At 45.2% G+C, this 72,089-nt stretch overlaps 1 protein-coding gene across 2 annotated transcripts; it reads right to left on the bottom strand.

Moving 5' to 3' along the window:
• Positions 1-21,875: 21,875 nt before the first annotated feature.
• LOC137525736 (gamma-crystallin-3-like) lies at positions 21,876-70,406 on the bottom strand. 2 transcript variants are annotated; one of them, XM_068246919.1, is made up of 3 exons: positions 70,325-70,406; positions 22,712-22,954; positions 21,876-22,203 (listed from the first exon to the last, which is right to left on the bottom strand). In XM_068246919.1, the coding sequence occupies exons 1-3, from the start codon at positions 70,331-70,333 to the stop codon at positions 21,928-21,930; spliced, it is 528 nt and encodes a 175-aa protein (XP_068103020.1). In that variant the 5' UTR covers positions 70,334-70,406; the 3' UTR covers positions 21,876-21,927. The 2 variants fall into 2 exon arrangements, with proteins under 2 accessions (XP_068103020.1, XP_068103019.1); XM_068246918.1 differs by lacking the exon at positions 70,325-70,406 and adding an exon at positions 45,131-45,274.
• Positions 70,407-72,089: the final 1,683 nt, after the last annotated feature.

Genomic DNA, 72,089 nt, shown 5'->3' with positions numbered 1-72,089 from the left:
TTTCAACATTGAATTTCATCTGCCATGTATGTGTCCATATAGCCATCCTATCCAGATCCTGTTGCAATATGACACTATCTTCCTGAGAGTTGATGATTCTGCACAATTTTGTATCATCTGCAAAAATAGCAACATTGCTCACTACTGCATCTACTAGGTCATAAATAAATAAATTGAAGAGCACTGGACCCAGTACAGATCCCTGTGGGACCCCACTGATAACAGTCTCCCATTTTGAGTACGATCCATTGACCACAACTCTTTGTTTTCTGTCCATTAGCCAGTTCCCTATCCATGCACACAGACTCTTCCCCAGTCCTTGCATCCTCAACTTTTGCACCAGACTTTTGTGGGGAACAGTGTCGAAGGCCTTTGCAAAGTCCAAGTATATCACATCTACAGCATTCCCAATATCCATATTAGCATTCACTACCTCATAAAAGCTGAGCATGTTAGTCAAACAGGACCTGTCTTTAGTAAACCCATGTTGATGCTGAGAAATAAGATTGTTTTCTACTATGAAGTCATGTATAGTATCTCTTAGTAACCCCTCAAATAGTTTGCATACAACTGATGTTAAGCTTACAGGTCTATAATTTCCTGGATCTGATTTTTTGCCCTTCTTAAATAATGGGAAAACGTGGGCTGTACGCCAATCCACTGGGACTCTGCCGGTTGCAAGAGAGTCACAAAAGATAAGATAAAGGGGTTTATCTATAACTGAACTTTTCCCTTAGGACCCGAGGATGCATGCCATCCAGGCCAGGTGCCTTGTCTATTTTTAATGTATTTAGTCTTGCCTTCACTTCTTCCTGCGTTAAGTATTTAATATTACAGTTAGAAGATTGAGACTCTTCTGCCTCTGTAATTTGCAATAATGCTGTTCCCTTTGTGAAGACAGAAGCAAAGAAAGCATTTAATAACTCTGCCTTACCTTGGTCATCCACCATTGAGTTCCCACCCTCATCCTTTAGGAGTCCTATACAGTCAACCTTTCTTTTTTTAGAGTTGATGTACTTGTAAAACTTTTTTGGGTTAAATTTGATATGTATCCCTAGCGATTTGATTTTCAGCTTCGATCTTTGCCAGCCTAATTTATTTTTTACAATTGTTATTGCACTCCTTATAATTGCTTAGTGCAGCCTTGGTCCCCTCCTGTTTTAGGACCTTATAGGCATTCCTTTTCCTCTTCATTTTATCCCTAACCTTTCTATTCATCCATAGAGGCCTTTTTTTATTCCTAGACATTTTGTTTCCATATGGGATATACATACTACAATATTGATTGAGAATAAGTTTAAAAGCTTGCCATTTCCCTTCAGTGTCCTCCCCTTGTAGTACATCATCCCAGTTCACCAAACTTAGTGCCTGCCTAATTTGATTGAACTTTGCTTTTCTAAAATTCATAGTTTTAGTGGTCCCACTGCCCCGTGGCCTATCAGTTACCAGATCAAACGTTATCATGTTGTGATCACTATTTCCCAAATGTTCTTGAACCTGCACATTTGATACATTATCTGGTCTATTAGAAATGATCAGATCCAGTAACCTAGTTGGTTCCGTTACCATTTGAGTCAAGTAATTGTCCTGTAGTGCTGCCAGAAATCTGCTGCTTTTACCAGAATGGGTAGCCTCAATACCCCAGTCAATGTCAGGAAAGTTGAAGTCGCCCATAACTATGACCTCATTTTTACTTGCAGCTTTTTCAATCTGCTGTAGTAATCGCAGTTCTGCAGCTTCATTAATATGAGGTGGTCTGTAGCATACCCCAATAAGCAATTGGCAACTTTTATTTCCACCATGAATATTTACCCAAACGGACTCCACATCTTCGCAATCTTCTTCCATCTCATCGTTGAGGACAGCTGTAAAATAATTCTTAAGAAAGAGACAAACCCCTCCACCTTTTTTCCCTGTTCTATCCCTCCTAAACACATTGTATCCTTTTAAATTAGCTATCCAGTCATGGCTTTCATCCATCCATGTCTCGGTTATTCCCACAATGTCATAGCCTTTGTCATTCAGAATGAACTCTAGTTCGTCTATTTTATTTGCAAGGCTCCGAGCATTGGTTACCATGCACTTTATATTTTTACCACCACATTTAGCAATTTTGTTTACATGAGATGGGCTACTTGAAGTTTTACCAACCTCCTTAATCTTTATACTGTCCCCAACCCTCTCTCCACCTCCCATAATGTTAGGCTCCCACTGTCTTTTTACCTTATCTTGTCTACATATTGAGACTTTATCCTCCTGCCTTTGTACCCCTATACTCATTTCTCCTAGGAGGGGGTGGGCATCTGGTGTCCTCTTCTTAAAGGGGACACCCAGATGCCACCATGAACCCCCCCCCCCCTCCTGGGAGTCGTCGCCCCCACCTCCTCCTGGGGCACTGGAGGTGGGGAAGAGCCCCTTGTCCATGGATTGGACAAGGGCTCCGGGGGAGGGGGAGGCTTGGCCACCCCTCCCCCCCAGAGCCCCCCCCCCATACCATAGTCGGCCGGGGCTCTGAATTCTGGCTATCCCAGCCTGCATGGGGTACAAGGGGTTAAAGAGGCTCGGGAGGGGGACCCCACGTCATTATTTTTTTCAGATTTCCGACATTCAGACAGAACATTCCCCAAAATTAAAAATGTTTAATTTTTTTTAAAAAAAATATTGATTCCCACTATCTTTTTAACGAGAGAAGATACCTGTGACTGTTCTGGACCACCTTAAATAGTCTGAAGTGTCCCCTGGGGCATTTAATGTCCAGCCCCCAGGAACTAATGCAATTTCCCCGTTTGTGACATCACCGAACGCTTGTCATAATCTTCCTGTGATATGCGAACTTCAAAGAGTTCCTGTTTGGACGGGGGGAACTAGTTTTAATTACATCCTCAGACATAATTCAATTTCCAGAGATCTCACGTCCATGTATGAAAAGTGTATTATAGCACATACATGAAAAGACTTCCCTACTCCAAGTTACAGGTGACAATTGATTAAGGCTTCCTCCACCTTCCAGCAGGCCTGTCATATGTAAATGTCAAACATTCCTGTCCACTTTGAACTTGGCAGACTCACTTAGTCGGATATTGTTCTGACCAACAGGCAGCCGTCTACATTAATACAAAAGATCAAAGCAATGCCACAAATTTGCAGGGTAGCAGACAAAAGGGAACCTCATTACCTATTTCTGGCTGTCCAGAGGAACTGTATGCTAATATCGGTCTATTGACACACACACACACACACACAATCACATTAAACAGTCCATGAAGCTAGCTGCCAATACCTTCAAGCCAGACTGGCTGACATCCACCTCTGTAAGATACACAGCAGATAGCAAAATGATAGAATATGTTTATGTATTACCCTCATCATCAGCACCCCAATATATCAGTACATAGTGCATAACTGAACATAATTGTTTTAAGGTTGACTTTTTTTGTTTTAAAAACACTTTTCTTTTATTGGTCGGATGAAATATGCAAATTTTTTGAGATAGGAAATTTGGGTTTTCATGAGCTGTATGCCAAAATCATCAATATTAAAACAATAAAAGGCTTGAACTACTTCAGTTGTGTGTATTTGAATCTAAAATATATGAAAGTCTAATGTTTATCAGTACATTACAGAAAATAATGAACTTTATCACAATATGCTAATTTTTTGAGAAGATCCTGTATATGTACTCCAGTCAGTTTAGAACTGTGTAATATATATATATATATATATATATATATTGTAACTATAGTAATTATTGTATTTCTGTGTATGATCCGGCAAGTCCACCACTCTGATTAAAGTCTCATTCCTTTTTACCTAATTCATCTGATACCCGTTATAGACCTCGGCTAGCTTAATGACTTTGTCTCTGTCTCATCCTTATCTGTGCCTCGTATATCTGATCCTATGTGTATGACGTCTGCCTGAATATTGACCTAGCACCTGTCTCTATCCATTGTACTGTAGTCATCTGATTACCTGTGTAACGATCTTAGCCCGTTTTTGACCTAGCTCTACATTAGTCCTTCTGTACCGTGCATTTCTAACTTTTCGTAAAAATGACCCGAGCTTCGACCTGACCTCAATTTATTATATTTTCTGTATGTATGTTAGACCCAGCATTACACCCAGTCACCCAATGATCAACTATAGCAGGTTTGAGGCATCTGCTATTAACAGTGTAAAAATGGCAGCAATTTAAATTTTCTCCTTGAAATCAACAGGTGAATTTTGATTGGCTATTATAGGCTCCACCCACTTCCCTGAATATTAATCTCAGCCACCCAGTGATCATCTGGGCAAAGTTTGAGAACCCTGCCTTTAACAGTGTAACCCTGCCTTTTTTTCCAGTGAAATTTGGCTGTTTGTGGCTCCACACCCACTACTGAACTTGAACTCCAGTGACCCAACGACCAACTGTACTAGGTTTGAGGCTTGTGCCATTAACAGTGCAAGAATGGCAGCAATTTTAATATTCCCCTTGAAAATCAACAGGTGAATATTGATTGGCTTTTTAGGCTCCACCCACTTTTCTGAATATTAATCTCATTCACCCAGTAACCAACTGTGCAAAGTTTGAGAAACCTGCCATTAACAGTGAAGACGGGCTACAGTTTACATTTTTACCAGGGAAATCTGTTCTTGACTCCTCCCAGTTTTTTGTAACTTTGACACACAGTCACTCAATGACCAAGTTTGTGAGCTTTCAGGTTACTGGCATCAAAATTGTGTGAATGGAAGCAGTTTATCCAGCAAAGAAATCTGTTTGTGGCTCCGCCTCTTTAGTGAATTTGAACCCCAGTCACTTAATGACCGACTGTAGCAGGTTTGAGGCCTCTGCCATTCACAGTGTAAGAATGGCAGCAGTTTCAATATTCTCCTTGAAAATCAATAGGTGAATTTTGATTGGCTGTTGTAGGCTCCAGCTGCTTTTCTGAATATTAATCCCAGTCACCCAGTCACCCAGTCACCCAGTGACCAGCTGTGTCAAGTTTGAGAACCCTGACATTAATAGGGTAAGAATGGCTGCAGTTTTTATTTTACCCTGTAAAAACTCAGTTGTTTTTGGCTCCACCCAGTGTTTCTAGCCTACAGTCTAACATACAGTCACTCAATGACCAAGTTTATGAGCTTTGGGGTCCTTGACATCAATAAGTTGCATTTTTCCATTGAAATTAAACAAATCTGATTGGCTGTTTGTAGCCCGCCCATTTTCAGAATTTAAACCCCAGTCTCCCAGTGACTGACTGTACCAGATTTGAGGCCTCTGCCATTAAGAGTGTAAGAATGGCAGCAATGTAAATATTCCCCTAGAAAATCAATAGGTGAATGTTGATTGACTATTGTAGGCTCCACCCACTTTCCTGAATATTAATCCCAGTCATCCAGTGACCAACTGTGTCAAGTTTGAGAACCCTGCCAATAACAGAATGGCTGACATCAATCTAACAAATCTGTGTAAGGATTTCTCCTGTGGCGTGTTCTGTCCGTTGCGGTGGAGACACAAATGGACAGTTCTGGCTTGTCAGCCTGCATTCGGTTGTGCATTCGCAATGAGTCTCATTGTCATTTGCAATTGCTCTGCAGTTCTGGGCAGCTAAGAATGCTGTCATCATTTCACCAATGGCTTACTACAGCTGAGCAACAGCCAGATAGCCCTGGATTTCCTGCATGCATGTTGTTGCATAGGATTGCATGCATTGGTACAGATAGTCTTTCAGCTAGCAAATGGTAACCAAGCCAGCTCAGGATTGAATGATTACCATTCAGCTGCGTGGAGATTTGCATGCTTGCATCCATTGGTTGATGCCAGCATAAAAGTCTGCCTCCCCTTTTACACTTCGCCTGTCATAGTTTCAGCTCTGTCTAAGCTGTTACTGGGTCCTTTGATATTGTAAAATATATTCCCAGTCTTGTTACTTTCTAGTTCAGTTAACTTGTGGAGCTACGATTATATATTTCCCATGGGGACATATATACATACTCCTTCTAGTGCAGAGAATTTGTATTGTTTGTATTGCCTGGTTGGCAGTGTTGCCAACGCATCCCTTTAAATACGGACTCTTATGAATTATACATGTCTTGTGGCTAGTTAGATGCAGTTTAGGCACTGATTATGCGTGAGAAGCCCCAGAACCTGTATAACTTAGATGTGTCAGTATTTAAAGGGATGAGTTGGCAACCCTGCTAGTTAGTTCGCTGTATTGCTCCAGTCCAGATCTAGATAGTCTCCTTGCTTATGTTATATATTGGTTCATCTCCAATATATAAATGTTCTAGTCAGAGTTTGTTATTTTCCTTGTATTCGTGTTACTGTGATATATCAGTGACGCTGATATATACAGTGGCCGAATAGAGTACTGGTTAAAGGCACTGCCTTTGATATGGGAGACCAGGGTTTGAATCCTGGCTAGGGTCAGTACCTATTCAGTACGGAGTTCAAGGCAAGATTCCCTAACACTGCAGGGTGGCCTCCTGAGCGCGTCCCAGTGGCTGCAGCTCTTGAGCGATTTGAGTCCGACAGGAGAAAAGCGCTATATAAATGTTCGGAGTATTATTATTATTATTATTATATACGTACTCGAACTGTTGATATCCTGTGTTCAGCTAGTCAGTTTTTAGCACGTTTCGGTAGGTTGCGCTTAGCGTGATCACCCGTGCTTAGCTAGCATAGTACTGTTCTTGTGAGGTAGCCATTGCTGCGGTTGCTATTGGTTACCTCACTCTTGTCTTTGTGAATGCTTGCTGTCACTGAGGCAGTGACTAGATTAGCAAGCGTTCATTCTGTCAGTCTCTGTCCTCCTAGTCCTGTCCTTGCGAGGTAGCCATTGCTGCGGTTGCTATTGGTTACCTCACTCCTGTCTGTCTTGTATCTGTCTGAATGTTTGCTATTGCAAGAGCAGTGCAACATCGCACTGCACTGCCATTGCATCTTATCAGAAGCCCAGAGCTGCAGTTGCTCTGGGCAGCCTGTGTAGTCTCTTCCATTATCCAGCTCTTAGCCTTGTTGTGCTGGGTGGTCAGAAAGTAAGACCCCCCCAGCATTACATTATGATGGGCCCAACACAAAATCAAATGGAGGAGGCCTCTGACATCGTGTGTTATGGTTCTTTGCCTTTTGAAAGATTTTAAAAGCTTGACTGTGAAACAGCAAGCAAATATATGCCCGAATTGCATAGATTTTTGTTAAATCCAGATGTTCAGGCTTCTGCATTTTCTACCTGTGCTGATCAGCTCGTTTGCACTCTCTTCAAGGGCAAGCTCTTTGATTGAGCAGTTGATGTTTTGGATCACACTACTCTGAGACAGAAGCCCTTGGAATTCATATCTTTTGTGATTCATAACTGGCTAGGTATATCTCCATTGCCATATTCTCTTAATAAACTCCTGATTGCTAGTCAATCAAATGTCCCTTCAGCAGCATTTAAAAGCAATCCGTATGCAGCAAAGTCTAAAATCTTGCATAAAACTACGCATCAGACTCTGTCATTAGCAGATAATGAAATGCAATTGTCATTCATGGGAGTCAAATGGACCTATGAAACTACCAATGAACTTTCCTTGCTAGCCAGGGAGAATAAAGATTTTTGTTTAAAGTAATTGTCTGAATATTCTAATGAGGAAATATTACAGAGTATTGAGCAAATCAATTTGTTTGTGCAGCAAGGAAAATTTGCATATTCTGCAGTTCAACACTTATTACAAATCCTGGATATTCTTAAGAATAAGAAATATCCTAGTAATGATCCAGTTAATCGAGTTAATTCTCTGTCAGGAATGAACCAAGCCAAGTCCACTCCAGCTAGCTTCCTCCAGACTGGTCTAACTGTAAATTATACCCAGAATAATTGTTTAGTTCCTGACAAGAATGAATGGGATCCTCCGTTTTGAAAAATGGGAAATTGAAGCGTTGATTTATGAATTGGAGAAAGATCAAGAATATTTGTATGAATTTTACACTGCTAAGATCGACATGGTTTTGCATGCATGCATTGAGTCTGCTTCTTCTTTGATTGAAATGAATCTGTGTGTGCATAACTTTGTGATTCCTCTAATTGATGCATGGAATGAGATCTTGAGTGATCGCTCTGAGAGTCAGTATGAGCAACACTCAGTAACCAATGTCAATTCAGTCTCTCCGTTGCCCATAGCAACCAATCATTTGTGTAGTCACACTAACTTAAGACGTTCCATTTTTGATCCTGGGATGCTGAGAATCCCTAAGCAATTACCTTCTGTAAAGAAAAATGCTAATTCTGTTTTGCCCCTAGCAGCGACATCACCTGCTAGCTTTTTTTCCCTACAACCAAGAAGAGATGCACACCTTGCTTCTCTAACTCATTATAATGGAGGCAAGAAGTATTTTCCGACTTTCTTGCAGAATTGAAAAGTTTTGAATTTGTGTTCTTCTTTCAGATCAGCTTCAGCATTTCAGCAGTCCAGGTTTATTACCTTATACCTGCTTGATAGCAAGATGAGAACTTGGGCTGAGGAAGTTACTGATGAAAATGAGGAGGTTTTTGATGACCCCCTGGAATTTGTTTTGCGAAAAAATACAAACAAATTCCTACTGATTTGTTTTCTGCATCCTGCAAACTATATGATCCAGCAGATACCCATAGATGCACTACATCAGTTCCTGAGTCTCAGCAATCATGTTTAGTAACCTTAGAACCCCAGCATCTGAATCTTCCAATTTTACAGTTGAACGGTTGTTCAGATGCGCAGTGGTGCTCACCGCCAGGTCGTGATCACGCTTACGCGTGGATTCACGACCATTTTGATGCATTCCGCCTCGGACACGCTAAGCCATGAATAGATTTTCAACCACGAAAATCTGCTTCGGCTTCTCGTGAATGCGGACAGAAATCCGCATTCACGCTCGTGAAACACGGCGCTGAATTCGTGGTTAGCGGAAATGCGTCAAACTATGTGGAAGTGACACATTGCAGGCCAATCAGAGGGCCCCAGCCAGGCCCTAGCAACCAATCACAGGAGGGGAGCTATGCCCTCCCCTCCTGAATATAAAGCGGCGGCCATGATGGAAAAGCTCTGTCCTTGCTAGACTGTGGTGCTGAGAGGATTATCTCCAGGCCATTGTTGTTTGAGCAAGTGCATTTATTGTGTTAAAAACAAAGCGTTTTTTTTGCTAACACTGCTCTTATACTGTACACAGTTAGCTAGTCAGTGAGTGATTGCTGTAGTTAGTTGTAGTCAGTGTAGTGTAGTGGGAGTGTGGGAGTCTAGTGATTATTTAACTGTGTGTAGTGCAGGCAGGTTCAGTGCTGCAGTGTAGTCAGTGTAGTGGGAGTGGGGATTATCTGTGTGTAGTGCAGGCAGGCAGGTTAGTGCAGCTGCAGTGTTCACTTGTATATTCCAGTGACAGTTATACACTTGTACTATTTGCAGGCAGCCAGTCACACCGCCGGCGCTGCCACTCTCTGCCAGCGCTGTTCATTCATTCTGTCAGTGACCTTGTGCCGTGCCCAGTGCCCACTGCTCGCTCGCTGGCATATAAGCATCTCATTACACACTTGTATATTATTTCAGTGACAGTTATACACTTCACTGTACTATTTGCAAGCAGCCAGTCACACCGCTGGCACCGCCACTCTCTGCCAGCGCTGTTCATTCATTCTTGTACTGTGCCCACTGCATCCTTCAGTGACCTAGTTGTATATCCAGTGCCCACTGCTGTGCCCACTGCATCCTTCAGTGACCTTGTACTGTGCCCACTGCATCCTTCAGTGACCTAGGTGTATATCCAGTGCCCACTGCTGTGCCCACTGCATCCTTCAGTGACCTTGTACTGTGCCCACTGCATCCTTCAGTGACCTAGTTGTATATCCAGTGCCCACTGCTGTGCCCACTGCATCCATCAGTGACCTTGTACTGTGCCCACTGCATCCTTCAGTGCCGTTGTACTGTGCCTGGTGCATCCTTCAGTGACCTTGTACTGTGCCCACTGCATCCAGTGATTCATTACTAGCAACATGTCTGGCAGGGTTTCGCGGGGTGAGAGGAAAGGGAGTTCAATTGCCTCAGCCACTTCTGGGACTGCTCCACGTCCAGGGAGAGGACGCCCAGCTATACGTGGTCGTGATGCAGCAGAAAGGGGGGCAGCAAAGCCTGGGCCGAGTCAGCGGACGCCATTGTCCAAATATTTTAAAGTTTCTGGTCCCCGTGTGGTGGTTGAGCAAATGGAACCTGACGTACTCATGGACATCATGACTTCCTCCCAGACCTCTACTGTGAGCACCACTCCAAGCAGCAGCAGCAGCCAACGTCCCACACTTGTTGTGACATCCACCCCAGCACCCACTGGTCAGCAGCCCTCCCAGGATGACAGCGTTCTGTCCCTCAGTCCGGCATCTGGGAACCTGCTGATGCAAGAAGCTCAGGACTTACTGGGGACTGATATGGCAGAGATTGAGATCGGGCCACAATCACAAGCGTTGTTGAGTTCTGGTGATGAAGAAGAGGGGTCTGTGTCTGGGGATGTAGGGACAGAAGAGGAGGCGGGGAGTCAGAGGAAGAGCTGGATTATGATGATGCTGCTGATGATGACGACGTTGTGGACCCTAACTATGCGCAGCCTGCTGAGTCCGGGGAAGATTGGTCAGAGCAGGATGACGAGTCACCTCGGCCTAGGCAAGGATATCGCCATATGTCAGGCAGGGGCAGGGGCATCGGCAGCAGTGGGCGTGGAAGAAGTAGACAGGACACTGCTTCAGCCGGCACCACCACCATGCAACCCCCGGCAACTACTACCACACATTGTTCCGCTGCACCCTCTGCTAGTGGGGGCCGCAGTAAATTAAAGTCACCAGTGTGGGATTGCTTTGAGGAATGTACTGATGACAAAAGGTATGCGGTGTGCAGGTTATGCAGCAAAAGATTGAGCCGTGGGAAAAGTCTGAGCAAGATGGGTACCTCATCCCTCCAGGGCCACCTGAGAAGCCGCCACTGCCGCGAGTATGCGGAGTTTAAGAGGAAGCAGGCACTGCTGGCAGGGGTTCCCGAGAGCAGAAGGCCCACCAGCGCAGCAGCATCATCCCTCCCTCAGGGTCGTGAATCCCCCACAGCAGCAGCAGTAGTAGCACGCAAGCGCTCTTCCACCTCGGCTACTCAGGACACAGACATTGAGGCTGGCAGCCAGTGGTCGTCTCTCTCCTCTGTCTCCCCTGCATCCCAGCGTCGTCAGACCCTGCTGAGCGACACCTTTCAGGGTCTGACCAAGCCTCTGCCTCCAAGCCACAGGCGGATCCGCAAACTAAATGGCTTGCTGGCCCGGGCCATGGCATCACAGCTGCTTCCCTACTCCCTGGTGCAGGAGGGGAGCGCCATGCGGACGCTGCTCCAATTTGGCATCCCCGAGTGGCAAGTCCCCAGTCGCCACTATTTCAGCAGGAGCGCGATCTCAGCACTCCACAAGTTTGCGGTGGAAAACGTGGCCAGTTCCCTGGACTACTCAGTGGACCATGGACTCGTGGAGTAGCAGATTTGGGAAAGGTCGCTACCTGTCCTTTACGGCCCACTGGGTGACACTGATGGAAGGGAGGGAGGACAAGAGCGCATCAGCCCAGCTAGTGGTGCCACCACGCGGGATCAGGGGGATGCAGAAGGGTCCTGTCACGACACTCCCTCTGCACCCGGAAAGCAAGCCCGCCTCGGCAGCAGCAGCGCCAAGCCTCGGCACTGCCAAGCCCTTTTAAAATTGGTGACCCTGGGGAAGGAGAGGCTTACGGCCACCAACGTCCTGGCCGCCCTCAGGAAGCAGGAGCGGAGGTGGCTGACCCCCAGAGGCCTGGAAGTGGGGTATGTGGCAGCCGATAACGGGGCCAACCTGGTGGCAGCAGTGCAGCAGGGAAACCTCCAGCACATCCCCTGCTTGGCCCACGTGCTCAATCTTGTGGTGCAGCGCTTCTTGCGCATCTACCAGGGGATGAGCGAGCTGCTGCAGGATGCCCGGGCGGTGGTACGCTTTTTCCGCCTGTCAGCCACTGCCTCTGCACTCTTGTCCACCTTACAGCAGCAGTATGGAAGGCCACAACACCGGATGATCATCGACATGCCAGTTCGCTGGAATTCGACTCTGGCCATGTTGGAGCAGCTGTGTCAGCACAGGCTGGCTCTTAGGGCCTACATGCTAGACCCAAGTGTCCCCAGCAACCAGCAAGTCCCCATGATTACTGCCACTCAGTGGACACTGATGCAGCAAGTATGCCTGGTGCTGAGTCCCTTCCTGGAGGCAACCAAGATGGTCAGTGAGGAGCGGGCCTCTGTGTGCCAGTGGGTGCCCTTGATTTGTCTACTGGAGCAGGCAATGGACAATTTAATTGAGCGTGGGGATGAAGCCCTGAGGCAGTTGGAAGAACAGGAGCAGATGGCAGCACAGTCCAGCTCAGAGGAGGGCTCACAGCAGGTAGTGGAAGAGTTGAAGGTCCCTAACCTGAATGAGGAGGAGGAGGAGGAGCAGAGTGCAGCAGGCGTTGTACGTGGATGGCGGTTTAAGGAGGACAACGACATGGCACAGGAAGAGGACAGGCATGCGTTATGGGACAATGGCGAGGACGAGGCAGATCTTGCTGGCAGGGCCCACTTGTTTCCCATGGCTGTGCACATGTTGCGCTGCCTTCGCAGGGACCCCCGGGTGATCCAGATGCGTTCAAGGGAGGACATCTGGATTACCTTGATGCTTGATCCCCGTCTGAAGGGGAAGCTGGGAGACTTAATGACGCCATCCACCACCGAGCAACGCACAAGGGAGTTGAAGGAGGCCCTTGTGCGCAGACTACTGGAAGCATTCCCCCAGCCTTCCACCCCCACTGTAACTGCTCTGCCAAGCCAGCAAGAGGTGCCTGCCATTGCCACTAGCAGCACAACAACAACCACCAGCAACAGCAGCAGCAACTGGCGCCCCGGAGACCTGAAGAGCCTAAGCAAGAGCCTGTATGCAGTGCAGCAGCCCAGAACAGAGGTGCCCGCCACAGCATCCACCACCAACCAGCACAAGCAACGACTGACCACCATGGTGTCTGACTATATGGGGTCATCCAGCGGGCTCAATGACACCGACAGCCCCGTGGACCCCTTGGAGTACTGGGTCAAGAGACTGGAATCTGGAGCGAGCTTTCCCAGTACGCCCTGGAACTCCTATCCTGCCCTCCTTCCAGTGTCCTCTCAGAGAGATGCTTTAGTGCGGCCGGTGGCGTGGTCACAGAGAAGCGCTCTCGGCTCTCCCACACCTCTGTGGACAAACTCACCTTCCTGAAAATCAACCAGGCTTGGGTGGAAGGTGAGTTCCTGGCCCCTATTGTCGGACACGGGGACATGAAGTGGCTGCTGCATGTGCTGTTTTTAACTATGCCTGCCTTTATAAAGACAGTTACTACCTGCCTAGTGCCTACCTTGGTTAATTTTTTGGTGTTATGGTACTACTACCAGTAAGTTGCCATGGTCCTCCTTCTGAGCTGCTGAACTGACCGCCCGCTTTGTCCTCCTGACTCAGTCGCTACTACACTCTGCGTTCACACTGCCCGGGTCACTGGGTGCATTTAATTTTTTGGCCAGCACTATGACGCTGTGCTACTACTACTACCACCAGTATGTTGCCATGGTCCTTCTGTGCTGCTGCTGCTGCTGAACTGACCGCCCGCATTGTCCTCCTCCTCCTGACTCAGTCGCTTCCACCAATGTACTCTGTCTGCGTTATCACTGCCCGGGTCACCGGGTGCATTTAATTTTTTGGCCAGCACTATGACGCTGTGCTGCTACTACTACCACCACCAGTATGTTGCCATGGTCCTTCTGTGCTGCTGCTGCTGCTGAACTGAACGCCCGCTTTGTCCTCCTCCTCCTCCTCCTGACTCAGTCGCTACACGGTACCACCAATATACTCTGTCTACGTTCACACTGCCCGGGTCACCGGGTGCATTTAATTTTTTGGCCAGCACTATGACGCTGTGCTGCTACTACTACTACCAGTATGTTGCCGTGGTCCTTCTGTGCTGCTGAACTGACCGCCCGCATAGTCCTTCTCCTGACTCAGTCGCTACCACCACTGCACTCTGCGTTCACACTGCCCGTGTCCACTGACAACTCTGCTGCGATGTCATTGCTAATTGCTGCAAAAAAAACAAAAAAAAAATTACAAAAACCTCTCTGAGGCCTTTTTGGCGTCAGCCACTCATCCTCCTCCAGCGGTACCTTCGCCGCCAAGTGCCATTGGAACTCGCCTTCACCTCTTTGACTGCTTAACGCGTATATCCCTTTTTAAAACCACTTATTACCAATTAATAGCCCCATTTAAAGTGTTGATTTCACTTTAAAATCCATTTTCTCTAGAAAAAAAAAATTTTGGGGAATTTTTTATGTTGAAGTTATGTTGCCCCTTATCACCTCGATAATCCATGCAATTTGGGGGATTGTAGCATGTATGGGGGCTTTGTTATTAACGTTAAAAGAATTCGTGGATGAGGCACATCCGAGCATCCCTGATGGTTGCCATTACTGTGGGACTTTGCAGTTATAATGATACAGTAGGGCAGATACTATTATATATTTCAAGGATTTGGTTACCAGTGTGTTTTTAACAATAATAATACTCGGTGTTCGGGATTTATATTTGATTTATATTTGTTATGTATGAATTAATAAAGCTAATGATTTTATTGAAAACATGTTTTGCTTGTAGATCCAACCCCCAAACCAAACTAATTCAGTTCAGGTAATAGGAACTTGAGTGACTGCCACATTAGAGTCAAAAAAAGGGTTTGACGCAATCAAATGGGTCTACTTGAGGACTGTACTGTAAGGTATGATCAGGGCTGGATTTGTACTCTTTAGCGCCCAAGGCCACTGTCAGCAGTAACCCCCCTTAGCCAGTTGACCCTCACCTAGTGTTGGGAGAACAGTGTTCGCCACTGTTCGGGTTCTGCAGAACATCACCCTGTTCGGGTGATGTTCGAGTTCGGCCGAACACCTGACGGTGCTCGGCCAAACCGTTCGGCCACATGGCCGAACTAAGAGCGCATGGCCGAACGTTCCCCGAACGTTCGGCTAGCGCTGTGATTGGCCGAACGGGTCACGTGGTTCGGGCCCGAACGCGCTCTGATTGGCCGAACGGTCACGTGGTTCGGGTAAATAAATACCCGAACCACGTCATATCTCCTCCATTTGTCTGTGGGTTTAGCTTTGGGTAGGCAGGCAGGGTAGTTCGCTCTCCAGCCACGCTAGCCAGGGTCCCCCCCAGTCATTGTGTGTCGCTGCTGGGAACAGTAGTACACCGCTCGCTCAGCCACACTATATATAGCATTGTTTACTGCCACTGTGTACCTCGCTCAGCCACGCTATTGTGTTTTCTGACACTCTGTGTACACGGCTTAGCCTGACTAATATAGCATTGTGTGTACTGCCACTGTGCACCTCGCTCAGCCACGCTATATATAGCATTGTGTTTTCTGACACTCTGTGTACACGGCTTAGCCTGACTAATATAGCATTGTGTGTACTGCCACTGTGCACCTCGCTCAGCCACGCTATATATAGCATTGTGTTTTCTGACACTCTGTGTACACGGCTTAGCCTGGCTATATAGCATTGTGTGTACTGCCACTGTGCACCTCGCTCAGCCACGCTATATATAGCATTGTATTTTCTGACACTCTGTGTACACGGCTTAGCCTGACTATATAGCATTGTGTGTACTGCCACTGTGTACCTCGCTCAGCCACGCTATATATAGCATTGTGTTTACTGCCACTCTGTGTACACGGCTCAGCCAGACTATATAGCATTGTGTGTACTGCCACTCTGTGTACACCGCTCAGCCAGACTATATAGCATTGTGTGTACTGCCACTCTGTGTACACGGCTCAGCCAGACTATATAGCATTGTGTGTACTGCCACTCTGTGTACACCGCTCAGCCAGACTATATAGCATTGCGTACTCTGCCAGTCAGTGTGTATATTGCTGGGATCAGTAATACTCCACTCACCGCCAACCACTATATGAGCTCACCATGAGTTCCTCAGAGACCTCCGCTGTGAGCAGCACTCCCAACAACAGCAACAGCCAACGCCCCACGCAAGCTATAACATCCACTACAGCAGCCAGTGGTCAGCAGCAGCCCTCTCCGGAGGAGAATGTTGTGTCCATCGGTCCGTCGCCAGAACGATTAATGAGGGCTGCCATTGAGGAGATGATGGGGCCTGATGTGGAGGAGGAGGTCGGGCTCAGGCCAGCATCCCAAGTTAATGTTGAGGACGATGAGGGGTCTGTGTCTGGGGATGTTGGGGTGGCAGAGGTGGTGGGTGGGTCAGACTCAGGAGAAGAGTTGTATGATGAGGATGATGATCGGGACCATCTGTATGTGCCTCAGAGTCCGACCCCGGAAAACATGTTGTATCGTGTGTTTAGGTACTAAAATCTGCGTTCCCACTTCCCAGTACTGCCTGCAGTGCCCGGGTCCACGGATCCATATAATTTTTTGGGCAGCACTATCAAACTGTGGTACTATGAGTGAGTTGCCATGGTCCTTCTGTGCTGCCTGTCACACTCACCGTCTGTCTGCAGATGGATTGTTCAACACAGCTACGCCATCTGACATGTAGTCCTGGACCTTGACCATCTTCTCTAGGCGATTGGTGTTGGAGGACGTGGAACTGCCCGATTGCTGTTCTGTGGGCTGCTGCATGGGTGTCAGAAAATGTTCCCACTCCAAGGACACTGCCAATACCATTCCCTTTTGGGCACTAGCAGCAGCTTGTGTTCTTTGCTGCCCTCCTGGTCCTCCTGGGTTTGCTGAAGTCAGTCTGTCGGCGTACAACTGGCTAGAGAAGGAGGAGGATGTCAATCTCCTCTCTAAAGTCTCCATCCTCAAGGGCCTGCTGGAATTGTTCCATTTTTGACCTGTCTGACACTTTCTTCAATCAGTTTTTTAACATTGTGTTTGTATAAACTGGGTATAAACCCAGTAATTGGTGTTGTCCAGATTCCAGAATAATGAATAATAATGAATAGTGAATAATGCGCGGGCCGCGTTCAATGCAGTCTAGCATGAATTGAGCCATGTGTGCCAGAGAGTCCTGCCAGACTCCTCTATCTTCATGTTCTTGTAAGCGTTGTGATTGTTGTGATGCACCATATTCGTCACCAGCATCACTTTCTTCCTCTTCTGCTGTCCTTTCCCGCTAAATTGTGGAAGTCCAACGTGCACCGCTCTGTCCCTCGGCAGTGGGGGCATCCAATTCCTGCTCCAACTCCAGCTGTTCTTCGTCCTGTTCTTTGTCATAGCTGGGACCAGCGTTTCCTGAGGCAGGTTGCCTGATGTTGGTATCATCACGCTGATCGTTTTCATCTTCAGAATCCCCCACTTGCATCATGCCAGCGGTTTCCATCTTCAACATTGATTTCTTCAGTAAACACAGCAGTGGTATTGTAATGCTGACTGTAGAGTTGTCACTGCTCAGTCACGCAACGTGGATTGCTCAAAATTTTGGAGGACTTGGCAGAGATCCAACATGGTGGCCCAATCAGATCCACAGAAGCTTGGTAGCTACTAGCTGCTGGAATGCGCCTCGGCACTGCGCAAAAGCATGCTAGCATGTGCAGCGTAGAATTCCAGCGCGTAGGCAGGGACATCACCCAGCGAGCGATGGTGCGCTAGATTGAAGCGCTCCTGCATCTCTTGGTGAGTCCTTCAGAAGCGGTACTGGACTTTTAACAATGTTTTTTTTTTTTTCCTTCAACAGAAGATCTGCCACGTTGGAGTGAGGAGGACGCCGCCGACCCCGACACCAAGCTGAACCCCGGCGAACTCCAAGCAGAGGATCTTCAGGAACCCTCAAGGCTTTGAGCAAGCTGAGGAGGATCAGCAGTCCCGACGAGACCGCTCCTCATATGCGACTGAGTGCAGTGGAGCTCCCCAGAACAACCTCTCAGTTGTCACTTTGTCACTGGTCACTTTGTCACTTTGTCACTTTGTCATTTTGTCACTTTGTCAGTTGTCACTTTGTCACTGGTCACTTTGTCACTTGTCACTTTGTCATTTTGTCACTTGTCACTTTGTCACTTGTCACTTCTCACTTTGTCACTTGTCACTTTGTCATTTTGTCACTTGTCACTTTGTCACTTGTCACTTCTCACTTTGTCACTTGTCACTTTGTCATTTTGTCACTTGTCACTTTGTCACTTGTCACTTCTCACTTTGTCACTTGTCACTTTGTCATTTTGTCACTTGTCACTTGTCACTTTGTCATTTTGTCACTTTGTCATTTTGTCACTTTGTCACTTTGTCACTGGTCACTTTGTCACTTGGTCACTTGTCCAGATGATCTCGGTACACCTCCTGAGATTCAAATTCCTGCACACATTGCTCTGGGATTTGGGTGTGATGAATGATGCATCTAACTGGCCACCGGAGGCAATTAAGGCCTTCAAAACATTGAAAGCAGCTTTCTGTTCCGCCCCCATTTTGCGTCATGTTGAGTTGTTGACGTCATGTTCATCCTCGGCCTCGCCTTGCATTTCAGTGCGAGGTGCATTTTCCACAGAAAAAGGTTGTGAATCCGGGCACAACATTTGTGGCTGTTCCATTGACCTTTCACAGGTAGAAGATTGTGGGGGTGGGAATAGCTCCTCCGAATAGCCCATTGTGTCCTGAAAACTACTCATTGCATTGCTTTGCGCACACATTTTTTTGTCCTCATGCAAGGCCTGAGTTGCACCTGAAAGCGTGGCCTTCTCCTCCTGCGCCTCCTCCTGTTCCATCACGTCTGCTGCTGCTGGGTTAGCGTTGACGCCCGGTCCCTGTTTATTGAACCTCTTATCTTTATTACATTTATGACTGCATGGCGGTAAAAAGCATGCTATCCGCACGCTTCTTGTCCTCATGCAAGGCCTGGGTTGTTGTGTCTCAAAAAGCATGGCCTTCTCCTCCTGCGCCTGCTCCTGTTCCATCACGTGTGCTGCTGCTGCTGGGTTACCGTTACCGGTCCCTTTTCCTGGAACCTCTTCTCTGTATTACATTTATGACTGCATGGCGACAAAAAGCATGTTACCTGTGCAAAGAAACATGACATTTTCCACATTTAAAAGACAGTTTTTCCTTTGAAACTTTACAATCAATTTTCTCAAAAACTATAAGCTCTTTTTCAAATATTTTTTTTCCTCTTGTACCCACTCCCAAGGTGCACATACCCTGCTAATTTGGGGTATGTAGCATGTAAGGAAGCTTTACAAAGCACGAAAGTTCGGGTCCCCATTGACTTCCATTATGTTCGAAGTTCGGGTCGAACACCCGAACATCGCGGCCATGTTCGGCCTGTTCGGCCCGAACCCGAACATCTAGATGTTCGCCCAACACTACCCTCACCCCTCCAGTATAGGTAGCCAGATCACCCTTCCTCCTCCCTCCAGTATAGGTAGCCAGATGACCCTTACCCCCTCTGCCTGTTCTGATGACCGCCCTCTTCCCTCCAGTATAGGTATCCTTATGACCTCTCCCCCCCTTCCCTACAGTATAAGTAGCCAGATGACCTTCCCCCCCTTCCGTGTAGACTGCCTAATTACCTCCTCTCTCCAGCATAGGTAGCTGGGTGATCCTTCCCTTCCCCCTAGTATAGCCTGCTGCCCACCCGCCCTTAATCCTGTGGTGCCATGGCCTATGCGGTCTTGTCTAAAATCCGGCCCTTGGTATGATGTTTTTTTACGCTGGATTCAGTGTTTTTACATAAATCCCCATGTCAAAGTATCCACCAATGGTCTTATCCCCCTTTAACCTTATAATAATAATAATATGATAAGATTTGGGGTAAGTGGCACTAGAGATTCTCTTTAGAGCTTCTCAGTAGTATTGGCATTCCCCAAAATTACAGTAGCATGATCCAACCTGATCCAACCTGCACTCGTATTGTATTTTCTTAGCGCATACTCTGGGTGAGACAGGGTATTAAGTGGTGGCAGCATGTTTCTCCTAATGGAAAACTTGCCTCATTTAATAAGCTAAAGGAAACCTTTTGGCTACCTAATAAAATGTAGTTCTGCTTTATACAAATAAGGCATGCAATGAATCCCTGTACTGCAACAGTACTAAGACAGGTCCCTCTCCATAATTTATGAGAAACTATTGGTTACCACCTCTGATAGAGTGGACAAGATTTTTAGTTGGTGGAGGACTGATGTCCCTGAGGTGGATGAATGAACTAACATTTTAAAGCCCTTACACATGCTTGATTGGGAATGTTACCCAATCCCTTGGACCCAATCACTGGGTCGAGGCTGTACAAATGTGGAGTCCGCTGTACAGCTGACAATGCATTCTGTTACTTGGGAGGGAGGGGAGGTAGATTAAATATGATGTCACATGGTGGGCAGGTACAAGCAGTGCTGCCAAGTTAATCGATCTGGAGATTGGTGGCTGGGGGACAGTTGCTGGTTAAGGCTGCTGTACATGGTGGATTATCAGCAGAGGTGGTAGTTATTGGCCGCCTCATCGACATTAATCTAGTATGGGTATGGGGCATTAGAGGACTCTGGGGACCAGCCTTGTTTCTACGGGCATGTGAGGCATGCCGCCAACCTGAGCACAGAGGGAAGGGGGGCTCTGTGATAGAGGGGGGGCCGCGGCCACACTGAGTGAGACTAAGCCATTGGAGGGGAGCCCCACTTCCCCCCACTTCCTCTCTCCATGGCTCCCTTCCGAGTTCCCCCCTCCTATGCAGCGATAGCGCAGCCTGTATTAACCTCCCTGGCAGTAAGCCCGACACAGTGTCCCATGGCCCGGGGAGGATTTTTGGCTATAAAATGTTATTTATATTCTTCAGCTAGCACTTCGCTAGATAAGTATGCCCCACAAGTGCCTCCGGGCCCCTCCGATTGCCGCCGGTATACGTACCCCCCAGGGATCCTGCGATGGCGCAGACTCCCAATCAGCTCAAGGCTTCGCATGACGTCATGTCCGATCGCCACCATAGCGACGGGTGAAGCTAATTGGGAAGCTGCGGCTCTCGCGGGATCGCGGACGGGTAAATATTACCGGCGGCGATCGGGGGGTCAGACGGGTGCCGGGGGACTTGGTGAACATAGTTAGCTAGCCTAGTGCTAGCTAACTAATACAAAACATTTTTTATTTAAAAAAATCCCCCCCACGGACGCAGCCACTGCATCTGCGCACCGCCAGGGAGGTTAATAACTCACCTCGCTGCTCATTCCAAATGCCGCCTCTCATCTCTGCCGCTGATCTCCGCATAGCTGCTGATATACACTATACTTCCTGCTTAACAGGAAGTAGAAGAGTGTATATCAGTAGCTATGCGGAGATCAGTGGCAAATATGAGAGGTGGCAAATGGAACAAGCAGGGAGGTGAGTTATTAATACAGGCTTCCCTGCTGCGCTATCTCTGCATAGGAGGGGGGCACGGAGGGGAGCCCCGGAGAGTGGAATAGGGGGAGTCGGGCTCCCCTCCAATGGCTAAGTCCCACTCAGTGTGGCCGTGGCTCCCCCTCCATCACCAATGGGTGGGCACCTACCTACCTACCCACCCTATACTCGGGGCACCTAGCTAGCTAACCTATACTGGGGGCTTCTACCTATCTAACCTATACCTATCTAACCTGCTGGGGGTACCTACCTATCTAACCTATACTGTAATTTTTACACCCTCGCTCTGGGTGCAATTTAGCCTAGAAACTGCCCTGCTGAGGACTACTAAATCTCAGCAAAAGACAGGCTATTATAGGATATACTATAACTTCATAGGCTTGCACAGCTGTACCCAGTCAGGGAAGACAAGCGTCTCAAAACTTGGGGGATTGTATATTTATATGCAGAAACAATAAAAAGTATCTGTTATAAAAATAAACCACTTATAGCAAGCATTTAAGTTTACATTTTTATTTTGGAATATCCAAACTATGTAATAGTTGATGTTTATTGGACATACTGAACCCTTCTAAAGGAGCCCACTCTGGAATTTGTGGCACCCCAATCATTGTATCTTCGGTATTCACCAGGCCTCAAGTAATACTGACGACCTCTGTAGTTGGGTTCTTCATAGAAAACCCAGTGTCCATCAAACACATGGCAGGAGTGAATTTCATGGAAGCGGAATTGCTCATGGACATTGGAGCAGTCTTCAGTGAATTCCATCATCTGACCTCTGAAGTCTTCTTTCTCATAGATCCTCATTCTGAAAGGGCCTTGGTGCTTCAAAGCAGACAAAAAAGTATATTTAAGCACAGCAAGTTGCATGTTGCTATTTTGTTCAATTGTCAGAAAATAAACTTCAGAAATTCCAATTCAAGTATTGCAGTGTGCAGGGACATATCAAGCCTAGTCAAGTAAACAATTTAAACACATCAGTGTCTCAAACCCCAGTGTATGCATCATCCAGATCATTAACATGTTTCAGAAAAGGCTCTGGCCCAGCCTTAGGAATCATAACTGTATCTACTTGTAAGTTGAAACCTTACAATTATGTTTTTTTTTTCAGCCAACGTAGCACTGTTAAATACACTGCAAACGCTCACTAATAAAACAATAATGTGCTTTCTTTATGCTCTCTATGTCTCTCTAAGCCCACTTACTTATTACGTCACAAGCAAAAATGATGTGCAATTCATGATTTCCTTCTCTAAGCTCACATATTACTTCACAAGTGAACATGATATGCAATTCATGATTAAGACATTTACTTAATGTATTAGATACGCACTTGAGGAGTTAGGTGACAGGATCTTATAGAATCATTAAATCCCATCCATTGTTGAAAGTCTGGATACTCTCCTCTTCTTAGATAATATTGGTTTCCTCTATAATTGGGGTGTTCATAGAGGATCCAGTTTCCACTGTCAACTCTGATGGAATTACAACGATTGAAATAGGAGGTCATATCAGGACAGTCTGCGCTGCATTCATAGGAGCGACCCTGGAAATTCTTGTCCTCATAAAAGATGATCTAGAAAACAAAATAAGATATTACATAGGCCATTACTGCGAGATCTCCTTTATGTCTCATAGCTCTAATATCCTACTAAATGCTTTGCTTAGTCGTTACAAACGTATGCAAGTGACAGGGTAACCTTTGTCCTCGTTCACATTATCACATGCAGATGGCCGTGTCATTGTTCCAATGACACGGCCATCTGCATGTGATAATGTGAACGATCGCACCCCATTTGCATTTGTATGCGTTGCCTGGCTGATACCCTTCACTGTAGTGAATGGGTCAGCCGCGCATTTTGCAAAAAAATGCACGCACTGGTATGGAACGCATGCAGTGTGAACATCAAACAGTGCAGTCTATGCACTTCTAATTAGGGCTGCTCAGATCCGATCAGGGAGATACCCGGATAGTTGCTATCCGGATATCTCCCAGTAAACCTGTGCAGGGTGGGCGGGGGGTCAATCTTACCTGTCTGACGTCTTCTAAGGTCTGTCCCTGGCGCCTCGCACGATGCGGTCCACGCGCATCACGTGACTACAAACACTTCCTCCTTCAACCCGGAAGGAGGAAGTGTTTGTAGTCACGTGACCGCCGCTTCGACCGCATCGTGGAAGGCGCCAGAGACGGACCTAAGAAGACGTCAGACAGGTAAGATGGACCCCCCGCCCAGCCCGCACAGGTTTACTGGGAGCTATCTGGATAGCAACCTATATCTCCCTGGTCGGATTTGAGCAGCCCTACTTCTAATGTTTGTGCGTGTCTGCCTTCTGGGCATGTTGCCAAAATACGGACGGCAATACGTGTAATGTGAACAAGGCCTTTCAAAGAACTACAACAATTTTCTATAGTGAGACAAAATGAAACACAAAACTCTTTAGTGAAAGTTTTGCAAAGCACATTATTCTCTTATAATGGAATTCAGTATGTGTGCTACAAACTTTTGGTTCTGGGTGCACAATTGACCTACAAGGGTATAAAGGTATGGATTTGTGTGCACATTGTCTAAAAATAATATATTAATGCATGGCTTCACACATCTGTCCTTAATTTTTACCAGCAGTGTAAATTTTAGTGTGGATGCAACCTCATCTGTTCACAATGTTGGTAAATGATATCAAGTCCATGGTCCACAATGATAAATCCACTGCAACTCAGTGTAAAGTTGACAGTGGTGACAGCTTCAAACATACTGCATGTAGCAGTTCCCATACTATCCTTAACTGTGCCACCCTCCTACCAAACATATTTCACATGGCAGGTGGTTTAAAATAATGTGCACAAATTGTACTTTAAGGGGATTAAATATCAGCCATTAACTTTCCTGCACCCTGTAAACTTAGCGAGGGTTCACATATATAGTTTTTTTCCTGCACACCACACCCATTTGTTTTCAATACAACACGTGTGGCTTAGCACAGAAGCTAATGATTGTAAATGAAATATCAAGAAGTTTAGAATCAGGATGATACCATTTATTGGCTAACTTAAAAGAATAAGAATAAATGGAATATCATGTCTGTCTGGTCAAACCACAGACCAATATCCCTAATAAATGTGGATTTGAAAATCCTGGCCAAAATCATGGCTGAACACTGGTATATTAAACTAAATACACAGGGATCAAATAGGCTTCATTCCGAGCAGAAAGGGGGGGGGGGGGGGACAAGGTGAGACGGCTTTTCCATATTATTGAAGCTGTAGAGAAAAACAAAATGCCCACTATGCTGTTATCACTCGACATAGAAAAAGCCATCAATTAACTTTCATGGGACTATTTGTTTAAGATGTTGCATATCTGGGGCCCACAGTTTTTAAATTAGTTACAGGCACTTTATCATAAACCTATTAACAGTTAATTTACAACTATTTGTTTAAGATGTTGCATATCTGGGGCCCACAGTTTTTAAATTAGTTACAGGCACTTTATCATAAACCTATTAACAGTTAATTTACAACTAGTAGAGCTAAGCACATTTAAAAACAGGCTCTAGGTTTGTGTTTAAACTCCCCTCCCCTTCCTTCCCTCTCATCCTCCCGTGACTGCCGCCACCGCTGCATAGTTTGCAGCGAAAAAGCGCATGTTCGCATTCACAACTGTTCGCAAACCTATGGCGTGTTCGACCCGCCCCTTATACATTATAATGGAGCCAAAAATTGACCCTCATCCCAGAGTCAGTAGACATATGGCAGCAAATCAGCTATCCCTTCCACCTGGACCGCCCCCCCCCCCCCATCCCCCCAAACCAGTGGCGTAGCTACAAACCTCTGGGCCCCGATGCAGAATCTGGATGTGGGCCCTCCCCCCCGGCAACAATAGCCCCCCCCCCGCAACAACAGCCCCCTCCCCCGGCAACACCCGACGCACACACATATCCGAATCCCTATAGCCAGCTATAGGTCCCCCCAGTATAGGTAGCCAGGCATAGGTAAGCCAGTATAGTTGCCCCCGGTATAGGTTAGCCAGGTAGGTGCCTCCAGCATAGGTAGCCAGTATAGTTGCCCCCAGAATAGGTTAGATAGGCAGGCGCCGCCGGTATAAGTTAGATAAGTTAGACAGGTGCCCCCAGTACAGGTTAACTAGGTGGGTGCCTCTAATATAGGTAGCCAGAATAGTTGCCCCCAGCATAGGTTAGATAGGTAGGTGCCACCAGTATAGGTTAGTTAGGTAGGTGCCTCCAATATACAGTAGGTAGCCAGTATAGTTGCCACCTGTATAGGCTAGCTAGGTGCCCCCAATACAGGTTAGATAAGTAAGTGCCCCCAGTATAGGTTAGATAGGTAGGTGCCCCCCAGTATAGGTTAGATAGGTAGGTGCCCCCCAGTATAGGTTAGATTAGGTAGCTGTCCCCCAGTATAGGTTAGATGAGGTAGGTGCCCCCCAGTATAGGTTAGATAGGTAGGTGCCCCCCAGTATAGGTTAGATTAGGTAGGTGCCCCCCAGTATAAGGTTAGATTAGGTAGGTGCCCCCCAGTATAGGTTAGATTAGGTAGGTGCCCCCCAGTATAGGTTAGATTAGGTAGCTGCCCCCAGTATAGGTTAGATTAGGTAGCTGCCCCCAGGATAGATTAGGTAGCTGCCCCCCAGGATAGATTAGGTAGCTGCCCCCCAGGATAGATTAGGTAGCTGCCCCCAGGATAGATTAGGTAGCTGCCCCCCAGGATAGATTAGGTAGCTTCCCCCCCAGGATAGATTAGGTAGGTAGCTGCCCCCCAGGATAGGGTAGAGTAGGTAGCTGCCCCCCCAGGAAAGATTAGGTGGGTAGCTGCCCCCCCCCCAGGAAAGATTAGGTAGGTAGCTGCCCCCCCAGGATAGATTAGGTAGGTAGCTGCCCCCCCCAGGATAGATTAGGTAGGTAGCTGCCCCCCCCAGGATAGATTAGGTAGGTAGCTGCCCCCCCAGGAAAGATTAGGTAGGTAGCTGCCCCCCAGGAAAGGTTAGGTAGGTAGCTGCCCCCCCAGGATAGATTAGGTAGCTAGCTTCCCCCCCAGGATAGATTAGGTAGGTAGCTGCCCCCAGGATAGATTAGGTAGCTGCCCACCAGGATAGATTAGGTAGCTGCCCCCCATGATACATTAGGTAGGTAGCTGCCCCCCAGGATAGATTAGGTAGCTGCCCCCCCAGGATAGAGTAGGTAGGTAGCTGCCCCCCAGGATAGATTAGGTAGGTAGCTGCCCCCCAGGATAGATTAGGTAGCTTCCCCCGCTTTGCCCCCACATAATGGAGGGGGGAGCCGCAGCCGCGGGGAGGGCAACCCGACCTCTCCCTCCCTTCCTCTCCCCGGCCCCCCCCCTCAGATGCAGAGTGACACTCACGGAAGCGCTGTAGGCAGAACTCACCTCCATCCCTGGTTCCAATCGCCGCTGGTCTCCTCCCGCTCTGCATAGATGCTGTTACACACTGCTTCCTGTTTAGCCGGAAGCAGTGTGTAACAGCATCTATGCAGAGCGGGAGGAGACCAGCGGCGAGTGGAACGCAGGAGGTGAGTTCTGCCTACAGTGCTTCCGTGCGCGTCACTCTGCATCTGAGGGGGGGGGGGCCGGGGAGAGGAAGGGAGGGAGAGGTCGGGCTGCCCTCCCCGCGGCTGCGGCTCCCCCCTACCAGCGTGCACGGGCCGCACGGCCCTCCACACGGAGATGGGCCCCCCGGGCCCCTCCCCCGCCTCTTTAGGAGACGGGCCCGGTCGCCATGGCGACCGTTGCGACCCCGGTCCCTACGCCACTGCCCCAAACTATCAGAAAGCCAGTACAGCAACCATTTTACATTCTGACTGTGTGCTGTGTGAAACAGTTTAGGGACAAAGCATTTCTGCAGATAGGGAAAGTGTTAGTTAGTCCTGTGTTCTGTGTCCCCAGTGGAGTTTATTGCTGCAACACTACCAATTCACCATCTATATAACCCCCAGAACCCTTCTAAAAGCTGTGTTGTGATATTGCTGTTCATTGTGTCCACACAGTGCACTTTAGCTGTTGCAGACAGGTGTAGTCAGTGCTTAGTGCTACAGTAGTTCACCATGCTAAGAGCTGTTTTTCTTTTTCTGGAGACAGGTCTGCTGGTCCTAGTAGTGCACCAAACATAACCCAATAATCCTTAACCACCACTACTGGCACCGTATCCACTAGATCTCACACCCAGGCTACCGCTTCTTTAATCAGCTTCCCTCGAGCCGGAAGCTCCGGTTCTGATCCATCTACACCAGGACCTCAAGACACAAGAACAACTTCTTTCCCTCGGCTGTCAACCTCCTGAACTCTCTCCATGGAAATGCCCATCCCCACACCACAATACCATGACGCACTGAAGCACTCCGCACATAGACGGCGCTCCAGCTCAAGCATACCTTTTGGTTGTTTTTGTATTATAACTTATGCCACATTGTCTCCCTCTGCATAAAGGTTATATAATGTTCTGTATTCTGTAAATGTTCTGCTCCTACTGCATGTCCTGTCCTGTATTTGTAACTATATTGTGTATCAGTTAGTGTTGGGCGAACATCTAGATGTTCGGGTTCGGGCCGAACAGGCCGAACATGGCCGCGATGTTCGGGTGTTCGACCCGAACTCCGAACATAATGGAAGTCAATGGGGACCCGAACTTTTGTGCTTTGTAAAGCCTCCTTACATGCTACATACCCCAAATTTACAGGGTATGTGCACCTTGGGAGTGGGTACAAGAGGAAAAAAAATTTAGCAAAAAGAGCTTATAGTTTTTGAGAAAATCGATTTTAAAGTTTCAAAGGGAAAACTGTCTTTTAAATGCGGGAAATGTCTGTTTTCTTTGCACAGGTAACATGCTTTTTGTCGGCATGCAGTCATAAATGTAATACATATAAGAGGTTCCAGGAAAAGGGACCGGTAACGCTAACCCAGCAGCAGCACACGTGATGGAACAAGAGGAGGGTGGCGCAGGAGGAGAAGGCCATGCTTTGAGACACAACAACCCAGGCCTTGCATGAGGACAAGAAGCGTGCGGATAGCAATTTGCATTTTGTCGCCATGCAGTCATAAATGTAATACAGATGAGAGGTTCAATAAACAGGGACCGGAAACGCTAACCCATCACAGATGTTCATTGTTCATGTTACTTGGTTGGGGTCCGGGAGTGTTGCGTAGTCGTTTCCAATCCAGGATTGATTCATTTTAATTTGAGTCAGACGGTCTGCATTTTCTGTGGAGAGGCGGATACGCCGCCGATCTGTGACGATGCCTCCGGCAGCACTGAAACAGCGTTCCGACATAACGCTGGCTGCCGGGCAAGCCAGCACCTCTATTGCGTACATTGCCAGTTTGTGCCAGGTGTCTAGCTTCGATACCCAATAGTTGAAGGGTGCAGATGGATTGTTCAACACAGCTACGCCATCTGACATGTAGTCCTTGACCATCTTCTCCAGGCGATCGGTGTTGGAGGTGGATCTGCACGCTTGCTGTTCTGTGTGCTGCTGCATGGGTGTCAGAAAATTTTCCCACTCCAAGGACACTGCCGATACTCGGGCCTGCTGGTATTCTTCCATTTTGACCTGTCTGGCTCTTTCTTCAAGCAGTTTTGGAACATTGTGTTTGTACCGTGGATCCAGAAGGGTATAAACCCAGTAATTGGTGTTGTCCAGAATGCGCACAATGCGTGGGTCGCGTTCAATGCAGTCCTAGGCCGAAGAGGTCATAGCCTAGGGTCACAAAACCTGTTTATTGGGCAATTTCAATGGTGGCGAATCTGACGTACATAAATCGCAGCAATGGCCGTTAGCAACGTCTGAATCTCACGAAATGTCTCATGCAGGTAGAAGACATATTGTTAGACTTGGGCTCCAAAGATGGGTTCCCTACATCTCTGCAAACCAGAGTTACAGGGCTCCAAATTTGGTAAAATCCCCCATAGGCTTTCATTGGGCCTCCTATTTACAGTTCCAAAATCTCACATCTTTTCAAAGGGCAATTACTCAGCAGTGGCAAATTTTCTAGCATTGTAGGGACCCTTAGGGGGAACATGACTGGTGAGTTTCGGGCCCCTAGGCCAAAGAGGTCATAGCCTAGGGTCACAAAAACCTGTTTATTGGGGCTATTTCAATGGTAGTGATGGTGACGTACATAAATCGCAGCAATGGCCGTTAGCAAAGTCTGAATCTCACGAAATGTCTCATGCAGGTAGAAGACATATTGTTAGACTTGGATTCCAAAGATGGGGTCCCTACATCTCTGCAAACCAGAGTTACAGGGGTCCAAAATTGGTAAAATCCCCCATAGGATTTCATTGGCTCCCTATTTCACTTTCCAAAATCTCACATCTTTTCAAAGGGCAATGGCTCAGCAGTACCAAATTTTCTAGCATTGTAGGGACCCTTAGGGGGAACATGACTGGTGAGTTTCGGGCCCCTAGGCCGAAGAGGTCATAGCCTAGGGTCACAAAAACCTGTTTATTGGGGCTATTTCAATGGTAGTGATGGTGACGTACATAAATCGCAGCAATGGCCGTTAGCAAAGTCTGAATCTCACGAAATGTCTCATGCAGGTAGAAGACATATTGTTAGACTTGGATTCCAAAGATGGGGTCCCTACATCTCTGCAAACCAGAGTTACAGGGGTCCAAAATTGGTAAAATCCCCCATAGGATTTCATTGGCTCCCTATTTCACTTTCCAAAATCTCACATCTTTTCAAAGGGCAATGGCTCAGCAGTACCAAATTTTCTAGCATTGTAGGGACCCTTAGGGGGAACATGACTGGTGAGTTTCGGGCCCCTAGGCCGAAGAGGTCATAGCCTAGGGTCACAAAAACCTGTTTATTGGGGCTATTTCAATGGTAGTGATGGTGACGTACATAAATCGCAGCAATGGCCGTTAGCAAAGTCTGAATCTCACGAAATGTCTCATGCAGGTAGAAGACATATTGTTAGACTTGGATTCCAAAGATGGGGTCCCTACATCTCTGCAAACCAGAGTTACAGGGGTCCAAAATTGGTAAAATCCCCCATAGGATTTCATTGCCTCCCTATTTCACTTTCCAAAATCTCACATCTTTTCAAAGGGCAATGGCTCAGCAGTACCAAATTTTCTAGCATTGTAGGGACCCTTAGGGGGAACATGACTGGTGAGTTTCGGGCCCCTAGGCCGAAGAGGTCATAGCCTAGGGTCACAAAAACCTGTTTATTTGGGCTATTTCAATGCTAGTGATGGTGGCGTACATAAATCTCAGCCATGGCCGTTAGCAACGTCTGAATCTCACGAAATGTCTCATGCAGGTAGAAGACATATTGTTAGACTTGGATTCCAAAGATGGGGTCCCTACATCTCTGCAAACCAGAGTTACAGGGGTCCAAAATTGGTAAAATCCCCCATAGGCTTTCATTGGGCCTCCTATTTACCGTTCCAAAATCTCACATCATTTCAAAGGGCAATGGCTCAGCAGTGGCAAAACTCACCAGTCATGATCCCCCTAAGGGTCCCTACAATGCTAGAAAATTTGGTACTGCTGAGCCATTGCCCTTTGAAAAGATGTGAGATTTTGGAAAGTGAAATAGGGAGCCAATGAAATCCTATGGGGGATTTTACCAATTTTGGACCCCTGTAACTCTGGTTTGCAGAGATGTAGGGACCCCATCTTTGGAATCCAAGTCTAACAATATGTCTTCTACCTGCATGAGACATTTCGTGAGATTCAGACTTTGCTAACGGCCATTGCTGCGATTTATGTACGTCACCATCACTACCATTGAAATAGCCCCAATAAACAGGTTTTTGTGACCCTAGGCTATGACCTCTTCGGCCTAGGGGCCCGAAACTCACCAGTCATGTTCCCCCTAAGGGTCCCTACAATGATAGAAAATTTGGTACTGCTGAGCCATTGCCCTTTGAAAAGATGTGAGATTTTGGAAAGTGAAATAGGGAGCCAATGAAATCCTATGGGGGATTTTACCAATTTTGGACCCCTGTAACTCTGGTTTGCAGAGATGTAGGGACCCCATCTTTGGAATCCAAGTCTAACAATATGTCTTCTACCTGCATGAGACATTTCGTGAGATTCAGACTTTGCTAACGGCCATTGCTGCGATTTATGTACGTCACCATCACTATCATTGAAATAGCCCCAATAAACAGGTTTTTGTGACCCTAGGCTATGACCTCTTCGGCCTAGGGGCCCGAAACTCACCAGTCATGTTCCCCCTAAGGGTCCCTACAATGCTAGAAAATTTGGTACTGCTGAGCCATTGCCCTTTGAAAAGATGTGAGATTTTGGAAAGTGAAATAGGGAGCCAATGAAATCCTATGGGGGATTTTACCAATTTTGGACCCCTGTAACTCTGGTTTGCAGAGATGTAGGGACCCCATCTTTGGAATCCAAGTCTAACAATATGTCTTCTACCTGCATGAGACATTTCGTGAGATTCAGACTTTGCTAACGGCCATTGCTGCGATTTATGTACGTCACCATCACTACCATTGAAATAGCCCCAATAAACAGGTTTTTGTGACCCTAGGCTATGACCTCTTCGGCCTAGGGGCCCGAAACTCACCAGTCATGTTCCCCCTAAGGGTCCCTACAATGCTAGAAAATTTGGTACTGCTGAGCCATTGCCCTTTGAAAAGATGTGAGATTTTGGAAAGTGAAATAGGGAGCCAATGAAATCCTATGGGGGATTTTACCAATTTTGGACCCCTGTAACTCTGGTTTGCAGAGATGTAGGGACCCCATCTTTGGAATCCAAGTCTAACAATATGTCTTCTACCTGCATGAGACATTTCGTGAGATTCAGACTTTGCTAACGGCCATTGCTGCGATTTATGTACGTCACCATCACTACCATTGAAATAGCCCCAATAAACAGGTTTTTGTGACCCTAGGCTATGACCTCTTCGGCCTAGGGGCCCGAAACTCACCAGTCATGTTCCCCCTAAGGGTCCCTACAATGCTAGAAAATTTGCCACTGCTGAGTAATTGCCCTTTGAAAAGATGTGAGATTTTGGAACTGTAAATAGGAGGCCCAATGAAAGCCTATGGGGGATTTTACCAAATTTGGAGCCCTGTAACTCTGGTTTGCAGAGATGTAGGGAACCCATCTTTGGAGCCCAAGTCTAACAATATGTCTTCTACCTGCATGAGACATTTCGTGAGATTCAGACGTTGCTAACGGCCATTGCTGCGATTTATGTACGTCAGACTCGCCACCATTGAAATTGCCCAATAAACAGGTTTTGTGACCCTAGGCTATGACCTCTTCGGCCTAGGACTGCATTGAACGCGACCCACGCATTGTGCGCATTCTGGACAACACCAATTACTGGGTTTATACCCTTCTGGATCCACGGTACAAACACACTGTTCCAAAACTGCTTGAAGAAAGAGCCAGACAGGTCAAAATGGAAGAATACCAGCAGGCCCTTGTGGAGACTTTAGAGAGGAGATTGACATCCTCCCCCTCCTCTAGCCAGTTGTACGCCAACAGACTGACTTCCGCAAACCCAGGACGACCAGGAGGGCAGCAAACAACACAAGCCGCAGCTAGTGCCCAAAAGGGAATGGTATCGGCAGTGTCCTTGGAGTGGGAAAATTTTCTGACACCCATGCAGCAGCACACAGAACAGCAAGCGTGCAGATCCACCTCTAACACCGATCGCCTGGAGAAGATGGTCAAGGACTACATGTCAGATGGCGTAGCTGTGTTGAACAATCCATCTGCACCCTTCAACTATTGGGTATCGAAGCTAGACACCTGGCACAAACTGGCAATGTACGCAATAGAGGTGCTGGCTTGCCCGGCAGCCAGCGTTATGTCGGAACGCTGTTTCAGTGCTGCCGGAGGCATCGTCACAGATCGGCGGCGTATCCGCCTCTCCACAGAAAATGCAGACCGTCTGACTCAAATTAAAATGAATCAATCCTGGATTGGAAACGACTACGCAACACTCCCGGACCCCAACCAAGTAACATGAACAATGAACATCTGTGATGGGTTAGCGTTTCCGGTCCCTGTTTATTGAACCTCTCATCTGTATTACATTTATGACTGCATGGCGACAAAATGCAAATTGCTATCCGCACGCTTCTTGTCCTCATGCAAGGCCTGGGTTGTTGTGTCTCAAAGCGTGGCCTTCTCCTCCTGCGCCACCCTCCTCTTGTTCCATCACGTGTGCTGCTGCTGGGTTAGCGTTACCGGTCCCTTTTCCTGGAACCTCTTATATGTATTACATTTATGACTGCATGCCGACAAAAAGCATGTTACCTGTGCAAAGAAAACAGACATTTCCCGCATTTAAAAGACAGTTTTCCCTTTGAAACTTTAAAATTGATTTTCTCAAAAACTATAAGCTCTTTTTGCTAAATTTTTTTTTCCTCTTGTACCCACTCCCAAGGTGCACATACCCTGTAAATTTGGGGTATATAGCATGTAAGGAGGCTTTACAAAGCACGAAAGTTCGGGTCCCCATTGACTTCCATTATGTTCGGAGTTCGGCCATGTTCGGCCCGAACCCGAACATCTAGATGTTCGCCCAACACTACACGTGACCCGTTCTGCCAATCACAGCGCTAGCCGAACGTTCGGGTAACGTTCGGCCATGCGCTCTTAGTTCGGCCATATGGCCGAACAGTTTGGCCGAACACCATCAGGTGTTCGGCCGAACCCGAACATCACCCGAACAGGGTGATGTTCTGCAGAACCCGAACAGTGGCGAACACTGTTCGCCCAACACTAGTATCAGTACCCTGTACGTGCCAAGCCCAATTCCGGGCACGACCCAGTCGTGCTTGGCGATATAAAGTTTCTGATTCTGATTCTGTATCAGGCCTCAGTGCAAAATCAGTGTTTTTTTGGTCACTTAACTGCCATTGAACTACCTCAGCCTGACCATAGGGCCTGGAAAACTGCAATCGCCTGCACTCCCACGAACATGCGCACAAGCACGGTGGCCACCACACACCACTACACAAAGATTGCCGCTAAGAGGACTAACATTTATGTCCTGGAGGTGTCAAGTAGCAAAAACAATGATTTGCTCTGACGTTATCACTAAAGCTCTTTGCAGTTGCTTGCGGTGCATTAAACGTGGCATTTCGTCTGTCAGTGTGAACCGAGCCTAACCCTTACACTACCTTATCGCTGTGTGCGCACACTGGACATTTTAACCACCCTGGCGTTCTGATTAAATCGCCAGGGTGGCTGCGGGAGGGTTTTTTTTAAATAAAAAAAAAACTATTTCATGCAGCCAACTGAAAGTTGGCTGCATGAAAGCCCACTAGAGGGCGCTCCGGAGGCGATCTTCCGATCGCCTCCGGCGCCCAGAATAAACAAGGAAGGCCGCAATGAGCGGCCTTCCTTGTTTTGCTTATATCGTCGCCATAGCGACGAGCGGAGTGACGTCATCGACGTCAGCCGACGTCCTGACGTCAGCCGCCTCCGATCCAGCCCTTAGCGCTGGCCGGAACTTTTTGTTCCGGCTACGCTGGGCTCAGGCGGCTGGGGGGACCCTCTTTCGCCGCTGCTCGCGGCGAATCGCCGCAGAGCGGCGGCGATCAGGCAGCACACGCGGCTGGCAAAGTGCCGGCTGCGTGTGCTGCTTTTTATTTCATTCAAATCGGCCCAGCAGGGCCTGAGCGGCAGCCGCTGGCGGTGTTGGACGAGCTGAGCTCGTCCAGACCGCTCAGCTGGTTAAAGCATTTAATTCCACAAATTTTGAATGTAATGTGATGTCTGCCCTTTTGTAGGTTAAAACATGACTCTGCGTCAACTATGGAATTTTTGGTGCGACTTTTGCCATGGCTCCCCCTCTGGCATGCTACTGTCCAGGTGTTAGGTCCCTTGAAACAACTTTTTCATAACTTTTCTGTCCAGAAACAGTCCCTATAGGTTTTAAAATTCACCTTCCCATTGAAGTTTATGGCGGTTCACCAGGTTTGCCTGTTCGCAAACTTTTGCGGAAACTGAAAATTTGATGTTCGCTACATCGCTATCCATTTCAAAGCACAACATATGCTTATACACCAATGGTTCTATCCTATCCTGGCCTTAAAATAAACAGCCCAAAATCAAAGGCTTGCAACATTACACTCCCAATTCAAACTGTAGAGGTGCTGAAAATCACATATGTCTTCCAATGGGTACAGGATAAATTGCCTTGTTATTTATTTATTGTGTTTATAAAGAGCCAACATATAACGCAGAACTGGACATTAGTTAAAGTTACAGACAATATTTAGGGGTGACATACAGCAATAAGACAATACAGGAATACATGCAAACCAGATCACGCAGCACCGTATGGGAACAAGGTAATGCTCACTAGATGGGAGCATGGAGATTAGGCAAGTCGAGTTCACTCAAGAGTTCACTCAGATCCATAGGATGGGTGTACGGTAATGGAGGTTCATGAACAGGTAGGAAACATAAGGAGGAGGACCCTGCCTGAAGGCTTACAATCTAGAGGAAGAGGTAGGGACACGAAAGGTAGGGGACCAGAGTTCAGCTGCAGGTTTAGAGCTCCAGTGAGGGGAGGTAGGCCAGAGTGAAAAGGTGAGTTTTGAGGGCCTTCTTGAAGATGTTGAAGGATGGGGGAAATGAGCACTGTTATAACAGTGCAGGAGATTTGGGCACAGCCAGCACCACCATAAACCGTAATAGGAATTATGGCGCGCAGTAGTTACTTCGGTGCCGTTAAAAGACGGAGCTGAAGTTACTTTCAAAACACTGTAATTCGGCCTCCATTATTCCCCACTATCCACGTGGACCTGGAGGGGGAATAGTAATTAACAGCGCCGGGACTTGTGCAGCAGCAAGATAAGCCATATATCATCTGTATCCTGCGCCCGTCTCCTGGCAGCGAGTTTTCTCATACTCGGGGGAAATCCTAATGGGGGAGGTAGGAAGTTCTACAGTGTTGGAGCAGCTCTTAAGAAGTCCTGAAGGCGTGCATGGAATTGGGTGATGTGGGTGGCAGTCAGGCAAATTTCATTGGAGGAGCTGAGTGAGTGGCTAGGTGTGTACCACTGAGTAAGATCGGAAATGTAGCTAGGGCAGGGTTTGTGGACAGATTTGTAAGCCAGATACAGTATCTTGAATCTGATTCTGGGCTGGATAGGAAGCCAGTGGAGGGATTCTCATAGGGGAGCCACCATGGTCGAGCGATGGGAGGAGTGGATAATTCTGGCTGCTGCATTCATGACGGACTGCAGCGGGGCAATTTGGGTCATAGTGAGACCAGACAGAAGAGCATTGCAGTAGTCAAGGTGGGAAATTATGAGGGCATGGATGAGGAGTTTGGTGGTGACAGAGGTCAGGAAAGGGCAGATCTTGCAGATGATATGGAAGTGGAAGTTGCAGGACTTTGTGAGGTTTTGGATGTGGGGAGTGAAGGAGAGTGTGGAGTACAGGGTGACACCCAGGCAGTGGGCTTGAGAGATAGGGCAAATGGTAGTGTGGTTAACAGTGACATTCACATCTGGGAGGGTTAGGGATGGCCGGGGTGGGAGGATCATAAATTCCGTTTTGTCCAGGTTTCGTTTCAGGAACCTAGCGGGCATCCAGGAGGAGATGGCTGATAGGCAAGAGAAGACCTTGTCCATGGTAGTGGTGGATAGGTCAGGAGTGTGGAGGGTAGATCTGGGTGTCATCTGCATACAGATGATAGTTTAAACCTATGGAAGAGATAACCTTGCCAATGGTGGATGTGTATAGATAAAACAGTAGGGTGACAAGGACCGAGCATTGGGGGACTCTCACCAAGAGGTGGTTGAGAGCGGATGAGGACCCACTGAAGAAGGTTGTGAAGGAGTGTTTGGAGAGGTAGGATGAGAGCCAGGCCAGGGTGAGGTCATGAATGCCCATAGAATACTTCAGGCATACACCTTACCCCATCTTTAAGTTCAGTGTATAAATATAAGTATCCACCATTATTTTTTTAGCATTTGGCTTTTGTGAGAGAGCTGTAAAAGGGACACTATCTCTTGGTCATGCAGAATAGCAGCTGTTAAACTGATGGTCCTCCACAAACTCTTATACCCCTTTAGGGTACTCCCTAACACTATAACACTATCCCCAAACATGCATTACTTTACTGCTAATCCAGAAGCAAGTCATGGCCTACATCTGGCCTAGCAATGGTCTCCAAACGCACTCTATTTAAAGCAAGACATAATAGGGGCCTTGCACTCCCAAATATCAATAAATACTACGAAGCAGCCCAACTTGCCTAACTCACTGTCTAAACTCAGGGATATATCAAACTGGGTCAGCATGGAGTCGGATATCAGCTCCCCAATCACCCTATCCAATCTTCTCTGGATCAGTGGTGCTCGGATACAATCCGTGATCACGGCATAGCCGTGATTCACAAGTATTTTTTCACTATCCGACATCATGATCCAAATCCGTGATCGGGAATTCAATCACAGATTCAGCCGTTATTCCAAGTATTCGGCTGTGATCACTGAAAAAATATCCGTGATTAAACCCGCCGAGTGGTTAAAGTGAACCTAAAGTCACTTAAAAAAAACGAGATTAACTCACCTGGGGCTTCCCTCAGCCCCCTGCAGACGATCGGTGCCCTCGCAGCTCCGCTCCGATGTCCCAGGACCCGCCGGCGAGCACTTCCGGTTTGGCCGTCACCGGCCGACAGGGATGGGAACGCGAGTGATTGTTCGCGTTCCCAGCCTGTATATCGCCCCCTATGCTGCTATTGCGGCCATCCCCAATTAATAGTGGTCATCCAACAATGACCTTATATGATCTAGTGACTGACACCTAAATTTAGTTCTTCAACTTCCTCTCTGAACACAAAAATATACCTAATTCCGGAACCTTTCAATACCTACAAGTCAAATACTTCCTTAAAGTAATGGTCCAAGGAAAAAAAATTTATGTCTTAAAGGAAACATCCAAGAAATAAAAAAAAATATCCACTTACCTGGGGCTTTCTCCACCCCGTGGCAGCCGTCCTGTGCCCTCGCCGCAGCTCCGGAGGCTACCGGTCTTCTCCGCTGCAAAACCCGACCTCACCAGGTCGGGTTCCAGGTCGGCCTCTTCTGTGCTCCACCGCAGGCCATGTCCTGATGACGCCGGCCAGACCACGTGACCCGCGCGGTGGAGTGCAGAAGAGGCCGACGTGGAACCCGACCTGGCGAGGTCGGGTTCTGCAGCGGAGAAGACCGGGAGCCTCCGGAGCTGCGGCGAGGGCACAGGACGGCTGCCACGGGCTGGAGAAAGCCCCAGGTAAGTGGATATTTTTTTTTATTCCTTGGATGTTTCCTTTAAGACATACATTGATGCATTAGACTTGCTACGAACTCGCTCAGGTTTCAAGAACATCCATCATAGAACTCCTACTGCCCAAGGCACGATCTCTTTAATATACTCAGAACTCAACCCATTAATCCAATACCTAAACCTAAATATATTTGCAACTGGGAAGAGGACCTAAATGTGTCCTTCGAACTCAAAGACTTAAAGGACAACTGTAACAAGAGGGATATGGAGGCTGCCATATTTATTTCCTTTTAACAATACCCGTTGCCTGGCTATCCTGCTGATCGTCTTCCTCTAATACTTTTAACAGTAGACCCTAAACACACATGCAGCATATCAGGTGTTTCTGATATTATTGTCAGATCTGACAAGATTATCTGCATGCTTGTTTCTGGTGTGATTCAGACACTACTGCAGCCAAATAGACCAGCAGGTCTGTCAGGCAACTGGTATTGTTTAAAAGGAAAAAAATATACCAACCCTCATATCCTTCTTGTTATAGCTGTCCTTTAACCACTTCACCTCTAATGCTGGGAATACACAATGATATTATTCTTTGCCAGATTTACTGTCCGATCGATTTTTTGATCGTTTTTTTGATCGATTTCCATTCACTTCTATGAGAAATTGATCAGAAAATTATCAAGAATCAGATTGGACCTGTCGGAAATTATCTATCGAACTTTCTATCTGCCAAAAATCTCATGGTGTATTCCCAGCATAAGGGTTATTCCCCTCAAACACCAGAACAATTTTCACCTTTCAGCGTTCCTCCCTTTCTTTCACCAATAACTTAATCACTACTAATTACAGTGAAATGATGTGTACCTTGTTTTTTTGCCACCAATTAGGCTTTCTTTGGATGGTACATTATACTAAGAATTATTTTATTCTAAGTGCATTTTAATGGGAATAGTAAAAAAAATGGGGAAAAAAAATTCTCAGTTTTTGGACATTATAGTTTTAACCTCCCTGGCATTCGGTTTCTGCTGGATTTTTGTGCAAAAGTGTTCCAATTAATTTTTATAACCTTTTTTCCTGTAAGTTACCAAACTGTGTCAAGCAAGGGTCTAGTATACATTTTAACCACTTCCCCACTGAGGGGTTTTACCCCTGATACACCAGAGCAATTTTCACCTTTCAGCGCTCATTCCATTCATTCGTCTATAACTTTATTATTACTTATCGCAATGAAATTAACTATATCTTGTTCTTTTCGCCACCAATTAGGCTTTCTTTAGGTGGGACATTATGCCAAGAATTATTTTATTCTAAATGTGTTTTAATGGGAAAATAGGAAAAATGTGGGAAAAAATCATTATTTTTCCGTTTTCGGCCATTATAGTTTTTAAATAATGCATGCTACTGTAATTAAAACCCATGAAATGTATTTGCCCATTTGTCCCGGTTATAAATAAATAAATTATGCCCTATCACAATGTTTGGCACCAATATTTTATTTGGAAATTAAGGTGCATTTTTTTCAGTTTTGCATCCATCCCTAATTACAAGCCCATAGTTTATAAAGTAACAGTGTTATACCCTCTTGACATAAATATTTAAAAAGTTCAGTCCCTAAGGTAATTACAAAAAAAATAAAAAATTGGGGAGTGTGGGAGGTAATGAGTTAATTTAATGTGTAAAACTAATGCATTTGTATATGTAAAATGCTTTAGGGTGTAGTTTTACTATTTGGCCACAAGATGGCCACAGTGAGTTTGTGTTCATGCGACCTACAGGAAGCACTATGAGGCTGGGAAAATCACAATGATTTCGCTGTTTCTCATAGAAGCAGCAGATCATTGCGGGGGCTTAGATCAACGAACGGGAATGGATTTTCCCGTTCATTGATCTCCGGGCGAGCGGGCGGCGGTGTGCACGAGCGGCAGGAGCGCGCACACGAGAGGCGGGAGCGCAGACAGCGGCGGTAGCGCGGGAAGTACGGATTTCTCCGTCCCTTGGTTTTATAAGGATGGAAAAAGGGACGGAGAAATCCGTACCGCGGGGGGTAAAGTGGTTAAGTATAATAAAAGCATTTTGAGTATAATAAAAGCTTGAAACACAGAATCAAATCAAAACTAAATTTCAAAATGGTGAGAGGCTTGGTGAGTAATGGCGCTGGGGATTGCATAAGGAGGGGGTTCGGTGGCTGGAGGGACCCCAATACCTTTCTAAATTAGTCTGGGGGCAAAAAAAGTAGTAGAAATCCTCCTTAGTGGCATGCCCGACACTGTGTTTGGCATACTGCTTTTAGTTGTTTTTTTTTCTGGCTCGGGCATACCACTAAGGAGGTTAAAATAAGATGTTCTACTGTGGATAAAACTCGCACTTTTTATTTGCCCATTTGTATGTTGCCAATATTGTATTTGCAAATAAAGGTGCATATTTTCAGTTTTGCATCCATCACTAATTACAAGCAGAGATGGCTCGAACCTCCGATCGTCGGTTTGCTTACTTCGAACTCGAACTATCAAAAAAGTTTGCGAACCTGCAAACTTTTCGAACCACAATAGACTTCAATGGGCAGGCGAACTTGAAAAACTACAAACACTGTTTCTGGACACAAAAGTGATGGAAAAGATGTTTCAAGGGGTCTAACACCTGGAGGGAGGCATGGCGGAGTGGGATACATGCCAAAAGTCCCGGGAAATTTTATAGATTTGCCGCACAGAGGTCTAAAGTGCTTAAAAACATCTTGCGTGTGTATACATGGATCAGCAGTTACTGTAAGTAGTGTACTGCTTCCCACTGATAGACCAAACGCACCGCAAACAGCGGTTTGTGTAGTGATGGCCGTGCTGGACTGGTGCACAAGATGACGAGAGTGCAGACGATGGCGGTTTTCAAGCCCATATGGTCGGGCTGAGGTAGCTCAATGACAGAACAACTGTCCACAATGAAGCAACAACCTTATTATCTTGGGTCAGGTGTGCCCCCCAACACACTCATATAGCCGGTCATTGCTTTATTGTGATACGCAAGCCCCTTCACCGCAGCAAGGTAACGATCACGAAGGGGAATTGACACATGTATATGCCTTTTGTTTTGTTGTTGCAGCTGCAGTGCAGCCAGAAAAATTAGGCAGGCATGAACACACACCAGAAAAAATTATTAATGTCTTTGTTAGCGGCCGCTGCTAGCAGCGGCCTTAAAAATTCAGGAATCCACCTGGAGTCTCGGTCTGAACCCTGTTGGTTGTGGCGGAGAAGGAAGTCAAGTGGCCTGCAGGCAGAGATGCTGTGTGGAGACTGACTTAGTCTTCGGGCAGGCAGTAGCCCTCCGGGATCCATGCCTCATTCACTTTGATAAAGGTGAGGTACTGAACACTTTTTTGACCTGACTGCTAGTGGTATAATACAAAGTGCAGTCACACAAAGGCAGTGAAAGGTATGCAGTGAATGTGCTGAGCCTGGCACAGTACAGCAATTATCAAGGGCCAGCTGCAAAAGACAGGGCTGTATATGCAGTGTCAGTGGCACACACACAAAAAAAAACACATCAGAAGGACATTAGCTCTCAAAAGAGCAGTTTTGGGGTGCTTTTCATCAACAAATATCAACAAGGAGCAACCTAACAGACCTCCTAACTATCGCTTTCCCTATCTCTCCAATGTCTCTCCCTTCTTTCACTAATACAGCAGCACACAGAGTGAGAACATTGCCGACGCCGCTGCCTTTTATAAGGGGGAGGGGGCTCCAGGACGGAGTGCAGCCTGATTGGCTGCCATGTGTCTGCTGACTGTGATGTAGAGGGTCAAAGTTTAGCCCAATGATGTAGTATAGGGGGCGGGTCGAACTCGCTAAGTGTTCGCGGTTCACCGTGAATTCGAACCAGCTACGTTTACGTGAATAAGTTCTCCGGCGAACCGTTTGGGCCATCCCTAATTACAAGCCCAAAGTTTAAACAGAAATATACCCTGCGGCATACATATTAAAAAAAGTTCAGTGCCTCAGGTAACTATTTATGTATTTTTTCATTTTTATTTGGGTAACTATGAGAAAGTGTGGGAGGTAGGGGGTAATTTTAAACGTAGGTCTTTTTATTATAAAAAAAATGTATGTAGGTGTAATTTTACTATTTGGCCACAAGATGTCCTCACTCGTTACCTTCCTGCATGTACTATTAGTACTCTAACAGGAAGTAATGCGCAGACATGTTACTTTCGTTATTACAATGACCACCGGCATCTCATTGATGCCACCGATCATTGACTCGGGGACTTAGATCAATGAATGGGGACTACCCTCTAATGATTGGTAAAGCAAAGGCACGTAGGAGCAAGCGGGAGTGTGCCATGACAATAGATGAATATCTACATCCCTTGTGAGCTGTAGTGGTATTTTGCAGGAATGTAGATGCTCATCCCTGGGGAGGTCAAGTGATTAAATATTATCTGGGAGCACATGCCAAGCAGTGGTTCCTAAAGCAAATACAATTCTGGGATGCATAAAAAGGGAAATAATTTCTTAATACTACTCCCTCTGTATAAATCACTTGATAGTCCCCATCTGGAGTATGGAATATAGTTTTGGCCGGCACCACAATATAGAAAGGACATTGACGGGCAACTAAATTAATCTGAGGCAAGGGCGCAGCAATAGCCATAGCAGCCATAGCAGCTGCTATAGGGCCCTGGAGCAGAGGGGCCCAAGTGGTACTTGATGTATTCACCATTAACTTTCTTGTGTTCCTTCATCCTATGAATTTGTCTAAGTGCCCATGGACTATATGCAGTATAGATTGCATGAGAATATAAATTGCACAATTAACTCATATCCATAGTATAAGGGCATGTGGCATTGCTCAAGAATGCCTACATCTTATGCCCCCATTAAAGATTTGCTATAGGACCCCATAGTCTCTAGCTATGCCACTGATCAGAGCGATGGAAGATCTCACTTACCAAGAAAGGCTGGACAAACTGGGCTTATTTAGCTTGAAAGGCAACTGAGAGGTGACCAGATTAACATGGATAAATGCGTTAGAGGGCAATACAAAAGCTTGGCAGCAGAGCCGGGACAAGGTCCTCCAGCACCCAAGGCTGAGACACCAAAGTGCGCCCCTCCATCCCTGCCACCCGAGCCATCAAACACTGATTGCTATTAGACTAAGAGGCGCCACAGGGCCCACAACCTCCCCAACACCTTAATATCTAGTTATCTAGCTTGCAATCACTGCCATGTATCCCCTTTTCTTATTTTTTTCTGCTTCAAACACAATTAGGAATGACAGCTGAATGAATTCTGCACCCCCTCCTACACTGCGCCCTGAGGCTGGAGCCTCTCCAGCCTATGCCTCGGCCCGGCCCTGCTTGGCAGATTAGCTTTTTGTCCCTAGGGTTGTACGACAGACAAGGGGACATGAATTTCGTGTGGAGGAAAAAAGTTTTCGACATCTATTTAGAAAAGGGTCCTTCACAGTGAGAGTGGTTAAAATCTGGAACATCTTACCTCAGGAAGTAGTTATGGCAAACTCTATATCTGCATTTAAAGAGGGCTTGAATGCTTTCCTTGCATTGAAGGGTGTCCACGTCTATAATTATTAGTTAATTCCCAGAAGAGTTGATCCAGGGATTTATTTGACTGCCATCTGGAGTCGGGAAGGAATTTTACCCTTTTAAAGGGGAACTTCAGCCTAAACAAACATACTGTCATCAAGTTACATTATGTTAATTAGAATAGATAGGTAATATAATCTCTTACACACCCTGTTTTAAAAGAACAGGCAAATGTTTGTGATTCATGGGGGCTGCCATCTTTGTCATGGGGCAGCCATCTTTTTGGTTGAAAGGAGGTGACAAGGAGCAGGAGACACAGTTCCAACTGTCCTGTTTCCTGATTACCCCTCCCAGCTGCACACGCTAGGCTTCAAATGTCAAAATCAAAATGTAAAAAAAAAAAAAAAATTGCACCAAAACAGCAGAACGAGAACAACAACATCAGAAATCCCATCATGCTTTGCACAGCATCAGGGGAAAAAAGCCCAGGCAGTTTTCTTCTGTGCAGCTAAAAATGAGGCTTGTATAAGAGAAACAAAGTTCTGATGCTGTGAAACTGTTAAAGAAACACCAAGCCTTTTCAGTGCTGCTGAGTCGATTTTTAGTCCGGAGGTTCACTTTAAGGCTAAGTGGCTCAGGCCTTGTAAGGTTTTTCGCCTTCCCCTGGATCAACTGGGATAAATGCAGGTTCAGGAAGGTGTTTTATTTATTTACTTATTTTTTATTTATTATTATAATTTTATTTTTTTCAGTTGGGCTTGATGGATGAATGTCTTTTTTCAACCAAACTAACTACAGTATGTAACTATTTAACTATACCGAGAAGCTCAATCTGCACAAATGTAGTAGAAACCCATTACAAGGTCATGTTCAGATATTACCTAGCCCCAGACAGAAAAGCCAGATTTGATCATGATACATCAGACTGCTTTTCAGGGGTTGTGGGCAAAAGGCACCTTTTTACATACCTGGTGGTCTTGTCCTAAGGTACGTGTCTCAGAATCCCTGTAACTCCCATGGTTATGACCAATGTTAAACAAAAAGCTTTTTGTTCTTATGCTTAAATCCGGAAAAGGAATGTACAGCATGGACACCATCCGTCCAACAAATCTATTTAATATGGATGACAGTGTCCAAGTTTACAGTGGTAAATGCACTAGCAGTCAAACTCTCAGTATGACAAATTACACTTCAAAAAAGTATGAAATCATCGGTGAAGGAGGTGGGTGGCGGGTGCAAACATGGAGTAGCAATGGCCATTTTGCATCTAACAACGCTTGGTCATGCTGCGTTCCGCTTACTGGAGGAAGCGAAGAAGGCGTTTGGCATATATCGGGGTTAAGGTCCACCCCTTCCTGGCACTGCGCTTCCTCTGTATTCAGAGCTGGTTGCCTAGGATACAGAGGCGAGGGGCTAGACACAAATGGGGCGTGTAGTAACACACCGCTCTGTAGTCACACCCATCAGCGCTAACAAGTTATCTGCTGCATGGTAAAACTAATGTGTAGCCAACAAACATAACCAAGGGGAAATTATATGCCCATGGCTGCATGCTAACATAGGAGAAAGCATACAAGGCTGAATCACACTAAATATATACACCAGATGGTGTATACAAAAGCGTTCTACTGCGCAGTCTCCATTCACATCCCTGCAATCACCTAATTAATGAATCGGGGAATTCCATTATATGTGATACAGTGTATATTTAAAATATAAGCAATGGGGGACTTAATCAGCTATAATAGGACAAAGTTCACATTGCAGTATTACAAAAAACTACCTCAATAAATACATACCCCCATGGGAATTATTCAGATATATCCATTAAAAACCAAAGTGTATGGGTGTAGTCCCAGGGCCTATAATTCACTGTACTACGCTATCCATGAAGTACAATTGAAGACTTAACTTATCACTAGCAAGGGAATCTGGAAGGAAGGTAATCACAAGAAAAAAAGGGAGGGAATAGAGGGAGGGAATAGATGCTACATTTTTGCCCCCCAAATATTACCCCCGTATCAAATAGTTCTAGAAAACCCATATATGATATGGGTTTAATATGCATATTAACCTACACCCACACTCCCCGGATAGAAGAGAGGTTACCAATCTAGGGGAGCTTGGTATTGCTGTTACTCATTCTAGCACACATCTTATAATATTTTCAGCAAAAAGAACAAACACAATTTCCATAGACTCATATTTATATGACCAGTTTCCATCACATTAAGGATCCAACATACAAGAAAGTTCAATCTTGAAAGTTCAAAACTCGATGGACGTATGTCTTTTTTCAACCAAAATAACTATGTAACTACTATGTAACTATGTAACTATGTTGTTAAGTTTTAAGAGGCTTATGGCCTCGGTTTTTAGAATTAATTTAATTTCTCTCCTTCACAAATGTTTTCTCTGTCCCCTTCCCTTTTGGGGATTGCTTGCCTTTCCAGACCGCAAATCTGATACTGTGTCTATTTTAACCATGTACTTCTTCCATATGGGCTATCAATCGAGTGCAGCACTTTCCGGTTTTATCCCACTTGTATACATTTCTGTGTATGCATATGTCTAAAAAAGTTCCAGTGGCCACATCAATAATTCCCCTTAGGTGTCGTATTATTAAGCCAGGTTTTCGGTCTCGTCATGACAAACTCACTGCTGGTCAGTAAGTTACTCAGTGTAGGTGCACTCCTAAATGTAATACAGGTGGTTGCAGGGAGGGGGAGGACTCGTTCCTAATTTGGCCCAACGCCGTATCCCTCCTAATAAATGACCAATTAGAATGTCCAGCTTTCCTGATGCGGTCAGCCATGGACAAGTAATCAAAAGTAAAGGCAATCCTGACAGTATTATTAGCCTATTTTATTATAGGAGTCAGCACAGCTCCCAGATTCTGCGTGAGTGCTTTATGTTTAGATCTCTCAAGCAGATCCAGATCATAGCCTCTCTTATGGAATCTGTGAGTGAGCTCATCTGCTTGTCCATGGAAGTCGGCATCAGTAGTGTTGTTCCTCCTCAATCTTAAACACTGGCCATATGGAATGGCCTCTATTGACTCTATATGACTTGCCTAGGGTGGAAACTCTGCATGTAAAATCTACAACCCTGGCTAGTCAATTGATTATCTCTGACTATTATAACTTAACACATCCAAAAACACTATTTCTGTGCCACTGATCTCAGATGTAAAATGCATATTTACCACGTTACAATTCAGATACTTCAAAAATTCTATAAATTCACTTTCTGATCCAGACCAGTTGTTCCTGATCCAGTTCTTATGTTTTCAACTGTTTCTAAACTCTTTTGGTCACATGGCGCATCTACAGTTCATGGGCTTGATTCACAAACCCGTGCTAACTGTTTAGCACGGGCGTGCTAAACAGTTAGCACATGAAGTGCCGCTCGCGGACATTTGCGCGCAATAACGCGGTCTTTTGCACACGATCACGCAGACTTTTGCACACGATCGGCCACGAGCGGCACTTCACTTGCTAACTGTTTAGCACACCTGTGCTAAACAGTTAGCACGGGTTTGTGAATCAAGCCCCATGAAAGAAGCTACCAAAGAACCAATTATGCTTACACGGGCTTCAAAGGACTATTTTATTGTCTTAAATCTTGTTCTCCTCAAGTATATTTAGCGAACATTTGTTCTTGTTTATGTACTTTAAAATGCTGTATGCCCTGTTTAGAGATGGCCCGAATGGTTTGCCCAGCAGGTAGTCCACGTGGATTTCATCCACCCGCACCCGTGGTGGGTTGCAAACACATAGCGTGTTCAACCCGCCCCCTATACCTCATCATTGGGCTAAACTTTGACCCTCTACATCACAGTCAGCAGACACATGGCAGCCAATCAGGCTGCACTCACCCACAGACTATCCCGCCTCCCCCCCATAAAAATGCTGCAGTGTTGGCCATGTTCTTAGTCTGCTGATGCTGCTATAGTAAGAGAAAGGGAGAGGTTGCTGGAGAGATAGGGAAAGTGTTAGTTAGGCTCTTGTTAGCTTGCTCTTCGCTGAAATTTGTTGCTGAAAGTATCCCAAAAAAGCGTACTATACCATAGCTCTCTTTGTGGGTGACACTGCATAGATACAGCCCACAGACAGTTCCCAGCTGGCATTTGTAGTTCGCCACTGGCAGCACACTGTATTATACCAGTGCATATATTTCCACTGTATTTGTGTAAGAGCACACTCTATTATACCAGTGCATACCTTTCCACTGTATTTGTGTGACAGCACACTGTATTATACCAGTGCATACCTTTCCACTGTATTTGTGTGACAGCACACTATATTATACCAGTGCATATCTTCCCACTGTGTTTGTGATTGAACTTACTAAAGCATAGCTCTCTTTGTCTTTCCACTTTATCTGTGTGACTGCACACTGTATTATACCAGCAGGGATGCTCTCAACTTCGAATTCGGATGAAATTCAAATAGGGTAATTCGAATTTCATCCTACTAATTACAGCAGCTGTGCGGGTGGCCGAGGGGGGTTAATCTTACCCATCAGCCGTCTTCTTGCTCCGTCCCTCGGCACCTCCCACGCTGTGTTCCAATCTTCCCCGGAAGGAGGAAGTGTATGTAATCACGTGACGCTGGATTGGAACGCAGCGTGGGAGGCGCCGAGGGATGGAGCAAGAAGATGGCTGATGGGTAAGATTAACCCCTAGGCCACCTGCACAGCTGCTGTAATTAGTAGGATGAAATTCGAATAACCCTATTCGAATTTCATCCGAAATCGAAATTGAGAGCATCCCTGTATACCAGTGCATATCTTTCCACTGTATTTGTGATTGAACTTACTATACCATAGCTCTCTTTGTGGGTGATACTGCATAGATACAGCCCACAGACAGTTCCCAGCTGGCATTTGTAGTCCGCCACTGTATTATACCAGTGCATATCTTTCCACTGTATCTGTGAGACAGCACACTGTATTATACCAGTGCATATCTTTCCACTGCATTTGTGTGACAGCACACTGTATTATACCAGTGCATACCTTTCCACTGTATTTGTGTGACAGCACACTATATTATACCAGTGCATATCTTTCCACTGTATTTGTGATTGAACTTACTAAAGCATAGCTCTCTTTGTGGGTGACACTGCATTGCATAGATACAGGCCACATACAGTTCCCAGCTGGCATTTGTAGTCCACCACTGGCAGCACACTGTATTATACCAGTGCATACCTTTCCACTGTATCTGTGTAACAGCACACTGTATTATACCAGTACATACCTTTCCACTGTATTTGTGGAGGGCTGATTACGCTTCACTGCTGGGAACTGTGAGCACTGATTATATTACATTGCTGTTGTTTGCAAATTGTGTTTTGCTGTTGTGATATCTGGTGGCTTGTGTATTGCGGTTCATCTGATATCTAGAGCAGCAAATGTTTTTTTTCTTTTCCCTCCAGTTTGCTTAGCAGCAGACAGGCAATTAGCTAGGGGGAGGGATTAGCTGTAACACAGGTGATACATTAAACAGGAAGTGTAGGCTGAAGACCTAACTCTGGTGGAGGGCTGATTACACTTCACTGCTGGGAACTGTGAGCACTATTTATATTACATTGCTGTTGTTTGTAAATTGTGTTTTGCTGTTGTGATATCTGGTGGCTTGTGGCTTGTGTATTGTGGTTCATCTGATATCTAGAGCAGCAAGTGTCAGTTTTTAAATGTATATATTTTTTTCTTTTCCCTCCAGTTTGCTTAGCAGCAGACAGGCAATTAGCTAGGGGGGAGGGATTAGATGTATCAGGAGGTATTTGGACAGCTTCAGGACTCAGTACCTGAGCTTGCTCAGTCTGTGGCTTGCTCACTAAGTGGCTTCGACACAAGTGGCATAGGCGTTAAAAACAGGCATAACAACACTGGCACAAAAGGGGAGGAAATACTTTAAAGTGAACCTCCAGACTAAAAATCGACTCAGCAGCACTGAAAAGGCCTGGTGTTTCTTTAACAGTTTCACAGCATCAGAACTTTGTTTCTCTTATACAAGCCTCATTTTTAGCTGCACAGAAGAAAACTGCCCGGGCTTTTTTCCCCTGATGCTGTGCAAAGCATGATGGGATTTCTGATGTTGTTGCTCTCGTTCTGCTGTTTTGGTGCAATTTTTTTTTTTTTACATTTTGAATTTGACATTTGAAGCCTAGCGTGTGCAGCTGGGAGGGGTGATCAGGACACAGGACAGTTGGAACTGTGTCTCCTGCTCCTTGTCACCTCCTTTCAACCAAAAAGATGGCTGCCCCCATGACAAAGATGGAAGCTCCCATGAATCACAAACATTTGCCTGTTCTTTTAAAACAGGGTGGGTAAAAAATTATATTACCCATCTATTCTAATTAACATAACTAATGTAACTTAATGACAGTATGTTTGTTTAGGCTGAAGTTCCCCTTTAAGTAGCAGGTAAGGACTATAAAAAAAATTTAAAAAAAAAAACCTTCAACCAATATTGCGTTTTTTTGCATTGGTTAGAATGTGCTAGGCACGTTGTGGTGTAGTCTTTAAGTTTCAAGGACTCCACCCCAGCTTCACTCCCTCTCCTCCACCCCAACTTCACTCACTTTCCCTCTCTTCCACCCCCACTTCACTCACTCTCCCGTTCATCTTTTACCATCACAGTTTACTTTAAGTAATTGTTCCCCACACAATAGTCATCATGTTGGAGAATGCAGTACAGTGTACATCCTGCAACATGTATGCATGCCTTGATCAGCAGATTGAGGGTGTTTACTGTTGCCCTGGATGTGTGCGTGTTGCTCAATTAGAGGCTGAAATCACAGAGCTTAATGGGCATCTCGCAACACTGAGACGCATACACAACATGGAGAAGAACTTGGATCTCACGATCCAGACACTGAAGATGAGGTGGGTGGAGTACAGCCGGAGCAAGAAGCAGAGGTAGCTGCTAGTTGGGTCACAGTTAGAAGGGGTAGGGGAAAAGTGTCAGGGAGGCTAGTCCCGAGTTGTCCCTCTCTAATAAGTATGCTTGTTTGCATAATATTGGGGAAGATGATTCTGGAGTAGCAGTGCTGCAGCAGGATGTGTCCCTTAGCAAAAAAGGGGCAGACCGCTGCAACGAGAAGGGGAATAGGAGTGCAGCTAAGGCTAGACAGATACTGGTGGTAGGGGATTCAATTATTAGGCACACAGATAGGGTAATCTGTCGAAGAAACCGTGAATGCCATACAGTCTGTTGTCTCCCGGGTGCTCTGGTTCGGCATGTAGTAGAAAGAATTGACAGATTATTGGGTGGGGCTGGGGAAGACACGGCTGTCATGGTACACATTGGCACCAATGACAAAGTTAGTGGGAGATAGAAGGTCCTCAAAAATGCTTTTCAGGTACTTAAAGCAAGGACCTCCAAGGTGGTGTTTTCTGAAATACTGCCAGTCCCACGTGCTACATCTGAGAGACAGAGGGAGCTTAGGGAGTTAAATAAGTGGCTGAGAAATTGGTGTAGGAAGGAGGTGTTTGGGTTTCTTGAGAACTGGGCAGACTTTGCAGTCGGCTACAGGTTCTACAGCAGGGATGGGCTGTACCTTAATGGGGAGGGTGCAGCTGCATTGGGAGAGAAGATGGCTAAACGGTTGGAGGAGATTTTAAACTAGGATCTGGGAGGAGGCGGGAGGATAAAGTCTTAATATGTAGACAAGATAAGGTAAAAAGACAGTGGGAGCCTAACATTATGGGGGGTGGAGAAGGGGGTGGGGACAGTGTAAAGAGTACGGAGGTTGGTAAAATTTCAAGTAGCCCATTTCATGTAAACAAAATTGGTAAATGTGGTGGTAAAAATATAAAGTGCATGGTAACCAATGCTAGGAGCCTTGCAAATAAAATAGACGAACTAGAGTTCATTCTGATTGACAAAGGCTTTGACATTGTGGGAATAACCGAGACATGGATGGATGAAAGCCATGACTGGATAGCAAATTTAGAGGGATACAATGTGTTTAGGAAGGATAGAACAGGGGAAAAGGTGGAGGAGTTTGTCTCTTTGTTAAGAATTCTTTTACAGCTGTCCAGAACGATGAGATGGAGGAAGATTGTGAAGATGTGGAGTCCGTTTGGGTAAATATTCATGGTGGAAATAAAGGTTGCCAATTGCTTATTGGAGTATGCTACAGGCCACCACATAATCATGAAGCTGCAGAACTGCGATTACTACTGCAGATTGAAAAAGCTGCAAGTAAAAATAAGGTCATAGTTATGGGTGACTTCAACTTTCCAGACATTGACTGGAGTATTGAGGCTACCCATTCTGGTAAAAACAGCAGATTTCTGGCATCACTACAGGACAATTACTTGACTCAAATGGTAACGGAACCAACTAGGGGGAATGCGTTACTGGATCTGATTATTTCTAATAGACCAGACAATGTATCAAATGTGCAGGTTCAAGAACATTTGGGAAATAGTAATCACAACATGATAACGTTTGATCTGGTGACTGATAGGCCACGGGGCAGCTGGAACACTAAAACTATAAATTTTAGAAAAGCAAAGTTCAATCAACTCAGGCAGGCACTAAGTTTGGTGAACTGGGATAATGTACTACAAGGGGAGGACACTGAAGGGAAATGGGAAGCTTTTAAACTTTCAATCAATATTGTAGTATGTATATCCCATATGGAAACAAAATATTTAGGAATAAAAAAAGGCTTCTATGGATGAATAGAAAGGTTAGAGATAAAATGAAGAGGAAAAAGAATGCCTATGAGGTCCTAAAACAGGAGGGGACCGAGGCTGCCTTAAACATTTATAAGGAGTGCAATAAAAATTGTAAAAAAGAAATTAGGCTGGCAAAAATTGAAGCTGAAAATCAAATCGCTAGGGATATCAAATCTAACCCAAAAAAGTTTTACAAGTACATCAACTCTAAAAAAAGAAAGGTTGACTGTGTTGGACTCCTAAAGGATGAGGGGGGGAACTCAATGGTGGATGACCATGGTAAGGCAGAGTTACTAAATGCTTTCTTTGCTTCTGCCTTCACAAGGGAAACATCACTGTTGCAAATTACAGAGGCAGAAGAGTCTTAATCTTCCAACTGTAATATTAAATACTTAACGCAGGAAGAAGTGAAGGCAAGACTAAATAAATTCAAAATAGACAAGGCAACTGGCCTGGATGGCATGCATCCTCGGGTCCTAAGGGAATTAAAGTTCAGTTACAGATATACCCCTTTATCTTATCTTTTGTGACTCTCTTGCAACTGGCAGAGTCCCAGTGGATTGGCGTACAGCCCACGTTTTCCCATTATTTAAGAAGGGCAAAAAATCAGATCCAGGAAATTATAGACCTGTAAGCTTAACATCAGTTGTATGCAAACTATTTGAGGGGTTACTAAGAGATACTATACATGACTTCATAGTAGAAAACAATCTTATTTCTCAGCATCAACATGGGTTTACTAAAGACAGGTCCTGTTTGACTAACATGCTCAGCTTTTATGAGGTAGTGAATGCTAATATGGATATTAGGAATGCTGTAGATGTGATATACTTGGACTTTGCAAAGGCCTTCGACACTGTTCCCCACAAAAGTCTGGTGCAAAAGTTGAGGATGCAAGGACTGGGGAAGAGTCTGTGTGCATGGATAGGGAACTGGCTAATGGACAGAAAACAAAGAGTTGTGGTCAATGGATCGTACTCAAAATGGGAGACTGTTTGCAGTGGGGTCCCACAGGGGTCTCTACTGGGTCTAGTGCTCTTCAATTTATTTATTAATGACCTAATGAGCAATGTTGCTATTTTTTGCAGATGATACAAAATTGTGCAGAATCATCAACTCTCAGGAAGATAGTGTCATATTGCAACAGGATCTGGATAGGATGGCTATATGGGCACATAAATGGCAGATGAAATTCAATGTTGAAAAATGTAAAGTCATGCATTTTGGTCATACTAATGGTCTAGCACCATACAAAATAAATGGGATACAGTTGGGGACATCAAACTTGGAGAAGGAATTAGGAGTACTCATCGACAACAAGTTAAATAATCGTACTCAATGCCAAGCCGCTGCAGCTAGCATAATATTGCCCCTGTTTAACTCTATAGTAAGGCCACATCTGGAATATGGAATTCAGTTCTGGGCACCACATTACAAAAAAGATATTGCAGTTTTAGAGCAGGTACAGAGACGAGCAACAAAATTGATATGTGGGATGGAAGGTCTCGCTTACCAAGAAAGGTTAGATAAACTGGGTTTAGTTAGTGTAGAGAAAAGACGCCTTAGAGGAGATCTAATTAACATGTATGAATACATCAGAGGGCAATATAATAGCTTGGTGGATGAGCTTTTTGTCCATAGGCCTTCTCAAAAGACTAGATGACATGATCTGCGCATGGAGGAAAAACGTTTTAGCCATTTATTTAGGAAAGGGTTCTTTACAGTAAGAGTGATTAAGATGTGGAATGCATTGCCACAGGAAGTCGTTATGGCAAACTCTATACCTGCATTTAAAGGGGGCTTAGATGCTTTCCTTGCGTTGAAAGACATCCATGGCTACAATTACTAGGTAATGCCTAATGATGTTGATTCAGGGATTTTATCTGATTGCCAGCTGGAGTCGGGAAGGAATTTTTCCCTTTTGGGGCTAATTGGACCATGCCTTGTAAGGGTTTTTTCGCCTTCCTCTGGATCAAGAGGGATATGTGAGGGAGCAGGCTGGAGTTGTACTTTGTACGGGTTGAACTCGATGGACGTATGTAGGGTTGAGACGAAATTTTCGAAATTTCACGTTACTATAATTACACATGCGAAATTTGCTATTATGGCGCGAAATTATGGTAGCGTAATTGCCATTAAAATCGTAATTGATAATACCGTAAGTGTAATTTTCAACGCGTAATTTTGCATTTCGTTCATAACGTAATTTCACGTACAACTATACCGTAAATTCACGTTAAACCATAACGTAATTTCGCATTTCTTCGTAATTTCGCGAATTTTGTAATTACTTGTTAGCTATAAAAAGAAATACATTTTAATTTTGTGCGCATTAGCCAATCAGAAGCGAATCAGCGGTAGTCAGACGAACGCTAACAAATTTTCGCATATGAACGCTTTTTCGCGTTAAATAATGTAAAAACTAAGCATGCGCAGTTCAAGGGTGTATTGACAAGAATGTTTCTACGCATAGAGCAAGCTTTTTCGCAATAATTACACTGTGATCAATGAGAGTAATATGAACTATCGCGAAATTACGTTACGTAACTACGCTTACAAACGTTTGCATGCAAGGCAAACGTAATTTCGTGATACCCACCGTAACGCGAAAACTACACGAAAATTAATGCTTACAGTAATATGAACTATTGCGAAATTACGTTATGTAACTACGCTTACAAACGGTTACATGCAAGGCAAACGTAATTTCGCGATACCCACTGTAATGTGAAAGCTACACGAAAAGTACGCTTACGCGGAATTTCGCAAAATCCTTTTTCATTACGATTATGTACTTACGGCCATAATCGTACTTACACTAATAACGCGAAATTTCGCGAAATCGTAATTAAGTCATTACGCTCACCTCTAGACGTATGTCTTTTTTCAACCAAAATAACTATGTAATTATGTACATTGAACTTACTATTCCATAGCTCTCTTTGTGGGTGACACTGCATAGATACAGCCCACAAGATTGTCAGGATGTAGTTGACTATTTAACACAAAACACCTGTGCATATCTTAACACTTTATCTGTGTGACAGCACACTGTATTAAACCAGTGCATATCTTTACACTGTATTTGTGATTGAACTTACTATACCTTAACTCTCTTTGTAGGTGACACTGCATAGATACAGCCCACAGACAGTTCCCAGCTGGCATTTGTAGTCCGCCACTGGCAGCACACTGTATTATACCAGTGCATATATTTCCATTGTATTTGTGTGACAGCACACTGTATTATACTAGTGCATACCTCTCCACTGTATCTGTGTGACAGCGCACTGTATTATACACAGCCCTGTGATACACACACACAGCTGCTGTGTATTTGACACCGATGTATTCAATATTGTTAGTACTACTGTGAATACCCCCAATTTGGAAACAATAACAGGCAGAGGCAGGCAACCCCGCAGGTCTTTTCAAGGTCGTGCTAGTGTGATTTTGTGTGGCTCTCGACCAAAGTACAGTGTTCAGAAGGCACATACCCTCAGCCTCCAAGATTGTTAGGACGTAGTTGACTATTTAACACAAAACACCTCATCTTCCTCAGCTTTCCGCATGGAACCGTGGCATATCTTCCTCCTCCTGCTCTGATTCAGGCACACCACAACTACTTAACACGCAGCCACCACCGCTACTACTAGTACCACAACTGCTCCATTTCAGAGTTCACAGGAGTTATTCACACAGGTTTGTGGTGAATTTACTGATGCAGGAGCATTATTGGTACATGATGATGGAGCTAAGGATGTTACACCACCTCCTATGTCTGAGTTAGGCATCATTATGGACATAAGGTGTGAGGATGATGATGAAGTACCTGTTGTTGGTGCAGTTTTGGAGGTGTCTGATACAAGCGACGCTGTGGATGATGATGATGATCATGGCATGGATATCACATGGGATCCCAGAAGACAAGATAAGCAGGGGGACAGTTCAGAGGGGGAGTCAGAGAGGAGAAGGAGGAGAGGAAGAGTTGCTGTAAGAAGCAGGGGAAGCTCGTCGGAAACAGCTCGTGGCAGTGTCCAGTGGCATGTATCGCCACCTAGGGACAGCCAGCCAACACGCCCTTCAACGTCAGCTGCTGCCACCAACACCAAAGTGCCATCATCCCAGAGCTCACCAGTGTGGAAATTTTTTTTGTGTCTCTGGCTCAGATTACATCAATGCCATCTGTAATCTCTGCCAACAAAAAATTGAGTTGTGGAATAAGCAACACCCACCTAGGGATATACGAAGGCACGTGATGAAGAAGCACAAACACCAATGGGATGAGCACATGAGGAAAAGCGGCACGCAAATGCAAAGCCACCCTCCGCCTCCTTTTCCTCCTCTAGGTGCAGCATTTTCTGCCACTTTATCCTCTGCTGCCATTGCACCTTAACAGCCACCCTCTTCCACTCCACCTCTCTCCTTGAGCAGTTCCTGCTCCTCTGCCCACAGCAGCCAGGTGTCCATTAAGGAAATATTTAAGCGGAAGAAGCCAATGTCTGCCAGTTGCCCCCTTTCCTGGCGTCCGACAGCTGACTTGGTGGAACTATTAGCCCGCCAACTGTTACCATACAAGCTCTGAGGCCTTACGAAAATTTGTGACGATTAGGACACCGCAGTGGAAGATACCAGGCCGCAATTATTTGTCAAAAAAGGCAATACCCAAACTGTACCGTGGTGTTGAAAGGTACATGATGTTGAGAGAAGGAGGAGGAGTCTGGGGAAGAGGAGTCAGAGGAGGAAAGTGGCTTTGAGGAGCAGATGGAAGAACAACCGCAGCAGGCGTCACAGGGGCCTTGTGCTGCTCACCTTTCGAGTACCCGTGGTATTGTTCGTGGCTGGTGGGAGGAGGAGAACTTCCCTGACATCACTGATGAAAAGGAAGAGGAGATGACCAGGTTGGCATCCAACCTTGTGCAGATGGGGTCTTTCATGCTGTCCAGTCTGTTGAGGGACCCCAGTATAAAAAACTCAAAGGGAATGGCCTGTACTGGGTGGCAACGCTACTAGACCCTCGGTATAAGCACAAAGTGGCAGAGATGTTACCAAATTAACACAAGGCTGAAAGGATGCAGCACTTGCAACACAATTTGGGAAGTATGCTTTATACTGCGTTTAAGGGTGATGTCACAATTGAACCCATCACCATTATACTTACAGGAGCTAAAAGCTCCTACTATACCAACCAGTACCCGATCACCTTTGTTCAAAGACTCAAAGTCTGGGATACTGCCCATAAGTATTTGCGTCCTGAGCACCCTCTCAAATACACTCCCCTATGGGAAAACCGTAGCCTCCCCGAACTACGCAAACTACCTAACGCCAGACTCTGGATTAACCATGGAATCCTTTACCTATACCAAGTAATATAATCAGGTAATCTTATTCCATATGAACAATTATCCACACAATATAACCTTCCATCCCATATGAAATTTGCATATCTTCAACTTACCCATGCAATCAAAACTCAATTCTCAGCTCTGCCGGTCACATTGTCGGACTCCCCAATTTTGTCAATTGTTAGGGATACCTTCTCCACACAGTTGATATCTGCAATCTACAATGCTATAATGCTGGAGGTCTCTACTCGTAGGGCCTATCTCAAAAAATCTACATGGGAACTAGATGTTGGAGAGTTATCTGATGAAGACTGGGAGGATCCTTTAGATAATATCCCCAATGTTTCCTATAATATTTCTGATAGATTGCTCGCCCTTTATGTACTGCACAGAGCAAATTTAACCCCAGTACGCCTCTCTAAATTTGAACCTGGTTACTCCCCCCTCTGCCCAAAATGTGCCCTCAATCAGGATACCTTTTTTCACATGATCTGGTCCTGTCCCGAGGTAAATCTGTATTGGCAACAAGTAACAACATTTTTACATGATAAGATGGGCTGTTCGGTAGCTCTTGACCCCAAAATTTGCTTACTTATATAATCCCTCCAAACACATATAGTAAATATACCACCCAATTGATTCTTTATGTCCTACACATTGCCCACAGAACTCTAACTAAACATTGGATTCTCCCCACAGTACCATCCATAGCCGAATGGATTGCTTCCGTAAAAAATATTCTCCCTTATCATGAAGCCATCTATCAACGTCGAGGTGTTGTTGCCAAATATCACTTTCTCTGGGACCCTTGGACACAGGTAGCACGCTCCTGATAAATCTTCATCCTCTTGCTATGGCAATAATTATTTCAATTTCCATTTCCCCTCCTTTTTTTCTTTTTCGGTGCATTTGGCCTGGCGGGGCCTAGGGTATTTTTTCTACCCTGTTATTATTGGTTTATTTGTTACAATGTTTCACCGTTACTATCTTCTGCTATCCAGCAAGATCATATATTGAAGCCTTTTCTCTGCCGCATCTCATTTCTCCTGTATGATGGACCATTTCTATTTTCATTACTGTCCTGCCTGCGTGCAGAGAATGTCTGTTTTTTATAACTGCTACTTCTTCAATAAAATGACTTGCTGAGTTAAAAAAAAAAACGGGTGATGTCACAGCACAATGGAAAAAAGGTGCCAGTAATCCTCCTCCTCCTCCCATGTCCACGCAGGCAAGGACAGGACGCTTTAGTGATCTGATGGTGATGTCGGACATGCGGACTTTCCATAGTCCAACGCCTCACCTCAGCCCTTCCGGATCCACCCTCCACGAATGCCTCGACTGGCAGGTAGCTGTCTACCTGGCCTTAAGTGCGGATATAGACGCTCTGACCCGCGATGAACCCCTGGACTACTGGGTGCGCAGGCTTGACCTGTGGCCAGAGCTGTCACATTTTGCCATCAAACTTCTGGCTTGCCCCGCCTGAAGCGTCCTGTCAGAAAGGACCTTTAGTGCAGCAGGAGGCATTGTCACTGACAAGAGAAGTCCCCTAGGTCAAAAAAGTGTTCAGCACCTCACCTTTATTAAAAGGAATGAGGCTTGGATCCCGGAGGGCTACTGCCTGCCCGAAGACTAAGTCAGTCCCCACACAGCATCTCTGCCTGCCTTGACTACCTTCTCCGCCACCATCAACAGGGTCCAGGTCCAGGACTCCAGGTGGATTCCTGAATTTTTATCTAACAAAAAGAATAATAATTTTCTGGTGTGTGTACATGCCTAATTTTTCTGGCTGCACTTCGGCTGCAACAACAAAACAAAAGGCATGTACATGTGTCAATTCCCCTTCATGATCATTACCTTGCCGCAGTAAAGGGGCTTGCGTATCACAATGAAGCAATGATTTAGTGTGTTGGGGGCACACCCAGGATAATAAGGTCATTGCTTCATTGTGGACAGACCAAATTCGATCAACTGGACAGTCACTGTTCTGTCATTGAGCTACCTCAGCCCGACCATATGGGCGGGAAAACTGCCATTGCCTGCACTCTTGCCAACAGGCGCACCAGCACCGCTATCACTACACAAACAGCTGTTTGCGGCGGTGCGTTAAATAGTGAGTTTGGTCTGTCAGTGTGAAGCAGTACACTACTTGCACTACCTGATCCATATATACACACGCAAGATGTTTTAAAGCACTTAATGCCTCCAGCTTACAAATGCAATGTGATTTCTGCCCTGTAACAAATGTTTCAGACCCGGAGCCGTACAGATTGGTGCTGATCCTTTTCTGCACTACGATGACAATTATGCGAGGGGAATCATTTTCAAAAGTACCAAAGCAGGTCTTTAACTGCAAGATCTCATAATTCTGAACTGTGCTGAGATGTCCATCTGACACTCCATGATCTCGTACCAAGAGTAGAAAGAGACTGTACATAAATCTGCACCACCAATTCAATAGTCAAAAAGTACAAATTTTATTGAACAATCAGGAACATAAAAACATTTTAAAAAGAGTTACTATAAACCACTAAGACAAACCCTTTTATAAAGACACATGATAATGCCATAATAAACAATGCCTCACCTCCAACATTTATATATAGTGCCTGAGGTAACAATGCACTCTTAACTGCCGGGGGGGGGGGGGGGGGGGGGACGACAGCTGGCACTGCAGTGAGGGGCCCTCACTGGGGACTGCCCTGCAAAGGGGCGATGTACACGTTATAGATTCTCACCCAAGATATTATTTATTGGCTGCCTCAGCAAAATTTAATCTAGCCTGTGTAAATAGCTTTAGCAATAGTACTCTCTGTAGTTTCCACTTGCCATGAGATTGTCTAGAAATTCTCATTAGCTACATGAGTATTTAGCTACACAATGCTTGGGGCTTTGTTACTAATTTCCAACACTTGAACTAATCCTTTGGCTGTCGGCAAATATTGACACCTATCTACAAGACTCTGCTATAATCCTCGTATGCTTGCTTTTTCTGCACGCACAGAAGACAGGATACTCAATCTGAAACAAAGGAAAAATGCCACAAATACATACAATATCTAGAGCCAAACTAAATAGCCAATTTTAAACATTAAAGGACACCTCGGGTGAAAATAAACTAATGAAATAAACAATTGTATCTATCCTCCTCCTCCTAAAAATGACTTTTTAATATATACCACAGTTTCATTTTATGTCAAAATCTACTTTTTAAGTGTTTCAAAAGCTCGCTTGGCCTTTGCAAATGCTCATCTGGACAAAAACCTAATCACAGGAAATGGCACCATGAAAATAGAGCAACACATGAGGATTCTCAATGACAACATCAAGCAGTCTGCAGAGAAACTTGGCCTTAAGCATCAGTTGACATTTCAGCATGACAGCAGCAATTATAGGAAACATTTGATTGCTGTAATAGCCAACAAAGACTTTTCTATTGATTATTGAGAAGGGTATAAATAATTTTGGACTGGACACTTTTTGCTCAAATGTAATTGAAAGCTGAGAAATGTTTTTTTTTCCCCACAATAATGCCTCTTGTCTAATTATCTTTTGAGAGAGAAGTACAGGTAGTCCCCGGTTAACAAACAAGATAGGGACTGTAGGTTCGTTCTTAACCTGAATCTGCTCTTAAAGAAACACTGAAGCGAAAAAAAATTATGATATTATGATTTGTATGTGTAGTACAGCTAAGAAATAAAACATTGAGATCAGATACATCAGTCTAATTGTTTCCAGTACAGGAAGAGTTGAGAAACTCCAGTTGTTATCTCTATGCAAACAAGCCATTAAGCTCTCCGACTAACTTAAGCAGCCCATACACTCAGCCGATTTTCTGGCCGACCGATCGATCCCGATCGATCGATCGATCAATCGATTGCAAATCGGTTGGCCAATCGACCGATCGACGGCCGATTTCGATCGATTTCGATGGATTTCCATCGAACTTGCAGGGTGGAAAATTTAGGTCGATCTGATGAGATTGCTTATCAGTTTGCATTGGCCTTAATGGAAATCTGATGGCAAAAAAATGCCATCAGATCGAATTTCAATAGATTTCAAACTGAAATCTATTGGAATTCTATCCTGGTAAAAAATGTTCTAAAAACGCATCAAATAGATCATCAGATGCATTTCTTATCTATCTGCTGCCAATCTGACGAGTGTATGGGCACCTTTAGTCGTTGTCGCTGTTATCTGACTTTTATTATCTCAACTGTAAGTGAACTGTTTACTTTTCCTCTGCTAGAGGAGAGGTCATTACTTCACAGACTGCTCTGAAAGACTCATTTTGAATGCTGAGTGTTGTGTAATCTGCACATATTATAGAACGATGCAATGTTAGAAAAAACACTATATACCTGAAAATAAAAGTATGAGAATATTTTCTTTGCTGCTAATCTTCTAGTAATTATTCATAGTACACAACCAATTCACTATATCATATATTTTTTTCGCTTCAGTGTCTCTTTAAGTCAGAACATTGTGCCATCTTTGTCCCCTGTACCTCCTCTGTGCCCCCCTGTGCCTCCAGTGTCCTCCTCTGAGTCACCTCTACCCTCTGCACCTGCGTGTACAAGTTTGAAAGCCATTTTTCTTTGAATTTTTTAAAAATCAATTTTCTCAAAAACTACAAGTCCAATTTGAAAAAAAACATTTTTTGACTTGAAAACACAGAATGCATGCTGTTCATATCAGCAGGTCATTCGTAAGTCGGTCGTTCGTAAGTTGGGAACTACCTGTATGTCATTTCCCGTGAACAAATGACTTGCTCGTTGAAAAAAAGTAACTTTAAGTCTAAATTTGCCAAAATTTGAAGTAAAATGGTTAAAGTGGACCCAAATTAAAAATACAAGATTTCAGAAATAAAATCTATTTTCTAAATTATAATAATAAATAGCAGCCTTTTTTCAGCTGCATGATGACAAATATAAAATATTTTACATTTATTGGAGTAACCCCTTCCTTCCTTTCATATTGCCGGGACAGAATCCGGCAGACTAGTGGAGTAGGTGGTGTCCGCCTGGCAAAGGAGGAATTGCTAATGGGTGCCACCTGTATAACCCTAGTCTTGAAAAGAGAAGAGTGAAAAGCATGCACTGAAATGCTCATAGGCTTGAAGGAGTGTTTATTTATCTTTGTATGTGTCAGAGTGGTGCAACTAAATATTTTGAATTAAAAAAATGTTTGGTTTGCGTCCGCTTTAAGGAAACTCCAGTCAGGGGTACAGGCCAAGATAAAAAATAAAGGGGTTAACAAAAATCAGGACAGAATGCCAAAACGCCAAAATATAAAAGCAATCGTTATGTTTATTGTTATACAGCCTATATTGTTTTTAAATGTATTATTTCATTTTATGATTGTTTATGATTGTTATTTTTGATATGAGTTCCTAGCATGTGTATTTCTACATGATATCCCTTGCTTTGTAAAATTTCCTCACACATACAATGATTCGTTTTTATTGTTATACAATCTATATCATTTTTAATTTTATTACTACATTTTATGATTATTTTTCTGATTTATATGATAAATATGAGTTTCTAGCATGTATATTCATTCCTCCCAGCTCCCTGTACTGTTCGTTCCTCCCAGCTCCCTGTACTGAAAAAGCGGGATGTTACCCGTGAAACGTGTTGCAATATTTTGGTGGTTTTCTTGAATAAAACTAATTTTACAGTTGAAATTGACTTTCGAGTCCATTTGTGGGAGGTAAGTAGACCACTACCTCCATTTTTAAACAATGTTTAACTATTTTATCCTTATCTGGTGCCTCTGTTTTACCAATTGTTTATTTTGTGTTTCCACCCTAGCATCTTCCTGCCTTCTCAAACCGTGCACCACTGCAGTGGCGCTCGCCCATTCTCCCTCTGCATCAAGGTCAGGGACCTCCAACTCCTCCTTCACCAGTTGCAAGTCCTCCTCCTCCTCAGAGGTGGACTGTGCAGCTGCCTGCTGATCCAGCTGGCTCAGGGCTGCCACTCCCTGTTCAAGCAGATCAAACACGGCCCTGTCCAGCAGGCAAACCATTGGCACCCAGTCGCAGATGAATGCCCGCTCCCAGCTCACCATGTTGGTTCCCTGAAGTAAGGCAGCCAACACTAGGCACACCTGCTGCATCTGGCCCCAATGCACAGACAGAATCACCTGGAGGCTTGTGCTGCTGCTGGACATGTGCTTGTCAACAATGTAGCAGGTGACAGCCCTCCTGTGCTGGTATAGCCGCTCCAACATCGCCAGGGTGGAGTTCCAGCGAGTTGGCAAATCAATGACTAGTGTAACGATTCGTGTCAGCAAGCACAGATATTCTGATTATTGGTGATCTGCAGTATCACCAATAATACAGATGCTATACCTGATTATATGGTGATCTGCAGAATCGCCAATAATGCAAGTATAGCGTGACATGATACAATCGTAAGCAAGAGGGTGCTTGGTAAAATAGAGTATCTCTATAGGGCACAGAGATACAACCTCCAGCAAGCTGGAATAGCAGACAACAATAATAATATACAGCGTAAATTCAAGTCTGTGGAAATATCCACCACACTGTAATTCCTCAGAGGTGTGGTTACCTCTGAATGGGAACCCAGTGTGTGAGATCCTCCAAAGGACGGAGTGGAGAATTCTCGGCCTCTAGCAGCAAGGGTTTGCTAGTGGCGGTCGTCTCAAAGAGGCAAGCCTCTGATAGAACCCTACAGTGGGAGACGTTCCACTGAAGGGAGAAAGGTCAGACAAAATTAGGGTCGTCAACAGATAGGGCGGCAGCAGTACAGAAACGTGAGACAAGATAAGTCGGAAACCAAGCCAATAGTCGATAACGGTACGGGCTGGCGAAGTACAGAATCAGGAAGCAGAAGAGTAGTCAAGACAGGCTCAGAATCATACACGATAAATCAAACAGTATAATATGTGTATATATTGGCGATAAACCAATATATAACACAATACCAGAGACAAGGCTGACTAGGTCTGAGTGCTGACACAGGGTATCGCAAACACAGACGAAGTGTGACTGAAAAGCACTTCCTTATATACTGCCTGGGAGAGAAGTCTCCACCCCAGGCAGCAACCAATCAGAGCAGGCTAAAATGTCAGCTGACCTCCAGGTCAGCTGACACCCCCTAGAGGCAAGATGGCAGAGCTCTGGTGAGCAGCATGCTGGTGAGTTTGGAGCAGAGTGCTCGGACGGGTTTGCGCAGCGGATGCGGACGAATTTCCGCATCCCTCGTTGGAAGGTCCACTTGCCAGACTGGATGCGACCATATTTCCGCAATCCATCCGGCGTTGCAGATTTTTCGTTACAGTACCCCTCCCTCTAGGCATTGACTCCGGACACGTCCCACCTGGCCTGTCAGGATGGAGCTCATGGAACCGTCTCCTAAGATTATCAGCATGTAAATCACCTGCTTTGACCCAGGATCTTTCCTCTAGACCGTACCCAGCATGTCCGTCTAGTTAAGGACATAAAGGATGATCTAACAGTATGGGATAAATTCCTAGCATTGTTTAATGGCAATATGTGTTTCTGCACGGATGCAGCGGGCTCAGTAGGCTATGGTGCCTTTTGGATGGGTCACTGGTCTGCAGAGCTCTGGCCTGGTAGCTGGTATAAGTCTGGACTGGTTAGAAATATTCTATTGCTGGAATTGTTCCCAGTTGTTGTTTCATTAGCCATCTGGGGTGAGCAATTTAAGAACAGGGCAGTTTCTAGGCTAAAATGCCCCCAGTTTAGCCAGGTATAGGTGCCTGCAGTTTAGGTTAGCCAGGTCTAGTTGCACTCAGTATAGGTAGCCAACTATAGGTCCCCCCAGTATAGGTAGCCAGGCATAGGTGCCCCAGTATAGTTGCCCCCAGTATAGGTTAGCCAGGTAGGTGTCTCCAGTATAGGTAGCCTGTATAGTTGCCCCCAGTATAGGTTAGATAGGCAGGTGCCCCCAGTATAGGTTAGATAGGTAGGTGCCCCCAGTACAGGTTAGATAGGTAGGTGCCCCCAGTATAGATTAGATAGGTAGGTGCCCCCAGCATAGGTTAGATAGGTAAGTGCCCCCAGCATAGGTTAGATAGGTAGGTGCCCCCAGTACAGGTTAGCTAGGTGGGTGCCTCTAATAGGGAGCCAGAATAGCTGCCCCCAGCATAGGTTAGTTAGGTAGGTGCCTCCAATATAGGTAGCCAGTATAGTTGCCACCAGTATAGGCTAGCTAGGTAGGTAGGTGCCCCCAATATAGGTTAGATAACTAGGTGCCCCCAGTATAGATTAGATAGGTATGTGCCTCCAGTATAGGTTAGATAGGTAGCTGCCCCCCAGTATAGGTTAGATAGGTAGCTGCCCCCCATTATAGTTTGGATTGGTAGCTGCCCCCCAGTATAGATTAGATCAGGTAGCTGCCCCCCAGGTTAGATTACATAGCTGCCCCCCAGTATAGGTTAGATTACATAGCTGCCCCCCAGTATAGGTTAGATTACGTAGCTGCCCCCCAGTATAGGTTAGATTAGTGCTGTAATATGTACGAACAGAGGCGCCAAACAGAGTAAAACAATGTTCTAAAAATGATAAAAAGAGGGAAGTCGAGGTGGACTTACCTCCCTCTGGTAGTGGACATATACTCAAATGCAGAGTAAAAAATATACAATTTATTCACAGCTCCATAAAATTGCAACGCGTTTCGCGGTCAACAGTCCCGCTTCATCAGGCAGCACAGGAGCATATAAAACTGGTTCAGGTCCATAAAGCGTGTGAGCGCCTCTGAGGCGCTGATACACACGCTGCTTCATGTTTAACAGGAAGCAGCATGTGTATCAACGTGTATGCAGAGGAGGAGACCAGCGGCTAGTGACCGGCGATTGGAACGCAGGCAGGTGAGTTGTTACAGCGCTTCCCTGCTGCGCTCTGCATCGGAGGGGGGAGCAGGAGGGCGGCCCGGAGAGGAAAGGAGGGAGAGGTCTGGCTGCCCTCCCCGTGGCTGATTTCCCCCTCCATTACAGCGCCCCCCCCCCCTTGTTCAGCGCCCAGGGCGCCCGCACGGGCCGCACAGCCCTAGAAACGGCCATGTTTAAGAACAAAAGAATCTTAGTGCAAACGGACAATAAGGGTGTCATGTATGCAGTAATCTGTCTTTCAGCTAAATCAGGGCAGGTGGTCAGCCTGCTCAGACATATGGTGTTTTTATGCCTTACATAACATATGGCTTAAAGCATCTTATCTGCCTGGTAAAGTGAATTATATAGCTGATGCCCTGTCTAGCCAACAGTGGGATTCATTCTGGCAGGTGGCTCCGGGAGCGGATGCTCTTGGTATTCCATGTCCCGAGCATCTGTGGAGATTGATTTGAGCAGAATACAGGATGTCATTAAGGATTCGGTTGCTCCGACCACCTGGTGCAGCTATTCGGTAGCATGGAGTAAGTGGTGCGTTTTTGCTAAAGATGTGAATGTTCCCCCACTGTCATGCGGAGCGGAGGTTTTCCTGGCATTCATATGTGCTGAGTTAGATGCCAGTTCTTCATACAATAGAATCTTGAGGTTGCTAGCAGGCATTTCCTTTTTTAGGCATTTGGCGCAATCGCCGGCGCACAAAGATTTTGCGGTTGTGAATCAGTTTGTAAAGGGTCTGGGCAGAAATTTAAGCAGGACCCCTTATTCTCGCAGGCCAGTAACCTTCAAAATGTTATGTGACTTGTTCATGACACTGAGTGAAGTTTGCTTGGACAGTTAGGAGTGTACTTTATTTAGAGCAGCATTTGCGCTGGCGTTTTTTGGGGCGTTGCGGATTTCCGAAATTGTAGCTGCAAATAAACAATGTAATTCCAATCTTTTGTCTGATCATGTTTTGTTATCAGGAGACAAGTTACTCATTTTTATTTGTAGGTCCAAAACTGACCAAATGTGTAGAGGGGCCTGGCTCTGCCTTGGCATGTTAAACAGCTCTGTTTGCTGCCCATATAGGGCCGTGGAGAGCTATTTGCGAGTCAAGCCGGTGTCTATTTCCTTCTTAGTACAGAGTGATTGTACCCCTGTCTAATTATTTCAGTTCCGGGCGATTTTTAAAAAATGTCTGGCGGTCCTGGGTTTGAAGGAATTTAATTTCACTGCTCACTCTTTTAGGATCGTTGCTGCTACAGAGGCAGCCAGATTGGGTCTAGCGGAGGCAGACATTCAGAGAATTGGAAGATGGGAGTCCAATAGATTTAAGTTATATGTTAGGCCTAATTTGTGTATCGATTAATTTTTCAGGTCGTAAGGTCACTATTTGGGTGGTCGGCCACTCATATGTTTATTGGGCAAGAAGGAGAGCATGCTTCCATCCCTATTCGGAGAATCTCTTTCTAGATCCTGCTAAATACATAATCTTATGGCAAGGTACAAGAGGTCTCCGCTGGGATGGCCTTTTTGATTTATTTCTTACAAAACTTAAGTTATGGCCTGCACCAAACTTCCTTATTCTTCACGCGGGAGGGAATGATATAGGAAAAAGGAACACTATTGAATTCATGAATGAAATGAAGCGTGATTTGCGGCAGCTTGCCCTGCAGCTGCCTAGCACCATTTTGATTTTCTCAGAAGTTATCCCCAGGATTGTATGGTTTAAACATCAAATAAAGTTCATGGACAAAATTCCCAAAAGGATAAACAGTATATAATATAAAGTTATGAGTGAGGTTGGTGGTTTGTCTCTCCGTCACGTGGAGTTGGAAGATTCGGTGGCAGGCTTATATCGGCCTGATGGCGTTCACTTATCAGACATCGGTGTGGATATATTTAATGCAAACATTCATTCGGTCATTGAGAAGGCCGCGGTGGTGGGGGCCCAGTCCGGCTCGGCCGCACTGGTCTTCTGGGTAATGTCACCCTGTGGGCGGACATTTGATGTTAAAAGTTATGGTTTATATAAATCTATCTGTCTATTAAATATATTTAATATGGTTATGAAATATTCTTTTTTGGTCACCCCAAAATAAATGGCCGCGGCCTTTTCGCCAACTGTTGTCTGTGTGTTATTATAGTAAATGTTTATATTATACAATTTGTTATGAGGAATGGGATGTGAGATAACATGTAAGGTGCAAGCAATTAGCTTGCACCTGCATGTTGGAGCCATCCCTGACGGGTATTCCCCGCAGGTACTGGCTCTTTGTGTTTAATTTTCAAGTGTGTGGGGAGCTGGAGGATTGGCCCGCTTTCGCGGGCTTGAAGAGGCAGCCTATGGAAAGAGAGGCAGGAGTATAAAAGGTTCGGCTGCGTGGATCCTGCAGCCGACTGAAGCTCAGCGTGTTACACCCCCCCCCCCCCCCAGTATAGTTGCGCTTGTTCTCTGTCGCAGTCATTTGGGGTACCTTTTGGGTAATGTCACCCTGCGGGCGGACATTTGATGTTAAGTTATGGTTTATATTAATCTATCTGTCTATTAAAGATATTTAATTTGGTCATGAAATATTCTTGGTTTGGTTACCCCAAAATAAATGGCTGCAGACTTTTCGCCAACTGTTGTCTGTGTGATTTTATAGTAAATGTTTATATTATACAATTTGTTATGAGGAATGGGATGTGCGATAACATGCACCATGCTGGCTCAACCCGCTTCAGAAGAGGCCTGGTCCATAAGGGGGGTTAAGGGGGGTTAGGCAGCCGGTCCCTAAAGGGTTAAGCAAATTAGAACACAAGTTGGGAACACAAGTTTCCTTACCAAACAATTACTTGCTGCAGATTGGCCTGATCAAATAAAAAACTCGGTACGAGCTAATTGATCAGTCACAAGCAATACCAAAAAGAACATTTAAAAAACAAGGTCTGATGGCCATTTTAATTCTATTGTGCATGAAGTGGCATTGATGAATGATGTTTTGATGAATTGACTATCAGGCCTGGGAGTTCTGACTAGTAGATTACCTTCTACATTTGTTTTATAACACCTAGGATATGTTTAATTATTCTGAGCATCTTCCTCTATGATGAACATACAAACTACTACAAAAGTGTAATTAAACATATAAATCATGCTATGGAAATTCGTGTAGGTCACATACATATCTAATATTATAATTATAAAAATTTTAAACATTATTATTAGCATCATCAATACACTTTCTGTTAAGTATTAAACAAATAAATTAGTTCCATTACCTTCCCCATTTTGATGTTGGTTGAGTTTGAGTTTGATGTTACTTTGTGCAAATTATATCTGCCCTTGCTTGCCCTTATATACCGATTCCACTGCTGATCTCTAGATACATTAAATGTTAGTTGTCAACTGTTTTTTGTGTTAAGTAAGGTAAATGTATAGTTCTTTCTCTCACTAGTAGACTAATCTGTGCTTACAGTATACCATTGTCTCATTTTGCTTACTAAGAATTCCATGGGAAAAAGAAATACAAGAATACAAATAAAATACAAAACAGAATGTTGCTGTCTGTAACATAAAGTTCCTTATTTAGTGTATAGGCAAATATCTCTGGGTGAAATGCATTAAAGATGTAATAGTAATTAAAGAACTCAAAATACAATTATTAGTAATCTATTTTGTAACCTTACTAAATACATGAACAAAATGTAAAACTGATTAATATGCTACTAACAGTATATTTATTATTTATAGCCTAGCTTACATGATTTTTGCATGTTCATGTTTACAGTTATAATATCATTAAACTATTCTCATATGCTCAAATTAGGAGAGAACAGTGGAATCCATGTAAATTCTCTAGTAGTCTAGGTCTGACAGCTCAGCACATTATATTTTTCACACACCCTGCCTATGTATCTCCCATGCTTACAGTGTTAAAAAAAAATCCACCTTTCTAGTGCAAAATATTGTTTTCCCATTAATGCTCCCACCCCAGTATATTAATAACTATTTATTTTCTATATCTAGCTTAACACACCCTGCCCCCCCCCCCCCCCTCCTTCTTCCTTAGTGCCGACACTCACTAATCCCCTACAAATCCTACATCACAAAAATAATCAACTCCATAAATATCATGATGCAACTATATAGAGCCTTGCACCAAAATGTGTTCTGCTTTATGAATCACACATTACCTGATTCAGTTGCATCAGTTAAAGGGAAGGTTCAGGGAGTGGGAAAAAAAAATAAAAAAATAAAAATCCATATCCACTTACCTGGGGCTTCCTCCAGCCCGTGGCAGGCAGGAGGTGCCCTCGCTGCCACTCCGCAGGCTCCCGGTGGCCGACCCAACCTGGCCAGGCCGGCTGCCAGGTCGGGCTCTTCTGCGCTCCAACGATGGGCTCTTCTGCATTACACGCGGGCGCGCTGTTGTCATCGGACGTCCTCCAGGCTGTACTGCGCAGGCGCAGAACTGCTGCGCCTGCGCAATACAGCCCGGAGGACGTCCGATGACATCAGCGCGCCCCCTGAGGAGCAGATTGGAGCGCAGAAGAGCCCGACCTGGCAGCCGGGCCTGGCCAGGTCGGGTCGGCCACCGGAGACGACCGGGAGCCTCCGGAGCGGTGGCGAGGGCACCTCCTGCCTGCCACGGGCTGGAGGAAGCCCCAGGTAAGTGGATATGGATTTTTTTCCCACTCCCTGAACCTTCCCTTTAATTTGAGCTGTGCTAAAATTGTGTGAGTGTGAGGATTTTCGGCCCTTGAGGATTGGTGTTTGACAACCCTGCATTGGTGGTTCCATTTACCGGTACAGACCAGGTGCTGGGATGATAACAGTCAAGCACTAGTCAATTTGTAGTTTAATATTAAAACTCCAGTTTGCTACCAACTAAAAGTTTCTGAAAGAGAACTCAAAATTCAGCTATAAACCTCATACAGGATCTTCTTAAAAAATTAGCATATTGTGATAAAGTTCATTATTTTCTGTAATGTACTGATAAACATTAGACTTTCATATATTTTAGATTCAAATACACACAACTGA

Source organism: Hyperolius riggenbachi, chromosome 7, assembly GCF_040937935.1.
Source record: "Hyperolius riggenbachi isolate aHypRig1 chromosome 7, aHypRig1.pri, whole genome shotgun sequence".
Classification (NCBI taxonomy): Eukaryota; Metazoa; Chordata; class Amphibia; order Anura; family Hyperoliidae; genus Hyperolius; species Hyperolius riggenbachi.
This window is presented reverse-complemented; position numbering and strand designations above follow the sequence as displayed.

Excerpts from the sequence above, each read along its gene's own strand:
- LOC137525736 (XM_068246918.1), bottom strand. The coding sequence starts at position 45,259 with ATGGTGTCCATGCTGTACATTCCTTTTCCGGATTTAAGCATAAGAACA. Across the intron at positions 22,955-45,130 it reads CCTTAGGACAAGACCACCAG|ATCATCTTTTATGAGGACAA; the intron begins GTATGTAAAAAG and ends TTTGTTTTCTAG. Across the intron at positions 22,204-22,711 it reads CCTGTCACCTAACTCCTCAA|CACCAAGGCCCTTTCAGAAT; the intron begins GTGCGTATCTAA and ends TCTGCTTTGAAG.